Source organism: Benincasa hispida, chromosome 2, assembly GCF_009727055.1.
Source record: "Benincasa hispida cultivar B227 chromosome 2, ASM972705v1, whole genome shotgun sequence".
NCBI lineage: Eukaryota > Viridiplantae > Streptophyta > Magnoliopsida > Cucurbitales > Cucurbitaceae > Benincasa > Benincasa hispida.
This window is the reverse complement of record NC_052350.1, coordinates 15,964,338-16,027,405: the sequence shown is the minus strand read 5'-3', so window position 1 is coordinate 16,027,405 and position 63,068 is coordinate 15,964,338. Positions and strand designations below refer to the sequence as shown.

Here is a 63,068-nt window from a genome sequence, read left to right as displayed (position 1 = left end):
CAACCCTCGACTTCTAGCCTCGAAATCCCAAAACAACAATATTTCTCTAATAAGTTTCAAAACAACAACATTTCTCTAATAAGTTTTGAAAACAATGATATTAATATTAAAGGTCCTTATATATACTGAATATGTGTATATTAAATATGTTAATGAATTTCGTAATATTGACCACGTGTTATATTAACATATATTTGATTTATGAAAAGATAGTTTGACTTTCACTTATTAATATATGATATAATTAAAATATTAAATAGATATACCTATACTCAAGCATACAACATAAACTAAAATAACAATACTCAATGGTCGTTCATTAAAATATAGTAGTTAAATTACAAATTTGATTATTTATTTATTTATTTTTGACAAAAGTTTCCATTACAAAACTAATCTCCCAATATTGGGTTACTTTGAATTCAAATGTAGAACAAAATCATAATGGACAAATCTAATTGTCACGATTTTTTTAGTATAATTGTAGTATAATTGAGATAGAAGGATTTGAACCATACGCCTCATGATCAATAATACACTCATATATCAGGACCTCATGATCCCAGTCTTTTATTTATTTCATTAACATATTCAATAATTTTTAAATAATAAATGATTAAAATTTTAAGGGCCAATTATAAATCTTTTAACAACACAATCTTTAATAACATTTGAAACTATATAAACTAAATTGAAGTTGAGCTCAAATTTATTTAAACTAAATTAAGAATTTTAGAATCAAATATGCAGTTAAAAAAAATTAAAAGCAAAATAGTTAAAACATTTCTTCTAAAATATGTCCATTTTCACCTTAGAAAGGGCTCGCAGGGACCCATCCCTAACAGGACATGGACTTCCGATTAGGCAAGAATGAGGGGAAATTTTTTTTTCCATAAACTAAAGAGTCGGAGAATGCATTCCCCATCACCTATCCCCACCCCGTTTGCCTTTTATTTTTTTTTAAAAAATTATTATAATAATTTAATTTATGTTATTATTATTATTATTATTATTAAATTTTAAATTTTATNTATTTATTTAGTATAATTATTTAATGTTATATTATTATTACATAAATATTACATTTAAATTTAAATTTTGATTGTTTAATGGTTAAGATAATGGATATATTTGAATTGAACATTTAAATTTAAATTATATATATGAAAATTTTAGTTCGTAATTATTCTCTTTTACTAGAAAACTAGAATAATTTTTTTTAAATTCAAAAATTAACCATACGGAACTAAGCATATAAAAAGATTTAGTGAGAAATTAAGCTATTTAATTAAAACTTTTCCAAAGTAGGTTTTAAGTTAATTGTTTTTTTTAAGAAAAAAGAAAAAAAATTAGACGGGGAGAATTTCCCTAAGGAGAACCCGATCCCCATTGGAAATTTGGTGGGAGTGGGAAATGATATGAAAGAGCTCCCCATCCCGGCCGTGCCGCCCGTAGACATCTATTCTTCACTCACAAGTCACACCCTCATAAATTTCGAAGGCGACAAATGAAAATAGTAACAATCCTATAGAAAATTTTCTAGTTTTCTACAACCTGTCGATATACAAAGCAAGCTCTTATGCTCTACTTTCATGGTGGTAATAGCTAATAAAGTGATCTATGCCGCAGGGTGGGTGGGCTTACCAGCTTAGGCTTACTCTCAATCCCCTCAACAACAAGGGAGCCCTTTACCTCCATAAGAGCCATCTCAACTTCATCATCTCCGTCACCACTTTCAAACTCTCCCAATTCAATTTCAAACCACCCATCATGTCTCTTCTGTGGCCGTTCTAACACTGACAAATGAGGGTCCAAACAAACACTTCTCCGTTGGTTTTCAGGGCCAAGAATTCCCACTATGGCATCAACATAATCAGTACGGAACACACTATGTCGCGTCATCTCGAACACAAAGTAAACTGCATAAGTTGTTTTAGGAGACAACATTCTGCAACTTATTCTTCCACGTATTTCAAGCCACCATACATTGAGAAGCACAGCTACCTCTGCAAACCTGATCCCACACACCCACATTAAAAAGGCAGAGAATTAGAAAAGATTGAGAATACGATTTTCTCAAATCTCATAGGCTTTGAATCTCGAATAAGGATGGTGTTCCAAGCTCCAATAGTAAGAGGTATCACACCATACGATCGAGAGGTCCCTTGCTCCAAGCATTATGCATTTCTTACCACTCCATTTTTCCAATGACAAGCTCTGTATCATACCAATGATTCATCCCAATCAACTTATGTCCATACAAATAAAGTGCACAAAAACTTCACCATTAATCCAACAAAAGATATATATATATTAAACAGAGATTTTTTTCTTCATGTTAGATGATATAATATTAAATTCGCCTTCACCTACTAGCTTAAGTTTTTGGATCGGTGATTTAACAGTTTTTTTAGTTCACTAGCTGGGAATTAAAAATAATGATCTACAGCTAATTGTTCCAATTATTCCAATTTAAGATGTCACCACCTAATTGTTCGATGAATTGTGAAAAGAAGTTACGAATTTAAGACAACAAAAAGTGATGCTATACAATGAGAAGAACAAGTTTTGAAGCCCAGAAGAAACGGACTAGGAACATAGAAACTCCAGTCCAGAGGATATCAAAAGTTTCAAATCACACAAAACAATAATTAAAATACAAGTGTAGCGAACATTTTTAGAGAGAATTGCAAAAGGTACTACTTATTTTAGCCAACATTATGAAGGATATTAAGCAAGTCAAAGTAAATAAAACTAGCTCTCTTATTAATAGCCAATGAGTACATGAGAGTTTTTAAATAACAACTTTGCAACCACCAATAACAGAAATACAAGTAATTACATTTGACATATTCCTAAAAACGGGGGAAAAAAATATATTCCACGTCGATGAATTAGTAGAGAGCGGAGAAATTAAGGGAATCAGAAAGCTTACCTTGTTGCCGTCATCAATTAGAACTGGGCTGTTGCAAAGGGAGAAAAAGATTTCCTTCTTCGAACTCGAAATTGGATCAAAATTGAGGTTGCTAGTTTTCCGACGAGAAATCAAAAGCTCCCAATCGGTGGGCAGGAATCTGTCCCATACGGTGTCCGACTGCGCCGCCGCAACGAAAATCCTGGAAACTGCCGACGATCGGCAGACATCTGTTGGAGTGGTTAGCGAAAAGATTTTAGCTACGACTCCTGGCAGCGAAGAGAAATCAGAAATTTCTTCCCCCTCCGTTGCCTTCCCCTTTTCTTCTTCTTCTTCTTCCATCGTTTCAACGACAGAAGTACACTGAACTTGTTGATCTTTTTTAGGGACAAAGGATTAGTTAAAAAAATTGTATAACTCATGTTTTCACAAATAAAGTTTCAAAATTAATATATTTTAAAAATAAATTAAAAAATAATAATGTTGAAAATGTACTCTACTGATGAGCACATTCATTTTATCTTCTAAATTAAAAAAAATCAATTAATTTTAATTTTAAAAATTTGTTTACACAAAAAAAATAATTTCTACGGCACTTGTGCTTTGCTCATTTTGACATTATTTCTACATACCATAATATAATGTTGATGGAGTGAAATGACATTTGAGTAGATTTTTTAAATAAAAGAATTTATGAGTTTTGACATAATTATTTAGTTATCAATTTTGTAGATGATCTCTATTACGGAAAAAAAAGTGCATGATCAATCTTCATTTTTGTCCATAACTTGCTTTTTTTTTTAAAAAAAAAAATTAAAATTAGGAAAAATTTGGAAAATTTTACTCTTATTTGAGTTAAAAGATACAAAAGTCGAAGTTTACAAAATAGAAAGTTTAGAGTAAATTATTAAACCTTGTGAAATTTAGATTAAAAATTGCAAAACATGATTGTGACGGTCAAAACAAACATAGTTCAACTGACATTCTTTATGTATTAATGATCAAAAAGTTCATGATTCAGATCCTCCCACCTTCATCATTGTATTAAAACAAAACATAGTGAGGACTATCTACGACTTTGTGTTAGTTATAAAAAAATTCAAGAAACTATCCCAACAGGAAGAGAATAGTTTCTGAGTTTGGTATGTGAAAGAAACGTACTAAATAAAAATTAGCAACAATCAGATTGAAATTTACTATACAGTTTTTCTAAAACTTCTCTATATATACAATAAAAAGCAACGTTTTTGGATGTCCTATGATGACGCTAAAAGTAATAACACGGTTTTGAAGTTCGCCAAAGTTCATCTATACAGGGTTGATTTTAGGCCTAATCTCTATACCCTGAACAACGAGGCTATTCTTGGAATCATTACACCTAACCTCCTTCAGAATGATTTCAACTTCATCATCTCCACCATCATTATGAAACTCTCCCAACTCGGTTTCAAACCAGCCATCATGTCTCTCCCTTGGCTCTTCCAACCTTGACATGTTGTTCATAGGTAGATTGCTCCCTGCCCGTGTCACACGTCGGCGTCGTTGATGAGTATCGTCCAAATAAGGGTCCAAACAAACGGTCTTCATAGAATGTTCACTACCAACAATTCCCACAATGGCATCAACAGGATCTATATTGAATCCGAAGTATCTACGTTCCCTCATCTTGAACACAACATAAGCTGCATAAGTTGTTGCAGGAGACAACATTCCACTGCTTATCCTTCCACGTATTTCAAGCCACCACACCTTGAGAATAACTACTACTTCACCAAACCTGATTTTCACAACCACATTGAAAGGCAAATTATCAAAATTGGGAGGAAAAGAAACAAAAGATAAAGAATGGGACTTGAGCCAATTGTTTAAAGTTAAAACCTTGACTCAGGATGAGATTCCCAGGCCCAATACACAGAGGTATCATCCCAAACAATAGAAAGGTCCCTTGCTCCAAGCATTATGCATTTCTTACCACTTTGCTTGTCCAATGAAAAGCTCTGCTACACATACCAACGATTGAATCCACTTAATTTATTGCATACAAAGAGAAAGTGCAGAGCAGCTACATTAATTCAACAGCTGACAAAAGGTATGCATATAAACATAATGGCTTTATATATAGAACTATATGGTTTATACTTCACAATTCAATTAGATCTGCACCTGAAATCGGGGCCAGGCCAGCGGATTAACATTTCTTGTCCATTCAAGCTCAATACGTCAAAGATAATAGAGAACAAGTTATAAGCATAGAAACCGAAGTATAACTTAACCTCAGAATATATAATCTACAAGTGATATTTAAATGGATCACAATTTACAACTTTACAGACATCCAAAGTTAAAACCCTTCTGCCCTTATAAAAATTTCATATTCTACAAGTTTCTTAAACTTCAGACATAACAGATATTTTTAAAAGTGGATTTTCGACATCAACCATTCATTGAAATGCCAGTGAACACTGCTAAATAAGAATTCAAAAGTTTCTGTAGGAATCCAAGCATAAGTATGGTATGGTAAAAGAGGAATTATAATAAAATTAGGTTTAATGTTTTTGGAATTTGATTGAAATGTATTTTGTGAGACTAACCATTCTGGAAAGTATTGGTTTTGTTACAATACAGAGAAGGGCTTTCTATGATGGCAAAGGCAGGAATAAGAGTTGTTTCTACCGATCATTCATCCAGCTCCGGCCACCACCAATTTAGGAATCGAATGAATTGGAAAGCTTACCTTCTTGCCGTCATCAATGAGCAGTGGGCTATTGCAAAGGGAGAAAAAGATATCCTTCTTTGAACTTTTAATTGGATCAAAATTCAGGCCACTAGGTTTTCTCCGAGAAATAAAATCGTCCAAATCGTTAGGCAGGAATCTGTCCCACACGATATCGGACTGCGCCGCCGCATGGAAAGCCCGGGAAACTACCGACGTCCTGCAGGCATCGAATGGAGTGGTGAGCGACAATGTGTTTGCTATTACTCCTTCCGGCAGAGAGGAGAAATTGGTTGGTCCTTCGTTCCCTCCATCGTTTCTTCTTCCAGTTCCATCCTCGTCCATGAATCAAAAGAGTGATTCATCTATTTTACTGTTTTTTCCTTTTCCTTTTCCTTTTCCTTTTCCTTTTTCTTTTTGGTGGCAAGGGGATGAGGCTACATCTAGATCTCATACTCCTTTCCTTTTAGCCAAATATATATATTTCAATTATTTTTCCCGCAAGGGATAGTTTTATTTCAGTGAAATTGTCATAAAGCAAAAACAACAAAGGGAAGACCTCAGCTCGTGGTCCCGGTTAAAACCAACAAAAACGATAAAAGCAAAAACAAAATCAAGAATAAACTACTATTGGGGTTTTTGTTCGGATGACTTGTACCAAGTAAAAATGGTTCAAGCTTCAAAAGCAATGAAATTTGGTCTTATGTTTATATAAGCAACGTGTGAATTTACTACTTTGACCCCAAAAATCTCGCTTGACCTGACCTAATAGTCTGATCGCTCTTGCTTCTCGGTCAGGTTTCTCACTCTCTTTCCTCGATCTTGCTTCTCTTCTATAGATCTCACTTCTCTCTCCTCAATTCACCATTTCTTTTCATTTCACTTCTTGATCTCAATCTTCTCTCCATCTTGATTTTTCTTCTGTCTCCTCTCTTTAGATCTCACTTCTCTCTCTTCAATTCATGCTTTCTCTTCACTTCACGTTTTTTCTTCTGCTTCCCATCTCGATCTCGCTTCTCTCTTCCTCTCTCTTCTTTGGCTCGCTCTTTGGTCTTGCTTCAAACTTTGGTTCGGGGGGAGAGAAGAAAAAGAAAAGAACAAGGCAGAAAAGATATAGAAAGAAAAAGAAGAAAAAGAAAAAGAAAAAGAAAAAAGCAAAAGAAGAAAGAAGAAGAAGGCAAAAGAAGAAGATGATGAAGAAGAAACATGCAGAGGAAGGAGGAGAAGAAGCGGGCAGAAGAAGAAGTGAAAAAAGTTGGAAAACGAAGGAGGAAGAAGAGTCCTTTAGAGGTTACAGTGGTAATTTCACAAGTAGATGATGTAAGCAAAAATCCATTTTTCATTTGTTTTATAAATTGAGGTCAAATTTCATTTGGACCTTTTATTTTGGGTCATCCATCCCATTTTTCCAAGTTCCACATCAAACATAAACTATAGTAGTAACACAACAGGATTTTCATGATCTATAGGTCTCCCCGTATAGTATAGAACTCGCACAATAAAAGGAGAGGATTTGTTAGAGACTAAAATCAACGCCAAGAATAAACAATCCTCTCATTTTTGTCTTCATCCACAAAGACAAAAAAATGATTGGCCTACAAACTAGAAATAGTTGGACGAGACACTAAAGGAATCAAAGGACACAACAAAACATATTGTAGAAGCACAAATAGAAAAATAGAAAGGGTTAATAGAAGAAGGTCAAATTGCAAGGTCAACAACATAACCCAAAATCTACGAAAGAAGGGATGCCAATGTCATGACTGTATTTCTTCAACAGTGTGACATTATGATTTCCATTCATGGATCATGATCAACCTTAAGGGAAACTTTGTAGCTTCGTCATAACGTAGATGAGGTTCTTTTGGTTTTCAATTGAACTTAACTCATGCGGAATTGAATTTCATTCGGCCATACACGTCGCCTATACGTGCATTTTTCCTCATATGCAACTCTAGCCGACTTGCCTCTGTTCTAGGCCAAGTCCTGAGGCTCAACCTTGTCCATATCCTAAGTTAAAAGTTATCACAATGTAACACCACATCTTTCTTCCTTATCTTGGTTCCCAACAACATGACCCCTACACTTCTACATCACTTTGAAACTTCATGAGGATGAGTTCTGACTCACCCCGCTCCAAAAATTTCCTACCTAACCCAGGACGTGACATGCTAACAATATATTTCAATTAGATTATGAGATCCATTGTCCAATTTTAATTAAAACGAAATAGAAATAAACTTTATAAATTCAAATCCATAAAATTTTTAGTAGAGTTTCCCTAAAAATTTAATAAAACAGACCTGCAAATGAAGTTTATAAACACTTGGAGAGAACTTATTTTAATCTCCAATTTTATCACAAATGTGCTTCATTGCACACATCCCCTGACCTGTTTAGATTTTCCAACCATAAATAACTCAGACATTTAAGATCTGGATACAAAAGCATTGTGATTTACAACCTACCAATACACCCAAATTGGACTATGTCATTAAAAGATAATAATTACTCAAACTACAAAACGAAGCATCTAAAAACGAATGCACATACAAAATGATTTGTGGTCAACGAGGTGGTGACAGATGTCAATCTCGATAGGTTGGCTGGAAACTCAATTGCTACTTAGTGAAAGGAAATTAGGAAGAAAGGGTCACCTTAAAAGCCGAATGAGTAATAAGTTAATTTAAGAAACAACTTTTAGGGAAACCCACTTTTTTCTTTTCTTTAGAAATGGAGATTAAGCTTAGCGTAACACTATGAACTTAATACTTGGCATGAATATAACAGCGTAAGGGTATGCAATAACCATAACTAAAAAAAACATATATATATATATACACACACATACACACACAATCAAGCTACAATAAATTCATTACTAGACTTACCAAATCTCTGTCTGTTTTGGTAGAGTAATTTCTAACGCACTGTTGGGGTTTGTGTTCTAAATCTCTTGGTTCTTGTTGTTTTTAAATTATATAGACAAACTATTTATTTAATAAAATAAGGAGTTCTTTTATTTGACATTTAGATTGCGTTAACTCAATCCAATAAACTAAGATCCAAGGTTATTTTATGTAGCTTGAATAGTATGCGGTAGGCATACAAGCGAATCATGTTCAAGTAATAACTTAAATAGTTTGTAGTATATAGATAAAGTTGAGTGTCTTATCCTAGTGATACTACGAATATGACTCACTTTGTAAATATTACAAGAGTTGCAAGTATTACAAACGATCTAATCCAAATTGTTCATGTGAAGATATGCGAATGAGGGTATCCTATACAAAGAGTTTGTATAAGACCAAACTACGAAATGATTAATCTCTCTTTATGACACTATTGATTGAAGAGATTAACATTTCATATGATGATCATAAGTAACTCGACCTCAATCTTGAGTGAGTTATGGACTCCTGTCTGTGAGGACAATTCTTTGATTTGTATGGGTGAGAGTGACCCGAATCGCCGACTCAATAACCTACTATTTTAGAGATTTGTTCGAGTAGGGAACTGGAAACATAGTTACACAAGATGGAGTTCACTCCTTCCCGTCTTTAGGGTAAGTAGATGAATTGCTTCTTTAAGTGCTGATTCCAAGTGTTAAGCAATGAGGTCTCACCCTTTCATTGGCTCGAGAGGAGTTTAGTTTATGGTTGGACTATAAACTGATTGTTCATTAGAGGGATCAATGATACTTAAAGAGTAAGAGGTATTATAGGGGTAGAACGATAATATGACCCAACTGTAATTACGAGCAATTCGTGAAGGTTCACGTAGAGTGAAATTGTGGGTCTTTAGTCATAGATAATGAATATTAATTAACATGATTGAAGAGTTTAATTAGTTAATCTCAGATCATTGGAGCTTCTAATCTGCGAGTCTATTAGGTCCCCTGCAAGCTCATTGAGGGTAATAATGAGGAACATTTGTTTTTGAAATAATTTGAAATGTTCAAATTAATTAAGGGATTAATTGTATATGATGCAATTAATATAACGTATATAAATATATTATAATATAATTTATTTTAAATGAGATTCAAATTAAACTATATAATATGAGATAATAATAATTTGTATATAATATGAGAGAATATTATTTTTTAATGAGATTCAAATATTAATTAATATGAATGAGATTCATATTAAAACTATAGGGTACGAGAAAGAAACATATTTTAATAGGAATCAAATATAAATTTAATTAAATATGTGATAATTAATTAATTAATTATATATTAAATTAAATTTAATATATATAAAATTAAATAAATAATTTAAACAAGATAACTCACATGGGGAATTATCTAATATGTGTGTGAGGACTCCTCCTCCAGTTAAAATACATTTTTCTCTCTGAATTGGGCGTGGATTGTAGAGAAAAGATACATGTATTTTGGTATTCTAAAAAAAACTCTCATATTCTTTGAAGAAATTCCAAGAACTTAAAAAAAAAAAGTTTTTTGCGAGAAATTTTCTTATTTCTTCCCAATCTTTCACAATATCATGGATCCCATCATCCGTTCCTTGCCAGAGAATAGCGGGGAAGATACTAATGGTAGTGTCCCATCGATTTTGTACGTGGAAGGAGTGCTTGCAAAAGAAATACCAAGAAGACAATCTTCAAGGGTGGGTTTCTCTGTCTTTCTATTTTATGTTTTTCTTATACTTAGCATGCTTAATACTAGTTAAAATGTATGCTTATCCTATACTGCATCTATGCATATTTATTTCTCTGATTTTCTCGAATTCCATACGATTTAAAAAATAGTGGCACCAACATTCACGCGCTTCTATACGGGATTCAATTCTTTCACGCACAATAGAGTAATCCATGTTATACGTGCACATAGGACAATCTATAACATCTATAATGCCTCAAGTTCAAGATTTGGAATTCAGATTTAGCAGTTAATGGCCCCGAAATTCCTCTGCATCCTCTATGACTTGGGTGCTCCAGTAATGTAATGCTTAAGGTCCAGGATTTGGAATCCAAATTCGGCATCTAATGGGGCCCCGACATTCCCCTACATTCCCTGCGGCCTAGGCACACTAGTATACTATGGAGACACACTTACATAGTATGTGGATAATCACTATGAGCACATAGATCTAGTGGTTTGAAAACCCATTTCAGCTAAAAACTCATAATTGTCATCAATTTTTAGAACTTCCTTTCTCATAGTAATCCATTGATTATTATCAACCAAAACTTTCTTATCAATCTCAATTTATATGGAAAATAGTATCATCTTAAAGCTAGTTGTGAAATCGACAATTAAAGAACACAAAAAGGAACGTAGAGTAGGGGAGATCGACACATAGATATACGTGGTTCACTAACAGTGTGTTAGCTACGTCCATGGGCAGAGGGAGAACAATATTATTTCGAGAGAATGTTTTCAGAATTACATCAAGAACGACGCCTTTAGGTTAGAGAGTTTATATATCACACTGTTCTAAACCCTAGGGTCAAAATCGTAAATAATTGCAAATAAATAAATATGCTGAATATAAAATTTGAATAGGTTTCGGGGGCGAACCCCCACCAGGGCATGCCGCCCCTATACTCTGGCTCAGCGAGACCCCCGTACTAGGTTGTTCGAAGCAAACAGATTCAAGGCATTTCAACAAATCTCCACCTTGACTTGAATTCTCTCCCAGATAACAGATGTATCAAATGCAACATAAATCAATATCGCCAGACGTACCCAGACTTCTCCCTCATGCCTCAAAGTATCCCACAAAGGAGACCACTAACAATTTAAAACATTCAGCAAGTCCAAACAATGTTGGAACTTGCCTTGTGGAACCAGTTTGGTGAACATATCAGCAGGGTTATCAACAGTACTAATTTTCATCACTTTAACTCTCTGCTCACCTCTTAAGAAGTAATATCTTACATCTATGTGCTTAGTTCTCTCATGATGAACTTGATCCTTGGCTAGGCTTATTGCACTCAAACTATCACAATATACAACAACTTGATCATGATGTAAACCAAGATCACCAACTAACCTCTTAAGCCATATTCCCTCTTTAGCAGCTTCTGTCAAGGCCATATACTCTGCTTCAGTAGTAGACAAAGTAACTGTAGGTTGTAAGGTTTCCAACTAACAACAGAACCACCCAGAGTGAACACATAGCCAGTTATAGACCTTCTACTATCAAGATCTCCAACATAGTCAGAATCAGAATAACCAGTCACCAAACACTCTGTGCAATTCCCATAAACAAGACCAACATCAGATGTACTTCTAAGGTAACGAAAAATCCTCGTAACGGCTTGCCAATGCTACTTTCCAGGTTGACCCATGAACCTGCTGACAACACTAACAACATGGGCAAGATCAGGACTAGTACAAACCATAGCATACATCAAACTTCCTACTACACTAGCATAAGGAACTCGAGACATGTACTCCTTCTCAGCTTCAGACTATGGTGAAAACTCAGATGTCAAACAAGCATTTACAGCACTAGGAGTATCTATAGGCTTAGCTGATGACATACAAAATCTGGACAATATTTTCTGAATATATCCTTTCTGTGACAAGAAGAGCTTATTCTTACCTCTGTCCCTATAAATCTCCATACCTAGAATTTTCTGAGTAGCACCCAAATCCTTCATATCAAACTCAGCACTGAGAAGATTCTTCAATTTCAGAATATCAGACTTGGACTTTGCAGCTATGAGCATATCATCTACATATAAAAGTAGATAAATCATCGAACCATCATCAGCTTTGTTGTGATATAACAACAATCATATGGACTTCTGTTATAGCCAAGTCTAATCATATAGCTGTCAAATCATTTGTACCACTGCCTTGGAGACTGCTTTAACCCATACAAAGATTTCTTCAACTTGCAAACATAATCTTCTTTACCTGGACACTGGAACCCATCTGGTTGGGTCATATAAATCTCTTCCTCCAACTCTCCATGTAAGAAAGCTGTCTTCACATCTAGTTGTTCAAGTTCCAAATTCTGATGTACTACTATAGCTTGTAACACCCTTATAGAAGTATGTCTGACTACTGGTGAGAAGATCTCATTATAATCAACTTCTTCCTTTTGTGTGAACCCTTTAGCAACAACTCGAGCTTTATATTTAATGCCCTCTGAAGGTGATATTCCCTCATTTTTTTTGAAGACCCATTTACAAGTGACAATTTTTCTCTCCCTTGGTTGTTTAACTAACTCCCAAGTCTGATTTTTGTCAAAAGATTCCATCTCATCCCCCATAGCAGCAAGCCATTTAGCAGACTCACCACATGACACAACTTCTCTATAGGTGGATGGCTCATGAGGATCCACCTTTTCAGCAACCTGCAATGCAAAAGTAACCATATCTTCAAAACCATACCTCACAGGAGGTCCAACACCAACTCTTCTAGTTCTATCACGAGCTATACTTGGTTGATCTACTCGTGATCTAGAATTCTCAGGCAAATTAACTTCTGACGTTCTAGGCACATTAATTTCTGGTTGCACATCAGTTTCTGTAGTAACGTGTTGATCTTCTCTACATTGATGTTGTAATTCATTCACAGCTGACGTGAATTGCATCTTCACCTGTTTATCAACACTATTACTTTCTCCCACATCACGTCACAAAAGGCTTTACATTTGAGTTAAGCATGGAATTTTCATCAAATATCACAATCCTACTAAGTATGACTCTATTCTCAGAAGGTGACCAAATTCTATATCTCTTAACTCTATCCCCACCCTTTTTAGCTCTTGGTTCTAATTTACCCTCATTAACATGATAGTAGACAGTACAACCAAAAACTTTTAATAAAGAATAATCTGCAGGCTTACTAGACCACACCTCGTAAGGTGTTTTACAATCAATAGCTGTGTGAGGTCCACGATTGATCAGATAACTTGATGTATTCACTGCTTCTGCCCAAAACTTTCTAGCCAACCCTGCATTAGAGAGCATGCATCTTGCTCTCTCCAACAACGTTTGATTCATACGTTCTGCAACCCCATTTTGCTGTGGAGTATTCCTAACAGTATGATGGTGAACAACCTCAACTTTACAGAACTCATTAAATTCATATCGACAGAATTCTAGACCATTATCAGTTCACAGCCTTTTGATCTTCTTCCTAGTTTGATTTTCAATCAATATCTTCCACTGCTTGAAATTCTTGAAGGCTCCACTTTTATGTTTCATCATAAACACCCAAGTCATTCTTGAGTAATCATCAATTATAGACAAAAAATATGTACTGCCTTCAATAGATTCAACTTTGGAAAGTCCCCAACAGTCTGAATGAATATAATCAAGTGTTCCTTTTGTACGATGAACACCTCTTGGAAACTTGCTGCGATGAAGCTTCCGAAATACACAATATTCACAAAATTCAAAATCCTGCACCTTATGCCCACAAAGAAGATCGTTTTTTGACAGAATTTGCATCCCTTTTTCACTCATATGACCAAGTCTCATATGCCATAACTTAGTCATATCATCCTTGTGAACGACTGACGATACAATAGCAGCATAACCTGTTATTATGGAACCTAATAGAAAATACAGTGTTCCACGTTTTATGCCTTTCAGAACTACCTCAGAACCCTTATAGACATACATTGCTCCACCTTTACCTTCAAAAATGTAACCCTTGCTATCAAGTACATTAAAGGATATCAAACTCTTCTTCATTAGTGGAACATGCCTAACCTCCTTTAAAGTGTAGAAGGCACCATTATGTGTTCGTATCTTGACTGAGTCGATTCTAACTATCTTGCATACAGCACCGTTAGCCATGCTAACATTCTCTCCATCTATTTGCTGATAGGTTGAGAACCACTCTCTATTTAGGCACATATGATAAGATGTCCCAAAATCAAGAACCCACACATCATCAGAATGTGGCTGTTCATTCACAATTAAAGCTAGATCTCTTTCAGAATCGATCTTGACTTCTTCAGAATCAATCTCAACTTGTGCAACAGAGGCGGATGCTTCCCTTTTGTTACTCTTTTTCTTCTTTTCCTGATTCCTTTTTATCTTAGGACATTCGGTTTTCCAATGCTCATTTTCTTTACAATAGTTATAAATATCATCTGATCTAGAACCCTTTGATTTTGAAGACCTTTTATTCTGATTCGACTTCTGCTTACCAGAATTCCTATGTCCTTTGCTTCTTGTAGTAGCTAACCTAGATGCATGACTTTCTGTAACTAAATTTCTTGCATTCTGATGGTTCTCTCTCATAAGCAACGTGGACTTTGTATCTTCTAAGGTCAAAGTTTCTTTCCCTCAAATATACGAGTCAACGAAAGTCTTATAAGACGGCGGCAAAGATGTCAATAGAATTAGGGCAGCATCCTCATCATCAACCTGAACCTCTACATTACGCAGATCTAATAAAATTTTATTTAATTGATCAAGATGGTCTCGTAGAGACGTACCTTCCTGCATACGTAAATGATACAAACGTTTCTTTAGAAACAACTTCTTGGTTAAAGATTTCATCATGTAAATACTCTCCAACTTCAACCAAAGACCAGCGACAGTTTCTTCATCTGCGACCTCGATGATGACGTCATCAGCCAAACATAGCATGATCGTCGAATGAGCCTTCTTCTCAAGAGTCTGTCACTCTTCGTCATCCACGGCAACTTTCTTTGACTTACCCGTCAGTGGCGCCCATAGCCCCTGCTGCTTTAGTAGGGATCGCGTCTTGATCTGCCATAAACCAAAACTGTTCCTCCGGTAAATTTGTCGATCTTTACGTTCACGACAGACATCTTCAATTTTCGAACAAATGCGGAAATTCGAAAAAACCCTAACAAGGCTTTGATACCAGTTTGTTGTGAAATCGACAATTAAAGAACACAAAAAAGAATGTAAAGTAGGGAAGATCGACACACAGATATACGTGGTTCACTAACAGTGTGTTAACTACGTCCATGGGTAGAGGGAGAACAATATTATTTAGAAAGAATGTTTTTAGAATTACATCAAGAACGACGCCTCTAGGTTGGAGAATTTATATATCGCACTGCTCTAAACCCTAGGGTCAAAATCGTAAATAACTGCAAATAAATAAATATGTTGAATATAAAATCTGAATAGGTTTCAGGGGCGAACCCCGATCAGGGCGCGTCGCCCCTGTACCCTGGCTCAGCGAGACCCCCGTACTAGGTTGTTGGAAGCTCCAGCAAACAAATTCAAGGCATTTCAACAAAGCATTATTTCACAAACTTAAACATTTTCTCCATCGACACTTAAAATACTCATGGGACATACTTAAAACAACTCTAAAAGTCATAATCTCCCTAAAGATTTGATGTTACTTAAAAGTGCATAAACAATCATTGGAGATTCATAATAATTTCTCAAAAGTCACAAGTAATTTCGATGAAAAATTCCATAAACTTTAGCTAAACAATAATTAATTTGTAGAATAACCATTTACTATAATTAGAACAATTCAAATTCTTCCAAAACTAAATATTCCTTGTTTTATCTTTAGTGAGCTAGCAAGGATACCTAATGGCCCTACAAATTAGAAACTCCAATGATACGAGATTAATTAATTAAACTTTATAATTAAATTAATCAACATTATTTAATTGTGGGTCACGTACTAAAGATTCACAGTCGCACTTTCGCACTAGAATATTTCTGTATCCATGGATATAGCCATTTATTGGTAAGTCAATCCTTCACGAATTGCTTGTAACTACAATTGGGTTAAATACCCCTATAGTTCACTCTTAATCCTTAAGTCCTACTGATCCATTAATGAACAACCTCTTTTTGGTCATACTATAAACAAAACCCTCTCAGGCTAATGAGAGATGGAGGCCTCATTGTTCAAGACCTAGAGTTATCACTTAAGGGAGAAATTCATCTACTTACCCTAAAGACGGGAATGAGTGAATTACATCTTATGAAACTATGTTTTTCAATTTCCTACTAAGACAAATCCTCAAAATAACAGGCTTATTGAGTCGGCGACTCAGGCCACTCTCATCAATACAAATCAAAGAACTATAGTAAGAAGTTCATAACTCACTCAGGATTGAGATTGAGTTACCTATGGTCATTCTATGAAATGTTAATCTCTTCAGTCGATGGTGTTATAAAGAGAGATTAATCATATTGCGGTCCGATCTTATATGAACTCTTTGTATAGAATACCTCCACTTGCATGCTTCCATATGAACGACTTGGATTAAATCGTTTGTAACACTTACAACTCTTGTAACAATTATAAAGTGGACCATATCCGTAGTGTGACCATGATAAGGCACCCAACCTTATTCATATACTACAGACCATTATAGGTTAATACTTGAACATGATCCACCTATATGTCTACCATAAACTATTCAAGTTACATAAAATAATGTTGAATCTTTCCTTAATGAATAATTGCATATATAAAATAATAAACCATTATTTCAAATAATTTATTAAATACGAGGTTTTAGGATATACATTCCAACACTACTGACCTATTTCAATGCTTACTATGCTTTATCCAGTCATTACAATGCTTATCTAAACAACTCGGGTGAGTATCGAGCCAACTAGAACTATTAAGCCGCACCAATGCTTCATGATGCCACCTTGAGTGTCAGGTGGTCAAGAACTTTCTCTCTCCTACTTGGACATGCTTATTGAGAACCAACGCATGGGCAACCTTCTAACTTAGGAATTTCCAAAAATCCATCCATCTAGATATATCGAGGCATGAACCCTCTCGTGTTTATGATGAGTCCAAATTTTATACCTAGTGTTAGCTTATAGCTATACCGAAACCTCTAGCCAAGGGGAAGAGTGCAACATCATGTCAGCACACTTGTGCCACCCGACACTATCCATGAGATCCCGTTCTTTATGGAAGATTCCCAAGACACTTTTCTTGAAACCTTCGCCTACATCATGACACACATGTGCCAGCTCACATGTGCCATGGGATAACTTACTTAGTTTATGAGACCTAGGAGTGGTGGATAGCTAAACACCATGACTTCTGTCAGGGGATCAATTCCAAAGAGGCAGTTTTTGCCCTTTATGCACATGGCCTAAGGTTGCACCACCCGCAAATATCATGTACATGTTGTCGGCATTGCACCTGTGCCCAACGTTGTATCATGCACCTATGACACACCGTGCATCTGCCTAGTGTTGCAGGCACTCAGTGTCTCTCGTTGTTAAGTACGTTGCCGCGTACATGCTTCTAAGCTCCTGTAAATCTCGTGTACACCTACCTACTTGCCCTGATGAGCGCATGCTTTGGAACTCTTGTGTGAGCCATCTGTGCATACCAACTATACGTGATAACCTCAAGTACATGGCATGGGTCACCTGCCCACGTCGTGCCATGTTTTGCATTAACCTCTAGTTAGCTTGTCATGTGCCAACCTGCTTGCCACGACACCTTGGACATATGTCTTGGCTAACCTAAAGTCAGCTCATTAGTGTGCTATATGTCCACTTGATATGGTTCACCTACCTATCATATGCTTCAAGGCTTGGAGGTTTTACATCTCCCTTATAGTACATTCAGAACCTCTTCTCTTATGGCACCCTTGTATATGGAATTGGCAAAGAGTCACTCTCCAGCATGAATGATTATCTGAACTTCGATTGACACGAAATCTAACGTGATTGCATATCTCATCAATATACATCTAATTCAAGCATTGCTTGTCAAAACTCTTGACGAAACCGCAACTTCCGAGGTCATGGCTTAGAGCCCCATGTGACACCCACTAAGTTTGTCATTGACACCATTAATGACATTGATGCTTCCTCTTCATGCTTATTGTTCAACTTAACATACTTGCCACTTATTTTGGCGTGTTGTTGAATGATACTTCATCCTCCTTGATTGTATCATAGCACTTCTCTCGACCCTTTGTATTTGCCTGACGTGTCGATACTTGCATATTGTCACTCTATTGTTTACACTAGTGGAGTCACAATCTACTATCTCAAGTATGATTGTGACACCAAGCAACTTTATAAGCAAAATAATGAAATAATTGATAATCATTTATTTCATTGTGTGATAATCATTTTGCACGGATGATTGATAGAAACGTCTTGCAAGTTGCCATTCATTTTTCCTTTAATTGTCTTTACAGTCTCATTTGGTCATTAGTTAGAAATTGCTCAGGAAAGTTTCTTGAGCTGTTAGAAACTTAGAACTGAACAACATATAATTAGTAATTAAATTTTAAAATTCAGTGCTTTTTTAAAAGATATATAATATGAATTTCATACATTCAAATAAAAAATCTACCGAGGGAGCTTCAACCACTTCTGTCAATGACTGTTTTTATTGACATGAAAGAATATTTTCCCGATTAAATGCATGTAAAAAAAAAAAAAGAGTACATGTTCTTTTTTCCTTTCAAACTTATATATATTAAGTAAGACTTTACTTTTAAGACCTATTGAACACACAAAAACTTTTTAAACCAAAAGTGAAGTACTTATTAGACAAAAAGTTGAAAAGTTTAAAACTTATTAGAAATTACTTTTTAACATTCAAGGATCTATTAGATAAAAAGCTGAAAGTTAACGAAAAATCACTTATAATTATTAAAGTAGATATAACTGCAAGTCTGCAACACAATTGAAGGAATTTTAAAACCATATATATAAATCAAATTAAATTGAAGTTGACGATTAAAACTAAACTAAGAATTTTAGAATCATAGAGAAAAAGATATGTAGTTTAACCTAAAAAAAAAATTTATAATAAAATAGCCAAAACATTTCTACTTTATCAACATTAAAATCTCCACTCTCACATCCCCATAAATTAACATAGTAACAATCCTATAGAAATTTGTCTAGTTTTCTTAAAACCTGTCGATATACAAAGCAAGGTATTTTGTTACTTTCATGGTGGTAATAGCAATACCATTTGTTTCCATAAAGTCATCTGTAAACAACAGGACGGCTGGATTTAGGCCTAATCTCAATACCCTCAACAACAAGGCCAACCTTAGCAGAAAAGCCTTCACCTCCATAAAAGTCGTTTCAACTTCATCATCTCCATCACCACTTTCAAACTCTCCCAGTTCAATTCCAAACCAACCACCATGTCTCTCATGCAGTTGTTCTAGCCCGGATATGTCCTGTGGCTAAGCTGTGCACTGCGGTGTTGCCGGTGTTGTTCAAATTATAAGGATCCAAACAAACACTTCTCTGGTGCTTTTCAGTGCCAAAATCCCCATTATGGCATTAGCAGGATGAATATCGAACCCATAGTAGCTATGTTGCATCATGTCGAACACAAAATAAACTGCATAAGTTGTTTTAGGAGACAACATTCTACAATTTACTCTTCCACGTATTTCAAGCCACCACACACTGAGCACAGCTACATCTGCAAACCTGATTCCTCAATCCACATTAAAAAGGTAAAGAATGAGAACAGGAAGGGAAAAAAAGATTGAGAATATGATTTGCAGAAATGTCAGACTTTGAAACCTCGAATCAGAATGGTGTTCCCATATCCAATAGTAAGAGGTATCACCCCAAGCCACCCAGAGGTCCCTTGCTCCGAGCAGTACGCATTTTACAATCTCCATTTTGTTGGATTGTGAGACAAAACTCCACATTGATGGATATATATATTTTCTTTTTGTTTGACGCAAAATAATGTCACATGTTTGACGACATTATTTTTCCCCTTCTCCAACTTGAAGTTGCATGGTAAATTTAAAGTTTGAACAATAATGGCCAATGCCCAAATTGATTTAGGTTACATTAATTTTTTTTGCCCCATACATACATACATACATACATACATACATATACATACATACATACATACATACATACATACATATATATATATATATATATATATATATTTCACGCATTAAGTTGATGATTGGGGTAGAGTGTGTGATTGGCCAAATAGAACAACTTTGAAGCAACAAAAGCACAATTCTTGTGCTGTCCGTGTGCGGTTGTGGGAAAATTTAAATACAAAGAGTATATTTTTTCTTTTGGGCTTTGGAAGTTTCTTTTTGTTGTAAATCCCAAGATACCAGATTGTGGTACTAGAATCAAATAGTTCGTATTAGGCTATTTGGGAGAAATTTGTGGTGCGAGTTTTGGAACCATTGCAATCTTCATTGTAGTAGAACCTACAGTTGCAGAAGACGGGACGTAGTCCTGAGTTTGGGGTGAACCAATATATTTTCGGTGTTGTTCTTTTTTTCCTTCTCTTAATTATTTCTATTTTATGATTGTTAATTTTTTTTTTGGCTCTAACTTGTGGAAGTGGGAATTCTAGATATAATTTAGTTTTCGCATTTTATTTATATCTAAGTATAAATTTCTAACAAGCGATATCAAAGATTTTTTTGGTTCATGAGTCATGGAATTATCAGAGTCAAGAGGTTTCGAGGGAATCATGAAATTTGATGGAAAGATTTTTGGGTATTGAAAGATGCATGTTAAGGATTTTTTAACTTACAAGAAATTGCATAAGACATTAAAGGAGAGACCGAAAGAGATTTCAGATGATGATTGTGAGAACCTGAATGAAAAAGTAGTTACAATCATCAGGATGTGTTTGTCAATGAATGTTGCTAGTCTTGTAGTCGATGAGACTAGCTAATGTAGTGAAGTTGATGGAAGCGCTTACAAATAGGTATGAGAAACCATCTGCCAATAGTAAAGCTTATCTTCTTAAGAAATATTTCAACATGCAAATGGCTGATGATGCTTTTGTTAATTCCTATATTATTGCGATTACCACTTTAATTAATTAGTTAAAATCTATTAAGATAGAATTTACTGATGAGATTTATGCTATTCAATTGTTAATGTCTTTACCAGATAGTTGAAAGACCAATTACAGTGTCTAATTCAATTGAGGATAACACTTTAAAGTTTTCTAGGATTTGTGATTTAGCTATATCTGAAGAAATTCATAGAAAGGACAGTAGTAAAGAATATGTTGTATGTGAAACCCGTATCTCAATTTCCCTACTTAAGCAGGTAATTAAGGGAATTAACTAAGTATGAGTTAAATCCTATGTTGAAGAGAAGGAAATTTCTAAGTGTTGAATAGATTTTCCTTAAGTAGTTTGGAGATAAGCCTTTACTAGTGGAATTTGGCTAAGTGTAAAGAAACCACGTGTTTGGTGTTAACGCATAAGATGAGGCTGAAGAAGAATGAAACCATGCGTTTGTAAGGTTGGACGCATGATTGGCTAATGCATTGGCAAGAGGCATTGCCTAAGTTGTTCATGCGTTGGGAATGCGTGAGCGAGAGTGGAGAGAGCGAGATGTTAAACGTAAGGCGCTAGGAAGACGATCGTGTAACAAATGAGTGACGCTATGCGATGAGGTAGGTATCGGGCTATATGATAGGCGTTAAGCACTACATGGTTAGTGCGGACGCTAGACAATTGTGAAGATGCGCATAGCGTTAAACGATGGGAAGTGATGCGCTAGACGATCGGGCTATATGATAGGCATTAAGCACTACATGATCAGTGCGGGCGTTTGACGATAAGCGTGAAAGCTAAACGATAGCGCTATGCAATAGCACTATACAATAGTGTTAAGCGTTGAGCGGGCACTAGACAATGAGCTTAGAAAGCTAGACGATGCGCTGACGTTAAGCGATAAACTACATGATGGCGCTAAACGATGAGCGTGAGCACTACAAGATAGGCAGAATACTAAACGATGGGTGTTAAACAATAGATGCAGGTGTTGGGCGATGATGCTATGCGATGAGCGGATGCGTTAGACGATAAGGCGTTGGTGCTACACGATAGAACTAAACGATGGGCGCGATAGCTAATCGATGGGCTATGCGCGAGATCGTTTACTAAACGATTGAGCTACACGATCGGGCGTTACTGCTATGCGATGGATGTAGACACTAGATGATTGGTTATAGCGAGAGATTCAGTAGACGATACAGCTAAGCGATGAAGTGCAAAAGCTGCACGATGGACTAAATGATGGAGCGGTGCTGAGGCTTGCGTTACGCAAGGCTGATGAGCTCACTCGGACAAATGGCTATACTGAGATGTGATTGAACTTGAGTTAGTAGAAGCTGGACGAATAAAGTTTCATGCAAAGGAAGTCTTATGAATGAGGAAGACAACTCAAGCAGGTGAGTGGCATAAGAGTAGGTGAATGGAAAAGGAAATAAGTGGTGGCAAAACATGGTACAAACACTTCAAGAGTAGGAGGTGTCATGTGTTGGAGGCTTTAAAAGATGAGAAGGATCATTTCTTTCAACCTATAAATACCACCACAAGATGTCTCTTCCATTTATAAGCCAAATCCTCTTCAAATAATACAAGGAAGAGTGTTAGAAGGTGGATTTAAAGGAGACCGCGTGTTGGGAGTAAGATTATGCGTTGGTCATGAAGATCCAAGAAGAGGAGATGTTATCTGACAGTGAAGTTGGGAAGTTGAGACCAGACTCATTCAAAGCTGAGATTTGAGTACCAACCTTGTATATATATGATATGCTTTTTATTTATGAGTTGAAATAGACTCTAGAAGTTGCTTACCACTCACTGAGCTTTGTAAAGGTCATTCTTTTATTTCATATTTTTCATCCCAGGTAGCGAAAGGTGAGGAGTTCCAGAGTGCTTCCAGAGTGCTGCTAAGGTCAAGGTCTGCCACAAGCCACAATCACACTTCCAAGATTTTAAGAGTTGTTGATTTAAACTTTGTAGTTAAGTCTTGGAGTTGTATAGACATTACATTGTTGTAATAAAATAGGCCTACTCAATCAGTTGTTGTTTATCTCTTTAACTTAAAGTTTATTGAGTGTAGTAAGGTAGAGATGGGCAATAGGTATTACAAAAGGGTGGTATCTGCAGTCCCTCATGCCTCTCCCTAGGCTCAAGAGGTGGGCTCAGGGTAGGGTGTGACATTTTAGGTTCAACTTTAGCAGTGATGAAAGGTAAAGGTAGTAGAGATTCTGAAAATGATGGGTCGAGTAGCAGTCATAAAATGTAGAAGAATAGGAATATAGAGATAATTATTGTGGAAAGAAATGTCACTTTAAAAATTAGTGTAGGAAACTAGAAGAGGACCAAAAAAGAAACCAGGAGGCAAAACAAGTTGAAACTGAAGAAGTAACGATAAATATGGTTGAAATTGATGAAGAAATAATTAGTGATGCTTATGCCTGTATTGAGAGTAACACACAAAATAGTAGCCATTCATTTGAATGGACAATTGATAGTGCAACTTCCATACATATAGCTTTAGATAGGAGTCTATTCACACATTTCACGTCAGGATATCATGGTCTAGTGAGGATGAGGATGGTAGAGTTTCCAAAATTGTTAGGATTAGGAATATTAATCTGAAGACGTAGTGTGGAGAAAAGTTAATACTACAACATGTTAGGTTTGTGCCTAGGATGAAGATAAATCTCATCTCTATTGGCAAATTGGATGATAAGGTTTACGTGTGTGAGTTTGGCAATCACCAATGTAAACTCATGTTAGGATCCCAGGTAGAGGCAATTGGCTGTAGAAATTCTACATTATAGAGATGTCGATTTAGTGTTGTAAAATGATCAGAGAGACGGTGGATACCAGATAAAGCTACAGATAATATGTGTAAAGGTATAGTTGAGCCAGTAACAATGATAGCTAGTTTTGACCAGTCAGATCGAGGTCCATAAGTTCAGAAGCAATTGGGAAGCCCGAGAGAGAAAGTTGATGGCTATCACGAATCCCCAGTTGTCAGACAATCGAATGAATTGATGAAGTCGCAAAATCGAATAAGAGCATCAAAGTAAAAGGCCAAAGTAGTTGCTAAGATCAAAGATAAAGTCTCCAACTTGGCAACAGGTTTGAAGGAAATAGTCAAACCACTTGTAGAATATGTCTTCTTCAAGAACAAATTTTCAAGATTGGAGAAGATGTTAATTGATATCACTTAGCTGAATGGGGAGTACGTGACTGTTTTTTATGTATGGGGGATAGTTCCACATAGCTTGTTCATACCTCGGGGCAAGCATTGATGAGCTACAGTTATTTTTTGATGGGTTCCCAGTTTTGTTACTTTGTTGATTTTACAAGTTTTTTTGTTGAACCTTGAAGTTTGCCAAGAAGATCAGAGATAACAATTGTAGTAAGAATTGAGTCTTGGAGTTTGTCAAGATGATGAATTTTGATGCAATGGGAGGCAAAACTGTCGTTTTGTCTCCAAGTGGGAGAATGTTGGGATTGTGGAGACAAAACTCCACATTGATGGTGTGTATATATATATATTATTCACGCATTAAGTTGATGATTGGGGCAGAGTGTGTGATTGACCAAGCAGAACAACAGCTTTGAAGCGATAAAAGCACAATTTTTGTGCAGTTCGTGTTCAACAATGGGAAAATTAAAATACAGAGAGTATTTTTTTTTTCTTTTGGGATTTAGGTGTTTCTTTTTGTTGTTAATCCCAAGATACCGGGTTGTAGTATTGGGATCAAATAGTTCGTGTTGAGCTATTTAGGAGAAATTTTTTATGCGAGTTTTGGAACCATTACAATCTTCACATAGTAGAACCTGCAGTTGCAAAAGACTGGACGTAGTCCTGAGTTTGAGACGAACCAGTATATTTCGGTGTCGTTCTCTTTTTTCCTTCTCTTAATTAATTCTATTTTATGATTGTTAATCTTTTTTACTCTAACTTGTGGAAGTGAGAATTTTAGATATAGTTTAGTCTCCACATTTTATTTATATATAAATATATATTTCCAACATATTTGTCCAATGTCAAGATCTATAACATATCAACACCAATGATTCAATCCATTCAATTAAAGTGCACCAAAGCTTCTTTGTTAATCCAATAATAAAATATATATTAAATGATTGCTCATTAAAATACTATTTGGATCCTCTATATTTTCAAGTTTGTTTTGTTGGGATTGGGGAGACAAAACTTTATCCATCTTTGTGTTAAATACAATATGGATTGCAATTTTTTTTATTTTTTTAAAGTTTAATTTTTTTTATTTTTTTGGGTAATGAGCAACAATTAACCCACTACATTTCTTACATGAATATAGTTAACTAAAATGGGAAAGAGAAATCGAAACTTTTGATTCTTAATTTTTCTCCATTATATCATTTTTCTTCTTCCTGTTGTTGCTCTCTATTTTTACTTTATCATGATTTTTTTAATTGAATATCCCCATCATCTTGACATCCAATGGAATGGCACCACATTTCTTCAATAATTTTACTTTCAATTTCTTCAAATTTAGAGGATAATCGAAGAACAAATCTCCATTTTTCGCTAGTTACTGCCAGAAAATGTTTAAGGAAAAAAATCTCCATTATATATATATATTTTACAAATTTCTACATATAAATATTGCACTTAATGTGGATAAAATATTATTATTTATATATTCAACAATCCTATAACATACTTTAAGAGTCATCGATCTTATAATAGTTGAAAGTGTTGTCGAAGTTGATTATCGAAGATGATTCGCGTTGGAGTTTATAGTTGGAGGTGGTTGTTGGAGCATAAAGTTGGTCGCATGAAGGTGGTATTGGTGTTGTCGTTGGAGTTTGTCGTCGGAGGTGGTTTTCGGAGCTCGAAGGTGGTCATTAGAGTTGGTCGCGCGAAGGTGGTCGTCGAAGTTGATCGTTGAAGATGATTTTCGTCGGAGTTCAAAATTGGTCGCATGAAGGTGGTATTCAAGTTGGTTGCCAGAGTTTTGTTGCCAGAGGTAATTGTCGAAGCTCGGAGTTGGTTGTCGGAGTTGCTTGCTCAAAGATGGTCATCAAAGTTGATCATCGAAGGTGATTTTCGTCGGAGTTTTGTAGTCGGAGTTGGTCATCAGAGTTTGTTTGGGTGGTTGTCTGAAAAAATTGGTCGTCGGAGTTGGTCATCAGAGTTTGTTTATTAAAGGTGGTTGTCGGACAAAATTGGCCATCGAAGTTGGTCACACGAAGATTGTCGTTTGAGTTAGGTCATCAAAGCTGTCATCAGAGGTGTTGCCAGAGGCTGAAATTGGTCATTGGAGTTATCATCAGAGGTGGTTGTTAGAGCCCGAGTTAGTTCTCGGAGTGTGGTAACGATAATCATCGACGGTGACCAACGAGTGACACAATTGAAAACATTGGAAGAAGAGAGAATTGTGGTGAATTGATAAAATATAGCAATTCAATTCCACCAACATTTAAAGTTGGTGGGCCAAACATTGAGTTGGTATATTATACAAACTCAACTGAACTCATGTTGGTGAGTCAAATACCCATATGTGTATATATATATATATATATATATATATATATGGGATAGCAGGCAATGAAGATGAGAAATATCCGTCGAAAAGCGCAAAGGGATAACAAAAGAACAAGGGTGACTCGAGATCATATGAGGCCTTAGGCAAAACTTTGATAGAGAGGCCTTCATATAGAAAATATTATCTAAAATTTATTTTTATTGCTTTTTGAGATGCAAAATTATGTATTAAATCTTGATAATCTAAGTTCATTAATATATTCTTTTGAATGGATAATATGGCCAATCCATTTACTATTTATTGCGACATGGTTGACCTTAAATAAAATTTAATTAATTTTAATTTAGAAAAGCTGGAAGTAATTGTTATTGATATTGTTAATAATATTCTATAAATATTATATGCATTTGGAAAAATATTTACCTTTTTTTTTTATATAATTTAATATTTTAATAGGACAATCAATTTCATTTTGCAAGACTTCTCTTTCTATTTTTAATTCAAAAAATAAATCTAAACCGTTAATGTCAGAAAATGTATCATGTTTTACTGTATTTTCAAGATTAATACAATATCTTTTGAAATTATGATCATCTAGTGACTTTAAAATTTTCATATCAAATAAGCAGTTAAAGATATTTTTGCATACTTGAAATTGTTTAAATCTATTTTTACATGAAGAAATTGCTTGACCTATAATATAGCAAAAGTAATCAATAACTCCTTCGTTAATTTCATGACTTTTAAGGGATTTTTCCAATCATTAACTCCATTAGCCAATTGAATTGTATTAGATTTAGTACCAAATAACTTACAACAAAAACAATTTATCGATTGAGTAAACTAGCCAATTTTTGTCATGTTTTTCGCCATTAGACAATTTTTTTTAGTATAATGAATATTAGAATAATGTCTAGAATTTTCATCTTTTGGAAAAATTAAATGACTCTCTAATGAGACATTTTTCTACTAATAAGTCAATTAATTTATAATAAAAAATTTTTTCATCTTCCTGGATCATATATAATATATTCAGAATGCACCATACATATTTCATTATCATTACTAATATCATCATTATTTTCTCTTTTTTCACTTTCCTCCTCACTCTCTAATTTTTTTTTCCATTCAAGTTTATTTGATTACATGCTTCATTTTCAACCATATAGTAATCTACTATTTTTGTTTCATCTTTCGATTTGTTTGTATCTATCATTTCTTCTATTATTTCATCAGGTTTATTACTTTTACTTCATATAACAAATTTATCGAAAGCACCTTTTTGAGATTTAATCAATTTTTCAACTTTTCTTTTCTTCTTTAGCTTTTTATATCCAGATTCATATTTTCTAGTAGACATATTGATATTATAAGTATGAAAATATAAAAAAATCTTAGATGTTAAGGTATTAAATAATTAATAATATGAAATGATTTTTTTTTAGAAGAAGGTAAAAGAATTTGAACCAAAAAACCTAAAACTTTGAAGCAACTGGATTGAGTTGAGAAAATGATCTCTGCTCTAGTAATTGATAATCAAACTTGGATTTCACTTGGACTTGTGAAGCCATACAAAATATAGATGAAAATCTAAGAGTTGAGAGAGATTTAGAGAGCGGAAAAGAATTCAACTTAAAACGAATCTAACCTACCATAAGTAATATATTTATGAAGAAACAGGAAGGGTTTTAGTTTTGAAAAAATAAAGGTCTTCAACTCTCCCAATATAAACTTATGAGAGTTTTGAGAGAGTATATTAATGGTTGAGATTTTTAAGGAAATTTGAAAGGAATTATGAATGAAAAGATAAATGATTAATAAATTTGAAATGTCAACTAATTAAAATTGAGAGAGTTTATTGTTGGAAGTATCAAGCTAACAGCGGAAGAATTCAAGATCATTAAGCACTATAATTCAATAATTTTAACAAAAAATTAAGTATGTTTATACAATATGAAAAGGGTTTCAAAAATACCTTTGTAGAACTCCCTATATCTACGAATTCAACTCCAAATTCCAGTCCAAATGTGTAGTAGACCAACAAAAGATCTTCCCTACTATTCTCTTGGACCTTAGATTGAGTTGTGAGACTCAAAATGAACTAAGTCAAGAGAATTTGGGAGGAGAAGAACACCTAAGCTGAAGAACTCTTTAGAAAAGAAAAAAAAAACCAACAAACCATTTTTGCATGCTCATTTCTCATCCTAATCTTGTGTGTTTGAATCATTTTGAGCATGCTGAGAATCTTCATCAAATGAAGACAACACTTGCTTCAAGTTTGTAAGTGGACTTTGACTCAAATTCAAAAGCAAAAGTGGGATAAATCCACTAATTTAGAAAAACCATTTTTATATTTTCAAAATCATTTGATTTAAAATGGATTTAAAATCAATTAATTCAATTTTTATTGAAATTAAATTTTAATCTAATTTTTCAAAAAATAAATTAAACAAAACTGATTTTCTAAATTTGAATTCTCACAAAATTCAAATTTTCAATTTTTAAATTTAATTGATTTAATTAATTATATTAATTTAATATCAAATATTAAATTAATTACATATCAATTCTACAACCACGAATCTCTGTTCATGTAATTTGATATTTAAATAAAATTTAAATATAAAAAAATTCTCCAATTTCATTTAATTCAGTAACGAGTAATTATATCGCATATAATTACTAATTTTCTTAATTTATATTTGAATGTTTCAAACTCACTTATCACGTTATTCTGTTTGTGAGCTAGTAGGGGACCTAATAGACCTACAGATCATGGGCTCCAACGATCCGAGATTAACCAACTAAATTCTTTAACTTAATCAACCACCATTCGTTACTACCGGGTCACTCCACTAAACCCAGTAGTTGCACTCCCCTCACTATAGATCTATTATGCCTACTTGATATAACCATAATTAGTAAGTTAATCATTCACAGGTTGATCGTAATAACGGCTGGGTCAATAGCTGTTTTATCCTCGAGATTCCACTGATCCTCTAATGAATAATTGGTTTGAGATCCAATCATCAAATCGAGTCCCTCTCAGGCCAATGAGAGGGTGAGGCCTCATGTTTAAGACCCGAAGTCAGCATTTAAGAGAACAATCTCTCTACTATCCCTAAAAGTGTGTAGGAGTGAGTTCCATCTTACACCCTATGTCCCTACCTATCTACCCAGTCTTACCCCTAAAATGGAAGGCTTATTGAGTCGGTGACGTTGAGTCAACCCTCACCCATGCAAATCTAAGGATAATCCCGAATAAACAGGAGTTTATAGTTGGCTTTGGATTAAGGTTAAATTACCTAGGTCATCACTTTGAAAGTCATTCTTAAACAGTAAATAGTGTTATAAAGTAAGAGTGACTTATTTCTTGGTCCGATCTTATGAAAACTCTTACATAAGATGCCCTCACTCCTCATGTCTCCACATGAACGAATTAGTATCACTTCGTTTATAACACTTTACAACATTTGTAACATCTACAAAGTGGGCCGCATCCGATAGTATTTCCAAAATAAGGTACCTAACTTTATTCGTATACTATAGATCCTTTTAGAAATCTACCCGAACTTGATCCACTCTTATGTCTCCACATAAAGTTTAAGTACTCATGTAATAGCTATGGATCTTAAGTTTATTGGATTTATTTCTAAAACGAAATGAGCAATTCATATATTTAATAACTACTTTATTGAATCAAACTTCAATAACATCTTTATTGATAACAAAATATGTTTATTGTTTACAAACCACGAGTTTTATGGCATCAGATACAAATATATACAATGTTGAGTAATGAGAGAATAAACACAATAAACGAGGACATCAGATACTCAATTTTTCTCCCACTTACCCTTGTTTTAACCTCCCTCGTAGTCCTAGTCCCACTAGTAACCATCGAACACTTTAGTCGAAAGGATCGCTATAAATAATCAGTATACAGTGAGCTTCTTAATTGTCAATAAATGGAAAAGGCATCTTATACCCACAACCTTTTGCTTCTTGATGCCAACATCAAATATTAGTGGCTCGAGTTTCGAGTAAACTCATGTTATGATTAGGCTGTCACACAATCCTCTCACTACATCAAGGTACTCTCAACTCTTTGAGTAAGATGCACCTGACCTATCTTAACAACTGTTGTTTCAGGGTCAACATAATATTCTTTCACTATTATGGAAACTTGATACAATATTTTATGATCTCTCATGTGTACTTCTTTATGTAAACCAACATTTGTCAATTATAAATACTTGATTTTCTCCTGAGTTGAAAAAGTATACTGCTTTTGGGTAGCCTACAGATAGACATACTGTTTAAACAATGTTCCAAATCCTTAAGGTTCAACACTAACATATGTGTCGACCTTTTTCAAAATTTATGAAATATGTAAACATCCTTTACTTGTCATAAACAAACTTTATGACCCTCTCCACATCTCATATGGAGTTTCAAAAACTTCTTAATGGAATGATGTTCAAAAGAGTATATAACAGTCATTACAGTCACTACTGTGTATCCCCAAAACAATTTAGGCAACTGAGTAAAAGGCTCATCTAACAACCAAACCATGTCTAACAAGGTTCTGTTTTTCTTCCTGATACACCGTCCTGCCGAGGCACTAGGTGTAGAGAACTGTTACTGGATTCCAAATTCTATCAAATAGTCTTGGAAATTTTAGCTTCTCTATATTTTTTTACCTCGATCTGATTGAAATGTCTTAATTATTTTACCTAATAAGGTTTAATACACCTTGAACTTTTCAAGTATTTTAAACTTATGATTTAGGTAAATATAACTTTACTTTGAATAATCATCATAAAGACCGATGAAATATGAAAACTCTCTTTGTGCCTTGATATTCATCGGACCATATAGATCTGAATGTTCGAGCTCTAAGGGTTATTTTGGCGCTTTAAAATCTTTTGGTCATCTTATGTAACGACCCGACCCCCTAGGACTCAAGTTAGACCATTACTAACGCATGCTTACATGTAAGTTACAATGACATTCTTTTTATAATGAAATAAATACTAAATAAATGAACCCCTCAGGACTAAAGCTAGGCCATTACTAACGCATGCATGCATGTAAGTTAAAACGACATTCTTTTTATAATGAAATAAATGCTAAATAAATTAGATAACTAAAAAGATTTGCATTAAATTCAAATACTTAAATTCAAAGGATAGGGTACCCATGAATCATGAAAAGAAACAAATAATTCTAAAAATAAAACTTAAACGGTAGTCTCAAATCTCAAAACTGAAAATGTAAAACATAATATAAACATTAAAATATGAGCGGAAGCATGTAAACTAGTCCCCGGTGGCTCGATCAATGATTCCTCTTATCAGTCGCCGGTGCATCTCTATCCTTACTTGAAACAACATGAGAAAGAATGAGTATAAAAGTTCTCAGTAAGTAACCCCACTACTGGGGTCAAGCTAGACATCTATGTCCTCTAGATGCCTACCTCTGGTGGAACATAAATACTCCTTTAGTCCTCATGGGACTCATACATGAATAACTGATTTTGTTCTGATTGTAGTTAAGTATACTCACTACCTTTAGTAAATCCCGTAGGACTCATAACCTCTGGTGAATCCCGAAGGAAACCACGACCTCTAGTGAATCCTGAAGAAAACACAACATTTCGTGGGCATCTAACTAATCAGTGAGGACACTATAACAATCTCAACATACAAGTATCATAATATGATTTTATAACATACATATACATCTCAACATCATAGTTCTACAACATATATATACATCTCATCATCATGACTCTATAACATACGTATACGTCTCAATATCCTCAGATCAAATACAATCTCATGGAATCAACTATTATCTCATGCTAGCATTCAGGTATCTATATGCGCATTTAATCTTTCAGATCCTCATATGAAAACATACATCGATTATACTATACTATGAGTCTGTCATGCTCTCAAATTATGATGCTAGCATATATCTAGTGCCTGGCCCGTGGGAAATTTCTAGTAGTAAGATTATTTACCTTAAATCGCAAGTCCAAATATTTCCCTCAAAGTAACTACTCGATAATGAAACTCAAATTAAACCTACAACATAAACCCAACATTTAATTCACACTAAGGCCTGATTCCACCCATCAATTCATACAATCAACCCCAAAATAATTTACCTAAAGTGTGGCTTGATCAACGGTCACTTTCAAGCTTTAGCTCCAAAATCTCCACTAAATTCCACAAAGAAGAACAACCTCTAATTCTGATGGAAAACGACCTTAAACCTTCTAAGTATAATAGTCAAGTCAATACTTAATCCAATCATTAGTGGGTGTCGGAAGATCAACCTCAAGAACCACAAATGTTACCAAATTTCTTGTCGGGAACGAACTCGAACTCGCTAAACATCATGTTGCGCACTTCAAACTACTCCAATATTGTATCTAAATTCCAAATATAATAGATATCAACCAAAAGGAAATCCAAAAATTTAATGGACAAACAAAAACCTTCGAAACTCAACCAATCTAACCTAAAAACTTACCAACACTTGTCGAAATCACTTCAAATCTTCTAGAAAACATTCTTAGCACTTCTTAAATTAAAATCTAGGACCAACTATTATGGGTAAACATTAAATTCAAGTCAACCTTATCTGGTAAGCGAGGTAGAACAACAACCCAAAGAAAAAATTCACGAATAACTTACCAATCATGCTCAAACCTTCTTGCACAGGGTGATAATTCCTCTTTAAGACATCAAATCTAACCTAAACAGATCTGATGGAACCTAAGACGGTGACAAGGCTGGGTGGCACTGAATGAACGCGGACGACGAGGTGGATCTGGTCGCGTCGACGCACAGAGGGGCACACGGTGGAGGAGGTATGCAGCAGCGCGACTGTAGTGCATATCGGCAACTGAGGCGGCTGATAGCACACGCTGCTCGCGGATCAGGGGCGGCGGCTTATGGGTGCTGGGCTCGATCGAACGACAAACAGTTTCAGAGGGGTTCTGGTCTTTCGAAAGGGTGAGGAAGAGACGCGAAGGGGGGTTTCGGTTAGGGAGGCGCACGAGGAAAAAGAAAGGGAATTGAGAGAGAAAAAGAAAAAGAAAAAGAAAGAGAAAAAAAGAAAAAGAAAATGAAAGAATAAGAATAAGAATAAAAACAAAATATATTTTATTTTATTTTATTTCTTAATCCACATAAATTCTTTAAATTCCCTCCCTTTCAAAAAAGAAAAAAAATTAACTTCTGCCATTCATTCCCAACGTAAATAATTTTCCAATGTTAATAATTAAATTCCCGTAATTACGCTTAAAAGTCAAAAATTCCAAAAATGCCCCCAATTAAAGGAAATTACTGAAATTACATTACTAACAAAATATGGGGCGTTACATCTTATCTCCAAGATAAGACACACATAGTGTTAAAAGGTTGTCTTCTAACTTATTTAGATGACCACTTTTAACCTTCTTCTTAATTCCAATAAGACTTATGTGACCAAATTTTTAATTTACAAAAGATAAGTACTTTGAAGAAACCCTTCCTTTTGTTTTTTAGCCATTTTAAATATCTGAATATTTTAAAATGGCATTCGCCTTGGTTGGTTTTAACATAGAAGTTGTTTTATAATAGAACAAATAAAGATACTTCTTTTGTTAATGAACACTTTATTTATGACAAAAGATACTTTTGTACAAATGTTCTTACAAAAGATAGATACAAAACTTTTTATTACATTAACAAGAAGTACATAGATCCATATTTTGATTAGAACTTCAGGAACTCCCACTGATTTGTTTGAGATAACCTCCCTTGTTCACAACCCCGAGAGTTATCTCTTCTCATGAAAGCATCCTTCAGAAACTAATTTCATTGTTTTGCTTTTTCTGCTTTCTTTTCCGCAAGTTACTTTGGGTAGTTTCTCTTCCAGTGCCTATCTTCGTTGCAGAAGAAATACTTTCCTTTGTCTGCAACTTTAGCTTTGCCTTTGAGGTCAGTGGGAGTTTTTCTTTTCCCTTTACTCTTTTTCATCTAAAGACTTTGTTAACAGATGAAGAAGAATCAAACTTTATCTAAGAGGACGATCCTCTTCTATCTCCAGTGGCAACATTTACCTCTGCTTCCAATTCCTTAGTTTTCAAAAGGGACTCAAAAGTCTATAGCTCATTGAGAAGAGTGGTCAAGTTGTATTCTATTTTGTTCATCATCGTATTGGTGCAAAACTGTAAGAAGCTCTTCAGAAGAGACTCTAGAATAGAACTTACCTGACTTTTCTCGTCTATGACAGCTTCATTTACTTATGCCACATTGAAATAGACCATCATGTCCAAGACGTGTTCTCTAACGGAGACCCTTCTTTCATATGGTAGTTATAAAAATATTTGATGGCATCATGTCTAAGGGAGAAGGACAGCTGTCCAAACATCTTCCGCAAAGATTCCATAACCTCTTTAGCGGTATGCATGCGATCGTGTTTCTTAGCCAAAACATTAGATATGCTGGCAAGAATATAGGCTCGTGCTTTTTCATTTTCCTTTATTTACTTGTCATATACTTCCCGAACAGTTCAGTTTGCATTTAAGCTAGGATTTGGAGGACATTCCTCAGTTAAAACGAACCTTAAATCATTTATTACCACTATCGTATTCAAATTCGATTTCTGTTGGGAACGTCCTAGAACTTAAAATTCGAAAATTTTGTGTTACATTCTATTTATCAATAAAATATTATTGAATATCTTATTTGATAAAGTTGTTGATATTTCATTCTATTATGAAAATACAATAAACATATCCATGGCTATAGTATGAATACTTTAACTTTATGTAGTGACATAAACTGGATCAAGTTAGTATATAGCCTAAATGGTCTATAAGTATATAGATGAAATTGGGTATCTCATCCTAGTAACACTATTGGATGCGACCCATTTTGTATAGGTAATACAAATGATGTGATTCACATATCATTCATGTAGAGATATGTGAGTGAGGGTATCCTATGCAATGAGTTTGCATAAAGACTGGACCATGAGATAGTCACTTTTCTTTATAACAACCGTTTATTGTTAAAACTGACTATTTTATACTAAAGTAACCTAGGATAACTCGATCTTAATCCTGAGCTAGCTATGAACTCCTGTTTATTCGGGATTGTTCTTTGATCTGCATGGGTGAGAGTAGTCCAATAACACTGCTCAATAAACCTTCCATTTTAGGGATAAGACCGGATAAATAGCTGGGGATATAGCCCTGCAAGATGGAATTCACTCCTACCCATTTTTAGGTTAGCAGATAGGTTGTTCTTTAAATGTTGATTCCAAGTCATGAACAAATAGGGCCCCACCTTCTTATGATAGAGAGGGACATGATTCATAAGTGGTATTATGAATCATTTGTTTATTATAGGGTCAGTGGGAACTTAAGGAACAAGATGTATTTACATGGATAAAACGGTAATTTTGACCCAACTATAAATACGAACAACCTGTGAAGGATCGTCTTATTGATTATGGTTAACATGGACAGAAATACATCGAAAGTGAGGAAAGTGAAACTATCGAGCTATAGTGGTATGTCTTAATGGTTAACGAAAAGTAATTAATTTGATTTAATGTGAAGCCGCTAAATAAACAGTATGGCTACGAAAATTCTTGGTTGACTTAGAAGTAGTTCCAGATATGCACCTACCCATCACATTGTATTGTGACAATAGTGGTGTTGTTGCAAACTCCAAAGAACCAAGGAGTCACAAACGTGAAAAACATATTGAGAGAAAGTACATCTCATCAGAGAGATAGTACACCAAGGAGACGTGATCGTCACGAAGATAGCCCTGAAGACAACCTTGTTGATCCATTTACGAAGGTCCTCTCAGCTAAAGTCTTCGAGGGCCACTTGGTTAGACTAGGACTCCAAGCAACGAAATCTAGGATAAGTGGGAGAATATCTATGGTATTAGAGATGCCTTAGTTTATTGTATTTTCCTTTATGTTTCTCAACATTGAATTGTATATATTTATTCTTACTGGAGTTTTAGTCCAAGTGGGAGATTGTTGGAAATGTCCTAGAACTCGTTGTTCGTAAATTTTGTGTTAAACATTCTATTTATCAATAAAATATTATTTAGTATCTTATTCGATAAAGTTGTTGATATTATATTCTATTATGAAGATCCAATAAACATATCCATGACTATAGTATGAATACTTTGATTTTACGTAGTGACATAAACAGGATCAAGTTAATAGTATATAGCCTAAATAGTCTATAAGTATATGGATGAAATTGAGTATCTCATCCTGGTAACACTATTGGATGTGACCCATTTTGTACAAGTAATACAAATGATGTGATTTATAGATCATTCATGTAGAGACATGTAAGTGAGGGCATCCTATGCAATGAGTTTTCATAAAGACTGGACCACGAAATAGTCATTTTTCTTTATAACGACCGTTTACTGTTAACTGACTATTTCATACTAATGTAACTTAGGATAACTCGATCTAAATCCTGAACTAGCTATGAGTTCTTGTTTATTCAGGATTTTCATTTGATCTGCATGAGTGAGAGTAGTCCAACAACTTCACTCATATCCGTTTTTAGATTAACAGATAGGTTGTTCTTTTAAGTGCCGATTCCAAGTCTTGAACAAATGGGACCTCGTCTTCTCATGATATAGAGGGACATGATTCATAAGAGATATTATGAATTAGTTGTCCATTAGAGGGTCAGTGGGAAGTTAAGAAACTGGATGTATTTACAGGGGTAAAATGGTAATTTTGACCCAGTTGTAAATACGAACAACCTGTAAATGATCGTCTTACTGATTATGGTTAACATAGACAAAAATACATCTATAGGGAGAAGAGTGCAACTATCAATCTATAGTGGTATGTCTTGATGATTAACGAAAGATAATTAATTTTGTTTAAAGAGTTTAAGCAATTAATTACAAATCGTTGGAGCTCATGATTTGTAGGTCCAATAGGTTCTTCTACTAGCTCATAAATTGAAATAATGAATTAAGTAATTGATTGGATGAATTTTGAATTTAGGGTTATGAATTTGAAATGTTCAAATTCAGTTTTAGGGTTTATCTATATTTTAATCGAAATTAAAATGAGATTGGAGAATCAATTACTATTTAAATTATGATTTAAATATTGATTATATGAATTTAAATCGTATTGGTGGAATTGATGTTTTATTAATTTAATATTAAGATATTAAATTAATTAAATTAGTTATATTTAAATTAATTAATTTTGAATTAATTATATAAAATTAAATTTTAAATAAAATAGTTTTATTTAAAATGAAAAATCAATTTTTTGATTTTTTTTTTTTTTGAGTTAGTGGTTTTTTTCCAAAACAATTGGAAAAATCCACTAACTTCACAAAGGTGTATTATCACTAAATTCCACTGTTAACTCTTCAATCAATACCAAGTAGGAACTGTCCTACATGCAACCATCTTCTAATGCATAGTTTAAGGCTATACAATGAAGCTTCATGCATGGAAAAGAGAAGGAGACTGAGTCCTTTATCCTTACTGTTGTAAAACTGAAACCTACTCCACCCTCACTAGTTCATCTTCAATTCATCTTGATTAGAGTGTTTCCACCACACATTCCTTCTTGAGCATAGTTGAGAGATCTTGTTGGTGGTCTATCTGAAGAATCCAGCTCAAATTTGTGGAAATTCTATTGAAATAATGAAGAGAACTACAAAGGTATTTTCATGTTCAAACCCTCTTTTGAAAACTTCATGAGTAGCATGTTCAAAACTCAAATTAAATGTAGTTTAAGTATTTATTGATCCTAAATTCTTCTATTGCATGTTATATTACTCCAATTTTCATGTAGCATAATTGTCCCTAGTAAGTTTATCAGAAGCCAACAACTGAATTAATGAGCTAGTCATTCTGAAAATATAAACAAATTATATTAGTGAATTTCTTTCAAATCAAATCATATTTTAGCAAAGTAATAACATATCCAAATTTCATTATTTTATTTACAACAATACTATAATGAGTTAGAATAAGTGCTATCGAGGGACAGTTAAATACTCCTTCACTAAAGTAAGACATTCTTGACTAAATACTATCTCTAGAATAACTCATATTCCGATAGTTATTTAGTTACCGTTTTCGGTCAAGAACTTACTAACACTTAGTAATTCTTTAAGTGTAACCCTCCATTTTCAGAAGGGAGCGAACATCATCGTCGTTCCTTATGTATTGTGGAGGGGCTTTGTATTTAAGCTTTATATTTAACTCTCAATATAAGATCGAACTCTGAATAAATGACATTTGTAACCTTGTAATGTGAGATTTAACTTCTTCATACTTCAATGTAATAGGCACAATGATTCTTGTCAATTTGCCTGTAACATATGAACTTTCATTCTCATCCTAATCACCTCTATGTTGAATAAGTAGATACTTTTCTGTCATCCTACAAAACAAGAGAACATTTGTTATTAAATTGTACAAGCAATTGAAGTGTGCTCTCGCTCTCTCTCACTCTTGTTCTATCTTTTGCTCTCTCTCTTTTTACTCCCGTCTTCGATTTAAATCTCTCAAAACTCTAAACCCAAATGATTTCTCGCTCTCACTCTCCTAATACAAAATTTTGTAATGCTCAATTCCTACCTTTCTAGAAATAACACAACAAAAATAATGAAATAAACACCCAAATAATGAAACACCATTCTAGAAAACTTGTTCCATTTTGAAAAAGCCCTATCTTGGAAATCCTCATTCGAAAAAACTCCGTTCAACAAAAACACCATCGAAAACTATGGAAGTAATCACCGTTGAAATGGAGTTTAGAATTTAAAGAAATCACCATTGTATTATATTTAGGTATTATTGATTTGAGACTTCAGTCGTGAAAATTGTCAAATCATTCGTACACTGACGAGCAATCACATCAAACCGAGAAATTTAAAGTGAGAGCGAGAGTGTTTGACCAGCCGAGAACGAGACTTATAACTTGAGGCACTTGTGAGGGCAATTTACGTAATCTGATACGACGATGATGTTAGCAGAGAGTCAATTGACATTATTTTAAAAAAATTGATCATTTGACATTTTGAGTCTAGAAAATGGGTGATCCGTATAAATTTTCAAAAAGGTGGTATATGGTTTTTTCCTTTTTTTTTAGAAAAAAACTTTCTTATATATGCAAAGTAAGGTTTTTGGTTCTACTTTAAGGTAATATCATGCCTTCAAAAGGGTTTCAAGAGTTCATCTAGGCAGAGGGCTAATTTTAGGCCGAATATCTATCCCCTAAACAAGGCCACTCTTGGGACAACTGCCATAAACAAAGAATGGCCTCAATTTCGGCATCTTCCCCATAAGTTTGAAACTCTCCTAACTCAATTTTGAACCAACCATCAGATCTCATGCTTGGCTACTCAATCTCCGACATTCTATTCTTACATTGATTTCTCGCTGCCCACGGTCCAAACTGGTGCAACCAATGCAGGTTCTCCTAGTAAAGGTCCAAACAAACATTCTTAATACGACATTCATTGCCAAAAATTCCCAATATGGCCTCCATAGGATCAAAATCGGATCCATAATATTTAAGTGTCTTCATCTTAAACACAAAGTAAGCAGCATAAGTTGTTGTAGGAGACAACATTCCACAACTTATCTTTCCACATATTTTATACCACTATACCTCGAGTAGCACGACTACCTCTCCAAACCTGTTTCTCGCGCCCACATTAAAAGGTAAGGTGTTAGAATAGAGAAGAGAAAAAACAGAATAAAGAATGTGATTTGGGCATTGAGAAAATCTCATACACTTATAACCTTGACACCTAATGAGGTTTCCATTTCCAATAGGAAAAGATATGGGTGTTCTTGAAAAAGTTAGGGAAGAAATGAAAACACCAGAGTTACGTGGAAAACCCTAGACCAAGGAGAAAAAACCACGATAAGAGTTTTTTATTTTTAATTCAGATACACAGTACAAGAACAGGTATAAATAACCAAACAATGAGAAAACTTAGACTGATAAAAGACAAAAACGCCCTTAGGGCTAAAATATAATTTCAACACTCCCCCTCAAGTTGGGGCGTAGATGTCAATGAGACCCAACTTGCTAATACAGGTGTCAAAAGTTTGTCTAGGTAAGGAAAACCAAGAAAATACTATATCAGTATTGTCAACAGCCTATATTGATGATGGTGAGAACATCTGCAACTTGTTGACTAGACGGAATAAGGAATGCAAATGCTACCATTATCCAGTTTTTCTTTGATGAAGTGTCAGTCAATCTCAACGTGTTTGGTTCTATCATGTTGAACCGGATTGTTTGCAGTATTATGGCAACCTTGTTATCGTAGTAAAGTCTCATCGGGTCATGACTTTCTTGATGTAGATCTACTATAACCTTCTTTAACCAAATCTCTTCACATATACCCAAGCTCATCGCCCTGTATTCAGCTTCAGCACTGCTTCTAGCCACGACGCCTTGCTTCTTACTTCTCCAGGTAACTAAGTTTCCCCACACAAAAGTACAGTATCTTGAGGTAGATTTCCTATCTGTAACAGAACCGGCCCAGTCAGAATCTATATAGGCCTTGATACACCTTTTATCATGCTTTCTGAAAACCAAGCCCTTTCTAGGAGAAGACTTCAGATACCTCAGGATCCATGTGTCTTTCATACGGGGCCTGTATGAACTGACTGACCAAGCTAACTGCATATGATATATCAGGTTTGGTATGTGACAGATATATCAGTTTCCCCACAAGCCGTTGATCTCTCTTTGTTTATAGGAACATCATCTGCTGACTCTATCAAATTGAGGTTGGCTTCTACAGGTGTATCTGCAGGTTTACACCCTGTCATTCTAGTCTCTCTCAACAAATCGAGTGTGTATTTCCTCTGAGACACTGAGATCCCTTCCGTTGATCTTGTTACCTCCATTCCTAGGAAATATGTCAAGGTACCGAGATCTTTTATCTCAAACTCATCTGCCATTCGTCGTTTCAACCTGTCAATGTCTGTTGAATCATCTCCTGACAGTATGATATCGTCAACATAGATAATCAAGATTGCTATTTTTCCTGGTGCTGACTTCTTAGTGAACAAGGTGTGATCTGAATGCCCTTGAACAAACCCCTGAGATTTAACAAAGGTGGTGAATCGATCGAACCAAGCTCTAGGGGACTGCTTTAGGCCATACAAGCATTTTTTTAATTTGCACACCTGATTGTTGAACTGTGCTTCAAAACCTGGAGGTGGGCTTATATAAACCTCTTCTTCCAGTTCACCATTCAGGAAAGCATTTTTCACATCCAACTGATGGAGGGGCCAGTCTTGATTAACAGTCACGGAGAGGAGAACACGAATAGTGTTAAGTTTTGCCACAGGTGAGAAGGTTTTTGAGTAATCCACTCCATATGTCTGAGTGAATTCTTTTGCAACCCATCTGGTCTTATATTTGTCGAGAGTTCCATCTGACTTGTATTTGATAGTAAAAACCCACTTACACCCTACGGTTTTGTGACCTCTCGGAAGACTAACTAAATCCCACGTTTTATTAGTCTCAAGGGCCCGCATTTCCTCCATAATTGCACATCGCCATTCAAAAATTTCCAGAGCCTTGTGCATATTGCTTGGAATTATCACATTATCCAGGCTGGTGGTGAAAGCTCTAAATCTCGTAGACAGGTTACTGTAAGACAAGAAGCTTGTCATAGAGTGTTTGGTGCACGACCTAGTACCTTTTTGCAGAGCTATCGGTAAATCGAAGGTAGCATCAACCTCAATCTCATTGATCTTGTCAACCTGTTGATTTGTACCCAACTGTTGTTCATTTCCAATCCCCTGAGCACCATTTGGCGCTTCACTACTGCCATCATCCCTGATTTCATTGCCATCATCCCTGACTTCGCCCGAGTACCATATATCACCTTCAACATACTCATTGTCATTATGACTAGGGGTACCTTGAACCTAATCCGGTTCCGATTCTGACTCTTGAACACCTTCTAGCGAAGCAACAGGAGAAACAATTTCGGGAACTATTTCCTTTCGGAGATGCTTCCTATAGTAAGTTATCCAAGGCACTTATTTTGTAGGGAGGATAGGCTCATTTGTTTCAGGGATAGGTTCGTTAAACAAGTTTAAGGGAATAAAGTAGGTGGAAGTGTTAGCCTCTTCACTCGAAGTCTCCCCCTAAAGAGGACTAATGGGAAAGAAGGGCTTGTCCTCTAGAAATGTGATGTCCATGGTGACAAAATTCTTTCGAGAGGAAGACTGAAAGCACTTGTAGCCCCGTTGATGGAGTGGATACCCAACAAAGACACATTTCTGGGCCCTATGAGCAAATTTACTTTGGTGAGGACCATGGTTATGGACGAAAACGGTGCACCCAAAAACCCTAAGAGGAACATCAGGGAAAAGGCGAGTGGACGAGATGGATTCTTTAAAATGCTCTAAGGAGGTTTGGAATTTGAGCACACAGGAGGGCATCTAATTTATGAGATGAGTTACAATAAGAACAGAATGGCCCCTTAGATACGAGGGTAAGGATGTAGGTATCATGAGGGATTGAGCTGCTTCAATGAGGTGGCGATTTTTCTGTTTGGCCACCCCATTCTGCCGAGGTGTATAGGCACAGGAATTTTGGTGGACAATTCCTTTAGAGTTTAAGAACTCACAAAGGGTCTGATTAATAAATTCACGCCTATTGTTACTTCGAAGAATGGCGATTTTGGTATTGAACTAGGTTTCGACGGTGGTGTAAAACTGTTGAAAGACCGTCGTCACTTCAGACTTGTTTGTAAGAAGAAACACCTATGTAAGACGGGTGTAATCATCGATGAAGGTAACAAACCACTGTTTACCTGATACCGTTATGACATTCGAAGGGCCCAAACATCACTATGTATCAGGTGGAAAGGCCGGGAAGGTTTGTAGGGTTGTGAGGTAAAAGACGCCCTAGGCTGTTTAGCACGGATACAAATATCACACGACAAAGATGACACATTCACATTTTGAAATAAATGGGGAAATAGATATTTCATATAATGAAAGTTTGGATGTCCAAGACGAAAATGCTATAATAAGAAATCAGTTTCAGAAATAGTAAGAGAAGACAGTAAACAAGTGCTAGATAAACTCCTAAAAGAAGCATCTTCGGAAAGAAAATAGAGCCCCCTATTGTGTCGGGCAGTGCCAATCATCTTCCCCGAGCTCAGGTCTTGAAAAAAAACATTATCTGGTGATAACACAATTTTGTAGTTCAAATCTCTGGTTAACTTACTCATTGATAGTAAATTATACGATATTTTTGGCACATGTAAGACATTATGTAAAATCGGTCCTTGAATTCGGGATAAGTGACCCTTTCCTGCAACGGGGGCAAATGACCCACCTGCAATTCTTATTCTCTCATTTCCAGCACTTGGATAATAGGAGAAAAATTGGTCAGATGATCCAGTTAGATGGTCCGTTGCTCTGGAATCAAGGATCCAGGATTCATCTCCCTCAACAAAGAAACTAAAGGAATGGGGAATACCTGACTGTACAAAATTGTCGATTCCGACTGTACCTGGATCCACCTGGCTCGTCCCTGGAGGGGCACCATCAACTGCTTCACTAACGAAGGATCGACCGGACTTAGATTTGTCGTTCGGAGGACGCTGCTTGCCATTTAGAGGTCGGCCATGTAATTTCCAGCACTGATCTTTCGTATGCCATGGTTTCTTACAATGTTCACAAATTGAAGGGGTCTTTCCATTCTGTTTGTCATTCTCTAAACCCAATGACTTGACTCCAAATGCAGCAGAGTCCAGGGTATTAGGCGTTGTACCATTCATAGCGCTGGTTCAATCTTCTTCCAATATGACCTCTAAGCAAACTTCCATCAGGGACGACATTGGTCTTTATCCCAAAATTCGGCTCTGAACACCATCAAACTTCGAGTATAAGCCAACAAAAAAAATCATAAACACGGTCATCCTCCTCAATCTTCGAATACTGAACCCCGTCAACTGGGCAATTCCAAACTATTTCCTGACATAAATCCATCTCTTGCCACAACAGTGATAATTTATTGAAATAAAATGTTACGTCAAGTGTCCCCTGCTTGCACTCATGCACCTGTTTTCTCAAGGTATAAAGACGAGAAGCATTCTGCCTCTTTGAATAAAGTTTCTGGACAACTTCCCAGATATCCCGAGCAAAAGCTGAATAAAGGAGAGGCTTCCCGATCTGAGGCTCCATACTGTTTATTAAAATTGAGCGAATAGGGAATCCCCCCTTCCATATCCGTTCTTAAGGATCCCCAGGTCTGGGTATTTCCCTTGTTAGGTACCCGAACTTGTGCCGCCCCTTGAGAAACCATCCTCACAAATTATGACCAAGAAAAGTAATTTTGTCCAATAAGTTTTTTGCCAATAGAAATTTCGGCATAATTGCCTACAAACCCAAGACATAATGTTTGTGAAAGGTAAAGTAGGGTAAGCAGTTACCGGAGTTTCTGAACATAACGGAACCCCCGGGTATGTATCTAGTAGAAAATCTGTTGATGGATTGGCCGAAGATCTAACGCTGCCCCAAGTGCAGAAATTTGCTGCTGAAGATTTGCTAGTTGCTGTGAACACTAACAGTCCCACTATGAATCATTGTAGGTGTTTCTGCTCATAGATCCCTGAAGATATCATTTCTGTCAGTGTGGGAAAACCAATGGGAGGAACTGGCTGACCAGAGGGCAAACAGCGGGAGATAAGTATTTGTTGTAAAGGGGTTTGATTGGACCGGGTTCGGCTGGACTGTGTTTGGCTGGACCGGCTGATTCAAGTGATTTTGTGGGTTCTGGTTAGACTGACATATCGGGCATGTTCGGAGGGCTTGGAAGATACATGGGTTATGATAGATCAGTAGATCGGGTGTGTTCGGAGGGTAGGAGGAATTGAGTAACGCCGGAAGGGAAAAAACCGGAGGATGGGAAGACGAATGACTTGGAAATGTTTCGCCGGCGGGATTTGGAATGGATCTGGGTTGCAATCTGGGTTGCGATCGGTTTAACTCGGTGGCTGGAACAAGGAAGACGTCGAAGGCAGGCACTCGTATCTGGACTGGACTAGTGACGGATGGTCGAGTCTCGACGGCAGCTACGCCAGTGTGTTTGAAGTCGTCGATGGTAACGACGAAGGTCCTCCGACGGCAGTGACGGGCTGGATCGATTAGGGTTGGTTGGATCTGAATCGGTCCAATTAATGACCGTAGATATTGGTCAACGGTAGCCCTAATTTCAGTACTGTTAGAATTTTCTCTTGGAGTTCCATCCCCTACTAGAGTCGATGACTGAATCTCTTCTATTCTATCGATGTTCTCATCACCATGCTCTGATACCATCTTGAAAAAGTTAGGGAAGAAAAAAAAAACACCAGAATTACGTAGAAAAATCTAGACCAGGGAGAAAAAACCATGATAAGAGTTTTTTATTTTTAATTCAGATACACAGTACACAATACAGGAACAGGTATAAATAATCAAACAATGAGAAACCCTAGACTGATAAAAGACAAAAATACCCTTAGGACTAAAATATAATTTCAACAGGTAGCACTCCCAACACTCGACAAGGTCCCTTGCTCCAAGCATTATGCATTTCTTACCACTCCATTTGTCCAATGAAAAGCTCTGCCACATACGAAATATTGAAGAACCTAGTCAATTTATGAGCATACAAAGAGAGAGTGCAAGACAACACGACTGCTGATTCAACAAAGTGACAAAAATGTACATATAATGATATAAATCATGGCATTTTGATCTTTTGTGAATAGGACTGGTATAATTGTGCATACAATGAAAAAATATTATCCAATATTTTTGGATTTCAATTACCACTCACCCACTAATTTCCAATGTTTCAAAAGCAAAAAGCAGCTCGAAGCTTTTCCTCTTGTCAAGAGGAAGGCATACGTCTTTACGCAGTATTAGGCGTAAACCTCAAATAGTGATTTAAAAATATTTTACAAATTGTAAATTGGTATGATTGAGTACTACTAAACATGATGATCATATAAAAGTAAAAAGAAAATTCACCCCTACAATTTTCACTTAATCAAAAATTCTAAAAGGATATCTTTATCATCACTATTACTTTATATTATTAATACAATTATTTTATACTATAAATTTTTGTTACAACATAAAAAGTAGTCCTACTTCAAATTGTCACAATTCAAGTCTTGATATTTTTGAATAATTAGGCAAATCACTATTATTTTTTATCATTAGACGATGTGTGGAGATTTTAAGCCTCGGTCCATTATCACAAAGGCATAATCCTCTTATGGTTCAGTGAAGGCGTAAGTTTTGAGGCTAAAACTTAGAGCTTGACTCAAGGTTAAAAATGTTAACTAATTGTTGTCCAATTGCTGATGTATTGTGAAAGAGGATAAAATTTCGAAGGCAAGTACCTAGAATGAGAAAAAGAATCTTTTCAACAGGACATAGATAATAAGAAGCTAGAACTGTCGTAAGGAGAATTTCAAAATTTTCTCAAACTTCACACACCAACAAGAATAAAATGCGATCATAACAGAACTGGATTCAAAATTTCAAATATATTCAATGAAAATGATATTCGTGTTAACCTTCTTAAAGATAATTTCTAAAAGTCTTGTTAGAGGAACTTGAAATGCGAGGCAATGACCTAAAGAAATTGGGGGAATCGGGAAGTTACCTTGTTGGCGTCATCAATGAGCAGCGGAGTATTGCAAAGGGAGAAGAAAATATCCTTCTTGGAACTGGAGATCGGATCAAAACTCAGATCATCAGGTTTCGTTCGAGAGATCAAAACGTTATAATCGGAAGGAAGGACCTCTCCCAGGTGATAGCTGACTGGGCCGCTGCATGGAAAGTCCAGGAAACCGTCGATGACTGCAGCCATCCGATGGAGCCGTCAGTGACAAGATGTTGGCTATTACTCCTTCCGGTATCAAAGAGAACTCAACAATTTCTTTGCCCTCCGTTTTGCTTCTCTTTTTCCATGAAAATTTCACAAAATGACCCAAAGGCAAAATAACTTTTTTACCAATGACTTCTTTTCTACCGGTAACCTTTTGTCCATGCAAAATTTTAAAATTACCCTTAATTTTAAAAAGTCTTCCCACTAAAGGCTTCCATCTTCTTCTTTATATTCAATACAATACCAGCATTTCACCCAAACATTTATTCCTAGCCAATATTCTATCAATAGCATTGAATAACATTGTTCTCTCGGAGTGTTCTCTCAAAGTTTTAGTCCAACATCTTCGTTGATCGCTTTCATCGTCAGATTCAGAAATGAAGAGAATATAAGTGATATTCTACAATATTTCTTATCCCAAATCACTTTCATAATAAGTGTAGATATAAACGATCGTATACTAATTTATAAACGACGTGTAGTAATTTATAAACGATCTTAAAGTAATTTATAAATGATTGTATAGTAATTTATAAATGATCGTATATTTAGTATTGTATATGCGATCGTATATAAATTTATGAACGATTGTTTATAAATTATTATACAGTCGTGTAATAAATATATATACTGTCAGTCATAATTACAATATTTGCTTAAGATTTGTTTATCCCATTGTAGATCAATGACGCTGTTTCACATCTTTGTACGATTTGGTGGGGATGGGGATGAGTTTGGAAGGAATTATATTGAAGGTCATATGAAAGGTCTAAAAGTTAGAAATGATATAACATTCAGTGAATTAGTGAGTATGATGCACCAACGATTGAATATCGATTCGAATATGTTTGATATACACATCAAATTTTGTTACAATTTATTGGTCCTAGTTCCCCGATTGACATAATCGACGATGAAGATCTTAGCTTTTTTTAGAAGGCAGTGATGCATCCTAGATGCCATTATTTGTATCAGTTACACCTTGCGAAAGTCATGGAGTACACATAGACAATTTGTACCAGCATTGTAATCCAACTGATCAACCCATTTCAACTAGTCAAAACTGTGGGTTTGCAACCATTCCAACACGTAATATTCACACCATTTCTTCACTGAATAATCATATTGAACCATGTAACTTGGGGGAATGACCGAAGTGAAACTTGGTTTGGTCACAACAGTGAACCCAGATATACTTCACAGTTCAATATTGAACATGGATATGGACAATCTTCAGAACCACAAACTTCTCCAACACCTTACATCCATGTTCCAATCCCACCTGCTCCTGTCCCACCAGTTGTGATGCCTTCGGTTCAAATGCATTCCACCATTCCAACATAACCATTTGTAGATATACCCAGACCATTAGAGGGCACATCGTATGACGACCTCATCACAATACCTCATGACTGTCTGAATGACGAGGATATAAAGGTCGGTCAAATTTTCTTTTCGAAATATGATTTATCAATTAAATTATCGATGCTTGCAATAAGAAAGAACATTGACTGCCATGTAAAAAAGTCAACAAAGAGCTTACTAATTATCCGATGTTCAATGGAGGAATGAAAGTGGAGGGTCTATGCAAAAAAAAAATATATATATATATATATGAAATAAAGTGATTCCTTCAAAGTGACGAAATATGCAAGCGAGCATACATGTTCTCTCGAATTGAGAATGAGTAATCATCGAAAAGTAAAAAGTTGGGTTATTGGACATTTAATCAAGTCCAAATACGAACAAGTTTGTCGAACTAAAGGAAATCAAGCACGAGGATTTCCATGAGCAGCGGAAGGGATCGTTCCAAATTCCATTCGAATTGAACACAACAGTCTAAAATGGAAACTAACAGGTCATGCACAAATAGAAATTACATCATGCTAAACGATGATAAGAGATAGAGGATGCATACCTTTGAAGAACCATTCTTCACGAATCCCTCGATAAGTCCAAATGTGTCCACAGCAACACTCGAACGCAACGATCGGAACACCATGACCCACAGCATGAGCACAACGAATGGCCAACAGCTCCTCGAAACCAATCAAGTTCCACTCGATTCACGAACTGAGTGAGGACACCACCACAATGGTTAACTTGGTATTCTCGGTGTGATAATCTAGAAGTTGTGGGCTCTGTATGATCTTGGCTTGAGGAAGAGACTGGAAGTCTACGATCGAGCAAGTGGGAGATAATACACTATCTATCATATAGACGATGTGCTCGATCGTTTAGTAAACGGTAGCCTATCATATAGATTTAGCCACTCGATCGTGTAGCTACAATCAGCTGAATGACTATCGTATAGTCAAAGATCCACGATCATTTAGTCAAAGGTAAGCGATCACTTAGCTGATCGTGTAGGCTCTCGGCTATCGCTTAGTGAAACTCTTTCACTTGATAGCTTATCCGTGAGTTCTTTTCGAATGAAGTAAGTCCTCTAAATTTAGGAAAACCATTTTCCTTTTATCTCACGGTTACCATAAAACCACCAATAACCTTTCACTCAATCGGTTATTAAAGAAAAAGAAATTAATTATATATAATTAATATATTATAAATAAATGATAATCAACTTACCATATTATATTTATAACCTAGAGTTTTAATATTTCATCTCATGAAACATATAAACCATAGTTCTTTTTCTATTTTATGATACTTAATGTAAATCATATTTACATAATTTCTCCACTTGATATATCCCATACATCACACCAATTATATCATATATAATTGAATTTCCTCTTGCTAATTTGAACACTTCAAATCAACCCCAAAATCTGATTCTCAACTTGAATCCATTGAGCTACCAAGGGGACCTTATGGACCTGTAGCTTGAAGCTCCAACGGTACGTGAATAACTGTCTAAACTCTTTAGTCACGGGATCCACCATCTGTTAACTGTCGGGCACTCCACTAAAGATCGACAACTGTACTCTTCTCACTAACAGATATATTTTTGTGTCCATATTAACCAATCAATAGTGTGATAACCCTTCACAGATTGATCAGTGATAGAACTATATCACTGCCTATCACTGATCGAAAGTGATATAACTCTACCACTATCTATCAGTGATAGAGCTCTATCACTTTGTATAGCTAATAGACAGTGATAGATGTCTATCATTGTCTATCAGTAGTAGAGAAATGTTCACATCCATACATAGTCACATAAAAAACTATCTATCTACACAACAACAATTCAAAAATAAAGAATAATAAAGTGATAGAGTGGTAGAGTTCTACTATCTATCAGTGATAAAGCTCTATTACTTTGAATAATTGATAAACAGTGATAGAGATCTATCACTATCTATCAGTGGTAGAGAATGTTTGTAACGACCCGACCCCCTAGAACTTAAGTTAGGCCGTTACTAAATACATGCATGTACTTGGGATTGTCAGGTAGATGGAGTCCTTCTTTTCAGTACTCTATATAAATAGAAGAAAAAGAATTTCCATCTCGCCCGTTTGTGAGTGCTAAAGGATGAACCCTTCCCTAGTCAACTTCCTCTTCTTTCGAGTGCCATCTCAACGTAGTAAACTAGCTAACTACCTTTCCTCTGGGCGCATACTAGAAAGTCAACAAACCATAGCATTTCGGGTTGTTAGGTTACAGGTGTGGTTCTAGCTGTATTGACCGTATCCTTTGGTGTAACTGGTTATTCCTTACCTCGGGACCAAATTGGTTATTGAGCAGTCAAAATTGTAACAGGTGTACCGAAAGCTATTCCAGTAATAGGGTCTTCTTTGGTAGAGTTATTACGCGGAAGTGCTAGTGTGGGACAATCTACCTTGACTCGTTTTTATAGTTTACACACTTTTGTATTACCTCTTCTTACTGCCGTATTTATGTTAATGCACTTCCCAATGATACGTAAGCAAGGCATTTCTGGTTCTTTATAGAGAATAGAAATCATAGATTTGTAATTAGTTATTTATGATTACTCGGGGGAGGAAGAAGAGTATTTCATTGGTGCAAATATGGATTATTGAAAAATCAGACATGTATTTGGATATTTCCCTTCAACTCCACGAAATTTGATTCGTTATTTTTCAATAATAGTTGAAGGAACTTAAAACGACACTCGGTTATGGCGAAATAAATGCTAATTAAATAAAGTAAGTTCAAAAGACTTTCATTAAATTCAAATACTAAAATAATAGTAGGGTACCCAGAAATCATAAAGGATAATAAATAAGTCTGAACAACGATTCTTAAAAAGTAAGTTTTAAACATCAAAACTAAAAGTTAAGAGGAACATGAAAAGGATTCTAAATCTCAAAACATCAACTCCCCTTACCTTCTCAAAATAACAAAATATTTCTCAAATCCTTTCATCTTCCCTTATCTTTTCCAAGACCAATAAATCCAAGATGCTCTATTTTACTTTCATAGTGAAATATATCTGTACTAAAACATGTGACTAGGAAAGTGAAATAGAGCATATTGGATTTATTGGTCTTGGAAAAGATGTGGGAAGATGAAAGGATTTGAGAAATATTTTGTTGTTTTGAGAAGGTAAGGGGAATTGATGTTTTGAGATTTAGAGTCATTTTCATGTTCCTCTTAACTTTTAGTTTTGATGTTTAAAACTTACTTTTTAAGAATCGTTTTTCAGACTTATTTATTATCCTTTATGATTTCTGGGTACCCTACTATTGTTTTAGTATTTGAATTTAATGAAAGTTGTTTGAATTTACCTTATTTAATTAGCATTTATTTCGCCATAACTGAGTGTCGTTTTGAGTTCCATGCATGCATATATTTAGTAACGGCCTAACTTAAGTCTTAGGGGGTTAGGTCATTACAGTTGGTATCAGAGCGGAACCTCTCCCACTAAGATGTGGTTCGGGGACGAACTAAGCGGAAGCTGGTGGGCATGTAACGACCCGAATTCAAGAGGTATATGAATGAACCGGTATCACATCCGAATGAGAGGGATCCTGAGGACATGAAAGTATGGTTAAGAAAGGCTTAAAAGAATTGAAAGTTAATACCTATACCAACAAGGTACACATTCCTTTTCGGTGGCTCAATCATAAGAACTCCAAAGTTAAACGTACTCAGCTTGGGTCAATCCTATGTAAAGATTGTATAAGAAAGATGTTAATATATATATAGCTCAATAACTTTATATAAGTGAAACACAATGATAGAGCTTTGTTCTGATAGAGAATGATAGAGCTTTATCACTGTTTTGATAGAAAAATGTTCACATCCTTACATATTACCGAAAATCTAAAAAAAAAATACAAGAAGAAAAAAGAAGACCATCATATGAATGATCTGAAAACCTAGAAAAGAAGAGAATAATAAGAAGAAAGAGCGCAAGACAGAAGAAAAGAAATTGGGGAGAGCGAAGAATCCATTATCAATGGTGGACGAAGGATAGAAGAAGCCATTATCAACGAGGAAGAAGCCATAGACGGACGGTGCATAAAATCAAAGAAGAAAATCAAGAAAGAAACGTACACTTACAAACACATGAAAAAAATCATATCGTGGTCGATGAAGAAGATCGACGAGGAAGAAGATCACAGTGTCGAGAAGGAGAATTGGTGAGAAAGAAGATCATGGCATTCGATAAGGAAGAAGGAAGAACATCGTTCAACGAGGAAGACGGAAAATAACGCACGACAAATCAAATTTGAAGAAAAGGAAAATCGGCGAGGAAGAAGGATATTTTTGGTAATTTGAAGAAAAGGAAACTTGGAATTTTTATTTTGTTATAAATTGTAAATAGTTTTGTTTTTTTCCTATTTATTAGAATTACATGGAAATAAACTTAATTTTCAAAAACCAAAAACCAAAAATCAAAAATCAAACGGGCCTAAACTTCCAATTTAATCTATTAAGTTCCTATAAATTCAAAAGTAGAACAAAATCAAAATGGACAAATCTAACTGCCATTATATCATTGACATATTCCATATTTCTTACAATCAATAATCTATCGAACTTGAAATTTAAATTTCATAAATGATTAAAAGTGGGAGAACCTATTCAAACACCTATTAAATATAAAGCTGAAAGTTAAGTGTTAGTTTGTATTACAATTCATGGCTGAAAATAAGTGAAAGTAAATAGGATTATTAAAATGGATTTACCTACGACACAATCTTAGAACTTTTAAAACCATATAAACAGAAGTTGAGCTTAAATTTATTAAATCTAAACTAAGAATATTAGAATCATAGAGAAATATATAGTTTAAAAAAAATTACTTAAAAGCAAAATAGTTAAAACATTTCTCCTGTATTGACATCCCAAATCTCCACTCTCACACCCTCATATATGAAAATAGTAACAATCCCATAGATATCTTTTATAGTTTTCTCAAATCTGTCGATTTACAAAGCAAGGTCTTATGTTCTATTTTCATGGCGGTAATAGCAATACCATTGCTTTAATAAAGTTATCTATACAACAGGGCGGCTGGGTTTAGGCCTAATCTCAATCCCCTCAACAACAAGGCCACTCTTAGCAGAAGAGCCCTTCACCTCCATAAGAGCCATCTCCACTTCATCATCTCCATCACCACTTTCAAACTCCCCCAATTCAATTTCAAACCACCCATCGTGTCTCTCCGGTGGCCACTCTAACCCTGCCATGTCTTCAGACTGAGGCCTCATCATCCATGGTGCGTGACGGCGCCGCCGTTGAGGATTGTCCAAATAAGGGTCCAAACAAACACTTTTCCGATGGGGTTCAGTGCCAAGAATTCCCACTGTGGCATCAGCAGGATTGATATTGAACCCGTAGTATCTACGTTGCCTCATCTTGAACACAAAATAAGCTGCATAAGTAGTTTTAGGAGACAACATTCTGCAACTTATTCTTCCACGTATTTCAAGCCACCACACATCGAGGAGTACAGCTACCTCTGCGAACCTGATTCCACACACCCACATTAAAAAAGCAAAGAATTAAAATTGGGAGAGAGAAAAAGATTGAGAATACGATTTTGCTAAAATCTCGGACTTTGAACCTTGAATCGGTATGGTGTTCCCAACTCCAATAGTAGGAGGTATCACCCCAAACGATCGATAGGTCCCTTGCTCCGAGCATTATGCATTTCTTACCACTCCATTTTTCCAATGACAAGCTCTGTTACACACCAATGGTTCAACCCACTCAATTTTTATGTAAGAAAAAATAAAGTGCACAAAAGTTTCATCGTTAATCCTATAAAGTGCACAGAAAGCTTCATACCAATGATTCAACCCACTCAATTTATGTCCTAAAATTTTAAGACAACAAAAGGTGATGGAGCAAGAACGAGTTTTTAACCCAGAAAAAATGGAACAGAAACTAACTAAACTGGTATTACGTTAGATCATCTATTGTCCACAAAAAGACAGAGAATGCGATTTGCTCCAATCTCAAATGAGGATGGCGACGGAAAGACTTATCCCCCCAAACGACCAAGATGTCCCTTGCTCCAAGCATTATGCATTTCTTAGTTCTTACATTACAAGAAAAATGAGCTCCTCCGACACCTAAATNCTCCTCCGACACCTAAATTGGCCGTCAGGAGCTCAGTCATCAGGAGACAGAGTGTCTCCTGATGAAGTAAAACATCGTTGGGAGTTCTAGAACTCCCGACGCCGTAAAGAACCGGCGGGAGGAACTCCCGACGAATAAAAACTCCCGACGCCATATCCTAACCCTGAACTCCCGAAGGATCTCCCGATACCATTTTGGGGACAAAGTTTGAGTTTTATGTGTGTTGGTTCTTATTTATGAAATTTGTGTGTTTTTTTTTTATGTTCGGGAGGTTCCATGCTTATCGTGGGGGTGGGTAGAGTTTGATTATACTCATTTTGTCGTTGAACTTGGAGTTCTTGTGTGTTTATGAATGTTTATGAAGTTCTAATGTGTTGTGGGGGGTGGGTTGAGATTGGTTTAAACCATTTTGGGGACAAAGTTTAAGTTTTATGTGTGTTGGTTCTTGTTTATGAAATTTATGTGCTTTTTGATGTTTGGGAGGTTCCATGTTTGTCATGAGGGATGGGTAAAGTTTTGATTATACTCGTTTTGTCGTTGAACTTGGAGTTCTTGTGTGTTTATAAATGTTTATGAAGTTTTAATGTGTTGTGGGAGGAGTAGATTGAGATTAGTTTAAACCATTTTGGGGACAAAGTTTGAGTTTTATGTGTGTTGGTTCTTGTTTATGAAACTTGTGTGTTTTTTGATGTTCATAAGGTTCCATGTTTGTCGTGGGGGTGGGTAGAGTTTGATTACACTCGTTTTGTCGTTGAACTTGGAGTTCTTGTGTGTTTATGAATGTTTATGAAGTTCTAATGTGTTGCGGGGGTAGTTTGAGTTTTATGTGTGTTGGTTTTTGTTTATGAAATTTGTGTATTTTTTGATGTTCGGGAGGTTCCATGTTTGTCGTGGGGGTGGGTAGAGTTTGATTATACTCGTTTTGTCGTTGAAATTGGAGTTCTTGTGTGTTTATGAATGTTTATGAAGTTTTAATGTGTTGTGGATGTTTTGTTTATGAAGTTTGAACGTGTTGTGGATGTTTACCGATAATGACATTTGAGTGTTTTTGCTTTATTGTAGAATGCTGTTCAGAGATGAGGTTGGACGATTGTTCAGGATGCTGTATTCCAGACGTTGTTTTCATTTTATTTCTTCTATGTATTTTTTATATGAATGTTTATGAAGTTCTAGTATCGGCTTTGCTTTATTTTAGGATATTGTAATTTTTTATTTATTTGTTATAGTATGGACTTTTTTTTCGTTATTTTATTTATTATGTGAATCTATTTATTTGGTTAATTATGTTTTACAGGTTGATCAAATTTTAAAAAATTACAAACTATAAATTAAAAATATTTAAAAGACAATTTTCAACTAATGAATGAACTCCCTACGCATATATTACTGCATCGGGAGTTCCTGTAACTCCCGACGCATAAAATAAACTGTCGGGAGTTCGAGCACTCCAGACGCATGAAACAAATCGTCGGGAGCTCGAGAACTCCCGATGCATAGAAAACGGCGTCGAGAGTTAGTCGAGGAACTCCCGACGCATGTATAGGGCGTCGGGAGTTCTTCAAACTGCCGACGCAGTATATAAGGTGTCGGCAATTGGGGGAACTCCCGATGCCCTATACATGCGTCGGGAATTCCTCGACTAACTCCCGACGCCTTCCTTTCATGCGTCGGGAGTTCCTCTCCCGATGGGTTTTTCCTGACCAAACTCCCGATGACCCATTATTCTCTAGAGAGGCTCTCTCAATGCATTTTCTACCCTTTTCCAGCTAATTGTTACGGGAGAAGTTCGATTTCTTGTAGTGTTACCACTCCATTTTTCTAGTGACAAGCACTATAACATACCAATGATTCAACCCACTCAATTTATGTCAAATGTAAAAAATGGGTAAAAGAATGTGCACAAAAGCTTCATCTTAGTCCAACAATAGATATATATATTAAACGGTGGCTTTTCGTTCTTTTAGTTCACTAGTTGGGGGCTAAAAATAATGATCTACAGCGGAAATTGGCGTCAGCAGAGGCTTAGCTCACCCTCCCATCTGTATCTCAGTTCATAATTCTAATAACACTTAAACTTGATGTAAAGAATAACTGAAGAATAAAGCATAGAAGCTACCAGAGAACTTACAAATATTACTTTATTTAATAAAATCTAAAAGATTAGAGCCCTTACTCCAATTTAAGATGTTACCACCCAATTGTTCGATGAGTATTGAAAACAAGTTAAAATTTTAAGACAACAAATGGGGATGCACTACAATGAGAAGAACTAATTTAAACCCAGAAAAAATGGAATAGCAAATTAGAAACTCCGGTCCAGAAGATATCAAAAGTTTCCAAGCACACATGAACAAGAATTTAAATACATATGAAAAGTTAACCTTATTAAGATAATTGCATAAGTTTATGTTGGAATCCAAGATTACTTCGAAATTAAACTTACAATGAAACTAAGTTTTGAGGTTTTTAGCATTTGTTGGAATGTATTTTAAATTCTAAAATTAGGGGAAAAGGTATGAAATAGAATCTTAGTATTTGATAAAGGGGTTTGAGTTTTTAGAATCTGTTTGGAACAATATATTCTAAAATACATGTAAAGGTAGATGTAGAATCTACAAAAATGAAAAGATTTGATATAAAGAGAATCAAATGGGGCCTCCAAAGTCAATTTGGAAGAAATCATTTACAAGAAAGGAACCTTCCGGCAGGGGTGAGTCAGAGTTGGGGGAATCGATAAGCTTACCTTGTTGCCGTCGTCAATTAGCAGAGGGCTTTCGCAAAGGGAGAAAAAGATCTCCTTCTTCGGACTAGAAATTGGATCAAAATTGAGGTTGCTAGGTTTCCGGCGAGAAATCAAAAGCTTCCAATCGGTGGGTAGGAGTTTGTCCCATACAATGTCTGACTGCGCCGCTGCATGGAAAGTCCTGGAAACCGCCGACGATCTGCAGGCATCCGATGGAGTGGTCAGCGACAAGATCTTAGCTACGACTCCTTCTGGCAGCGAAGAGAAATCTGAAATTTCTTCCCCCTCTGTTCCCTTCTCCTTTTCTTCTTCCATCATTACGAAGACTGAGCAATACAATAGTGAATTGGGTATTTTCTTTTAAGGGAAAATGGGATATATCACTCGGGAAATTTGTACGAATGACCCAATTTTTGGGTCCAAAATGTGAAATGATCGATTTTTAAAAAATAATGTCAATTGACTCTCTACTTATGTCATCACTGGATGAGATTATAAAAATTGTCCCTAATAACCGTCTCACTCTCGCTTCGCTAACCTCACTCTCATTGTCTGTTCATCTTCCATCGTGATGTGATTGTTTATCACTATACAATTGATTTGACAATTTTCACGAAATTTGTTTACAACTTAAAATCGTTAACACATAGCAAAATGGTATATTCTTTAAAATCTAAACTTCATTTAAACTGTCATTTTGTTAAACGGAGATTTATTGAACGAGGTTTTCTAGAGCGAAGTTTTTTGGAACCAAACAGAGTTTTCAGAATGGGTTTTTCAGAACGGAACAGACTTTTCTTGAACTTGGTCTCATTGGTGTTTTGTAGAAACGTGGTCTCAAAATAGGTATGTAAATAGACATTGTAAAATAGCATAACGAAAGGGGTGTGAGAAAGAGGGACAAAGAGAAAGGTGGAGAGAGCGACATTGGGCGATAGCGAGAGAGTGAGATTGAGCGACAGCGAGAGGTGGGAGAGCGAGAAATGCAAGAGCGAGAGCACGTAGGAGCGACGGTGAGAGAGATCCATGTGTATTACTATCTGCTTAATAAAAAATGTTCTCTTGCTTTGATGTAACGACCCTAGTTTCCTACTACATTCTAGGATGCTACTTCATGCATGCATAGGTTTAACCGTACAATTTCTTTTAAAGCATCAAATAAAAGAGCCAAAATTTATTTAAACAAAATAATTTACCCTTCGGGTACCCCTAAACTCTACTTTAAAAATGAAGGAAATTAAATGTCAAATAATAAAATTGATTTATTTTGCATGAAAGTGTAAGACGCCTAACTCCTAGACCAAATTTCAAAAATATGATACAAGGTGTGAAAGCAGTAATTGGCCATATTCATCCTAATGGCCAGGTCACTTTGTCATGCGCCAGTCTGTCATTACCCTTACCTGAAAATAGGGAAAGAAAAATCCTTGGTAAGCAACCCACTCCTGGGTCCACTCAATTTGTTAGTCTATTCATTGGACCCAAAATGTACAAGGGCATCATAAATATAGGCATAGGCATAGAGGGGCGAACACGAAGGCACGCTTTCATAAGTAGTGACACAAAGGTCACAGGAGTGGTGATCCCAAAAAGGACACCATACCTAAGCATAGGGTGTGGGCTTGAAGGCTCACACATGCGCATAGCCCAATGGTAACATTCAGTACAATCTAAGCATGCAATCAAGGTCATGAATCAGCATCAAACTTTTAACACCGATACCCATAATCTACTTCTACATCCAATTTACCTCCAATGTTCAATCTACATCCAATTTACATCCAATGTTCAGTCTACATTCAATTTACATCCAATTTACACAATTTACACAATACGTCAATTACAACTACCCATATTAGATTCCATCACAGTTTACTCGTAAATGACATAAAAATTGTCAGCAGGCTTACTCCGCTCGCAAACTTCCTTCACCATCACACGATCTTGAAACCAATTGTAAAATCCATAGGTGAACGTTAGCTTAGGCCCAAGAATCCCCAAATGACAATGGGCTGTCAACAAAAAAAAACCGAACTTACCCCAACAAATCGCTCGGCCGGACTGCCGCAAACCGACTGCTACCAGTACCGACGACAACCGGCGGACAAAGAACGACGCTTGGAAGATAAGAACCTGGCGCGGTTGGAACTCACATTGTAGGATGACACAAAAGTGTGTACTAATTCGATATGGAGGACATTGGGATGAGAACCAAAATTTGTATGTTGGAGGCAAGCTAACAGGAATCATTGTGCCTATTACCTTGAAGTATGAAAAACTTAAAGCTCACATTTACAGGATTGCAAATGTAAGTTGCTCAGAGTTTGATGTTGTTATGAGAGTTAAATATAAGTTTGGCTGTGAAGCCCCCTCCACAGTACATATGGTGATGTTTACTTCCTTCTTTGCCGGGACGATCTTTCTACAGTTCAGCTATATGTAACACTAAAATCATACCATGACGAAAATATGAATATAAGTGATGATGGTATAGGTGTACACAAACAATACGAGGCATCATATGAGCTTAATTGAGAAGAGGGTGATATTCCATTGTCTATGAATACTCAACCATCAACATTATTAATAGACAATGACAACATTCGTGTAGTGGACTTGGAAAGAGAAACTCAATGTAATAGACCTATGTCTGGTAATGAAAGATCAGCAGGCTTGAATTTTATAGATCGTGGTCCTTCAGAAGAGCGTGATCCTATCGTAGTCGATAATGAGAGATCAGTAGGATTAAATTCTATGGACTGTGGTCCTTCAAAGGTGCATAGACCTGCAGTGGCTGTTACTGAGAGATCAGCAGGATTGAATTCCATGTCTTCATGTCGTAGAGAGGAATTGATTATGTCTGGCACCTCTTCATTGGAGACAAATAATGTAGTTGGTCAAATTTTTTTGAGTAAGAGTGATTTAAAAATGAGATTTGTCTATTCTGTGCATAAACAATAATTTTAAATATAAGGTAAGGAAGTCAACTAAGTCTTTTTTTTACTGTTAAATGTATAGAGGATAATTGTAAGTGGAGCCTTCGTGCAGTTAAAATTCTAGGGTGTGACATATTTAAGATCATGAAGTATATGCGGTCGCACACATATTCTATTGGAATTTTAAATCATGACCATAGACAAGCAACTGATGAGGTAGTTGGTGAACTAATCAAAGACAAGTTTACAGGCATAGGATGTGTTTATAAACCTCGTCACATTGTCGAGGATATGAGGAAAAAGTATGGTGTAAACATAAGTTACGATAAGGTGTGGCATGCAAGGGAAACCGTTTATGCTCTCGCCAAGGGTACTCTAGAAGAGACGTACGCTGTTTACATGCATATGGTGAAACGTTAAAGATGGAGAATCCAGGTACAAGGTTTGAAATCAAACTTGAAAATGATGTCCATTTCAAGTACATGTTTATGGCATTAGGACCTTATATTAGAGGTTTTTCAAGTTGCGGCCTGTGATAATTGTTAATAGATCGCATCTGAAAGGAAAATACAAAGGGACCATGTTGGACGGCGTCTCTATGGATGGCAATAACCAAGTTTACCCACTAGCATATGCCATAGTGGGCAATGAAACTGATCGAGCTTGGAAGTGGTTTATGTCGAACTTGAAGTGTGCCATTGGAGAACCCCTTAACTTGGTGTTTGTGTCCGATCGAGCGATATCTATTGGCAATGCCATTCGTGCAGTTTTTCCCACAACATTTCATGGATTGGGCACCTACCACCTAGAAAATAATATTCTTTCCAACTTTAAGGACAACACGATTGTTGAGATGTTCTGTTGGGGGTGATGCCTTAAAGTCTCGTGTCCTGTAGTTTGTAAACAGTTTGTACGAATGTTTGTGTTGTTAATATATAATATTTACTTCACATCTTGTGTTTTGCTCAGTTACTTGTTTTATTTGCTTTACCACAAACTAATAAATATAAAATTCCTGGTTATCTGTATGTGACTCAAGCATGTATGTGGTGACATACAAGTGGATCATGTCTTGAAAGATAACCAAAATGGTCTGTAGTATATGGATATAAGAGGGAAACCTTATCCTGGTAATGGCACGGATGCGGCCCACTTTGTGGAATGGTCACAAGTGTTGTGACTTGTCACAGATATTCTAATCCTGATCATTCGTGTTGGGGACATGCGAGCGGGGGCGTCCTATACAAAGAGTTTGTATAAGACCTGACCACGAAGTGTTAACGTCTCGTTATATAACATCGTTCATGATAAAGACTTCATTTCACTAGGATGACCAGGTTCTTCGATTTGTATGGGTGCGAGTGGTCAGGTCGCCGATTCAAACCTACCATTTTAGGGATTCGTCTGATTTGGGAGCTGGAAACTCAGCTACACAAGATGTCGCCGATTCAAACCTACCATTTTAGGGATTCGTCTGATTTGAGAGCTGGAAACTCAGCTACACAAGATGGAATTCACTCCTTCCCCGAGGTAGGGGTAATTAGATAGATAGCTCCCTTAAGGGCTGATTCTGGGGCTTAAATGATGTGGCGCCATACACATTCTCTTGGCCCGAGAGGTGCTCACACATAGTTGGACTATGTTGTATTGTTCATTAGAGAAATCAGTGGTACTTAAGGAGTGAGATGTAACTACAAGGGCAAAACGATAATTTGGCCCAACTGTACTTACGGGCAGCTGTGAAGGGTCATCGTACTCATGATTGGTTATATCTGATGGACACAGAAATATATCTATGGTAAGAAGAGATCAGCTGTTGGTCTTTAATGGAATGCCTGACAGTTAACAGATGGTGGATCGTGTGGCTAAAGAGTTTAGTCAGCTATTCACGGACCATTGGAGCTTCGAGCCACAGGTCCATTAGGTCCCCTAGGTAGCTTGGATAAAGTCGAGAACCAGTGTTTGGGTTAATTTGAAATGTTCAAATTGTCAAGAGGAAGTTCGATTATATATGATATAATTGGAT

The 63,068-nt window shown here is 35.8% G+C and overlaps 3 protein-coding genes, 1 long non-coding RNA gene and 1 pseudogene across 5 annotated transcripts; all 5 read right to left on the bottom strand.

Annotated features, from left to right (window-relative positions):
• Nucleotides 1-1,506: 1,506 nt before the first annotated feature.
• LOC120071536 (F-box protein PP2-B10-like) lies at nt 1,507-3,319 on the bottom strand. The gene is made up of 2 exons (XM_039023864.1): nt 2,936-3,319; nt 1,507-2,217 (listed from the first exon to the last, which is right to left on the bottom strand). The coding sequence occupies exons 1-2, from the start codon at nt 3,254-3,256 to the stop codon at nt 2,077-2,079; spliced, it is 462 nt and encodes a 153-aa protein (XP_038879792.1). The 5' UTR covers nt 3,257-3,319; the 3' UTR covers nt 1,507-2,076.
• Nucleotides 3,320-4,075: 756 nt separating this feature from the next.
• LOC120071912 (putative F-box protein PP2-B12) lies at nt 4,076-7,108 on the bottom strand. Of its 2 annotated transcripts, none has more exons than XM_039024337.1 (3): nt 5,649-7,108; nt 4,793-4,914; nt 4,076-4,691 (listed from the first exon to the last, which is right to left on the bottom strand). In XM_039024337.1, the coding sequence occupies exons 1-3, from the start codon at nt 5,970-5,972 to the stop codon at nt 4,223-4,225; spliced, it is 915 nt and encodes a 304-aa protein (XP_038880265.1). In that variant the 5' UTR covers nt 5,973-7,108; the 3' UTR covers nt 4,076-4,222. The 2 variants fall into 2 exon arrangements, with proteins under 2 accessions (XP_038880265.1, XP_038880266.1); XM_039024338.1 differs by having other exon boundaries at nt 4,793-4,911; nt 5,649-7,099.
• A 12,335-nt stretch (nt 7,109-19,443) lies between these two features.
• LOC120071988 lies at nt 19,444-49,189 on the bottom strand (annotated as a pseudogene).
• LOC120070590 lies at nt 32,088-34,014 on the bottom strand. Its single transcript, XR_005479992.1, has 2 exons — nt 33,588-34,014; nt 32,088-32,520 (listed from the first exon to the last, which is right to left on the bottom strand). It is a non-coding gene; the product is annotated as an uncharacterized LOC120070590 (long non-coding RNA).
• A 4,904-nt stretch (nt 49,190-54,093) lies between the features above and the next one.
• On the bottom strand, nt 54,094-58,473 carry LOC120070696 (F-box protein PP2-B10-like). Its single transcript, XM_039022540.1, has 3 exons — nt 58,107-58,473; nt 54,846-54,964; nt 54,094-54,748 (listed from the first exon to the last, which is right to left on the bottom strand). The coding sequence occupies exons 1-3, from the start codon at nt 58,422-58,424 to the stop codon at nt 54,277-54,279; spliced, it is 909 nt and encodes a 302-aa protein (XP_038878468.1). The 5' UTR covers nt 58,425-58,473; the 3' UTR covers nt 54,094-54,276.
• Between the last annotated feature and the right edge of the window lie 4,595 nt (nt 58,474-63,068).

Bases quoted from the DNA above. Each gene is read 5' to 3' on its own strand.
- LOC120071912 (XM_039024337.1), bottom strand. From the start codon at position 5,972: ATGGACGAGGATGGAACTGGAAGAAGAAACGATGGAGGGAACGAAGGA. The intron at 4,915-5,648 runs GTAAGCTTTCCA...TGGTATGTGTAG, and splicing joins TCATTGATGACGGCAAGAAG to CAGAGCTTTTCATTGGACAA. The intron at 4,692-4,792 runs GTTTTAACTTTA...TGTGAAAATCAG, and splicing joins GAATCTCATCCTGAGTCAAG to GTTTGGTGAAGTAGTAGTTA.
- LOC120070696 (XM_039022540.1), bottom strand. From the start codon at position 58,424: ATGATGGAAGAAGAAAAGGAGAAGGGAACAGAGGGGGAAGAAATTTCA. The intron at 54,965-58,106 runs GTAAGCTTATCG...GGTGTGTAACAG, and splicing joins TAATTGACGACGGCAACAAG to AGCTTGTCATTGGAAAAATG. The intron at 54,749-54,845 runs GTTCAAAGTCCG...GTGTGGAATCAG, and splicing joins GAACACCATACCGATTCAAG to GTTCGCAGAGGTAGCTGTAC.
- LOC120071536 (XM_039023864.1), bottom strand. From the start codon at position 3,256: ATGGAAGAAGAAGAAGAAGAAAAGGGGAAGGCAACGGAGGGGGAAGAA. The intron at 2,218-2,935 runs GTAAGCTTTCTG...GGTATGATACAG, and splicing joins TAATTGATGACGGCAACAAG to AGCTTGTCATTGGAAAAATG.